This window comes from Notolabrus celidotus, chromosome 12 (assembly GCF_009762535.1).
Source record: "Notolabrus celidotus isolate fNotCel1 chromosome 12, fNotCel1.pri, whole genome shotgun sequence".
In the NCBI taxonomy this organism is placed as follows: Eukaryota; Metazoa; Chordata; class Actinopteri; order Labriformes; family Labridae; genus Notolabrus; species Notolabrus celidotus.
The window spans coordinates 35,789,464-35,861,552 of record NC_048283.1 but is presented as its reverse complement, the minus strand read 5'-3'; the positions used below and the strand labels follow the sequence as shown (position 1 = coordinate 35,861,552).

Below are 72,089 nucleotides of genomic sequence, written 5' to 3'. Positions count from 1 at the left end.
AAATAGGATTTTTGGCTCCCAAAGCCGAAAAACATGAAAAAAAGTGAAAATGTTGTGCCTATGCTTAAACACATCGAAAAAGCAATGACTGTGAATGGTTTTTGGAACAATTTGAAAAAAAACATTTTGTTGACCAAAACGTTGACCCCGGACCTTTCGAAAAGTTCGGTTGTCTCAAATAGGATTTTTGGCTCCCAAAGCCGAAAAACATGAAAAAAAGTGAAAATGTTGTGCCTATGCTTAAACACATCGAAAAAGCAATGACTGTGAATGGTTTTTGGAACAATTTGAAAAAAACATTTTTTTGACCAAAACGTTGACCCCGGAACTTTCGAAAAGTTGGGTTGTCTCAAATAGGATTTTTGGCTCCCAAAGCAGAAAAACATGAAAAAAAGTGAAAATGTTGTGCCTATGCTTAAACACATCGACAAAGCAATGACTGTGAATGGTTTTTGGAACAATTTGAAAAAAACATTTTTTTGACCAAAACGTTGACCCCGGACCTTTCGAAAAGTTGGGTTGTCTCAAATAGGATTTTTGGCTCCCAAAGCCGAAAAACATGAAAAAAAGTGAAAATGTTGTGCCTATGCTTAAACACATCGAAAAAGCAATGACTGTGAATGGTTTTTGGAACAATTTGAAAAAAACATTTTTTTGACCAAAACGTTGACCCCGGACCTTTCGAAAAGTTTGGTTGTCTCAAATAGGATTTTTGGCTCCCAAAGCCGAAAAACATGAAAAAAAGTGAAAATGTTGTGCCTATGCTCAAACACATCGAAAAAGCAATGACTGTGAATGGTTTTTGAAACAATTGGAAAAAAAACATTTTTTTGACCAAAACGTTGACACCGGACCTTTCGAAAAGTTCGGTTGTCTCAAATAGGATTTTTGGCTCCCAAAGCCGAAAAACATGAAAAAAAGTGAAAATGTTGTGCCTATGCTTAAACACATCGACAAAGCAATGACTGTGAATGGTTTTTGGAACAATTTGAAAAAAACATTTTTTTGACCAAAACGTTGACCCCGGACCTTTCGAAAAGTTCGGTTGTCTCAAATAGGATTTTTGGCTCCCAAAGCCGAAAAACATGAAAAAAAGTGAAAATGTTGTGCCTATGCTTAAACACATTGAAAAAGCAATGACTGTGAATGGTTTTTGGAACAATTTGAAAAACATATTTTTTTGACCAAAACGTTGACCCCATACCTTTCGAAAAGTTCGGTTGTCTCAAATAGGATTTTTGGCTCCCAAAGCCGAAAAACATGAAAAAAAGTGAAAATGTTGTGCCTATGCTTAAACACATCGAAAAAGCAATGACTGTGAATGGTTTTTGGAACAATTTGAAAAAAAACATTTTTTGATCAAAACGTTGACCCCGGACCTTTCGAAAAGTTCGGTTGTCTCAAATAGGATTTTTGGCTCCCAAAGCCGAAAAACATGAAAAAAAGTGAAAATGTTGTGCCTATGCTTAAACACATCGAAAAAGCAATGACTGTGAATAGTTTTTGGAACTAATTTGAAAAAAACATTGTTTTGACCAAAACGTTGACCCCGGACCTTGCGAAAAGTTCGGTTGTCTCAAATAGGATTTTTGGCTACCAAAGCCGAAAAACATGAAAAAAGTGAAAATGTTGTGCCTATGCTTAAACACATCGAAAAAGCAATGACTGTGAATGGTTTTTGGAACAATTTGAAAAAAACATTTTTTGACCAAAACGTTGACCCCGGACCTTTCGAAAAGTTCAGTTGTCTCAAATAGGATTTTTGTCTCCCAAAGCCGAAAAACATGAAAAAAAGTGAAAAAAAGTGAAAATGTTGCACCCGAGGTTAAACACATGGAAAAACCAATCACTGTGAAAGGTTTTTGGAATAACTTGAAAAAATAATTTTTTCACAAAAAAGTTGACCCCGGATCTTATGAAAAGTTTTGTTCTCTGAAATAGGAATTTTTGCTCCCAAAGCCGAAAAACATGAAAAAAATTGAAAATGTTGTGCATATGGTTAAACACATGGAAAAAGCAATCACTGTGAAAGGTTTTTGGAACAATTTGCAAAAAAACATTTTTTTGACAAAAAAGTTGACCCCGGACTTTTCGAAAAGTTTTGCTCTCTCAAATAGGAATCTTTGCTCCCAAAGCCGAAAAACATGAAAAAAAGTGAAAATGTTATGCCTATGGTTAAACACATGGAAAAAGCAATCACTGTGAGTGGTTTTTGGAACAATTTAAAAAAAAAAAAAATCACAAAAAAGTGGACCCCGGACCTTTCAAAAAGTTTTGTTGTCTCAAATTGGAAATTTTGGCTCCCAAAGCCGAAAAACATGAAAAAAGGTGAAAATGATTGCACCCGATGCATATGATGAATTAGATTTCTCCACCCAGCCTTGTGTGATGAGGTCCGACCATATCCTTCATCTCACTGTATAATGGGTTTGGCACAGAGAGGTAAGTCTTTGCAACAGTGCCTTTCAGAGATATGCTGAGTTGAAGTTTCTCAATACAGCCAATATCATTGTCTGTTTTTGAGAAGGAAGCTGACTCCTCTTTCAACATTTGGTGAACTATTACCTGTTCAGGTTGACTCAGGTGGCACAGATTCACAGGTTTGTTCCATAAATCATCAGTTGCTTGATTTTTTTCAACTCTGATTCATTGAGGTGGGAGGAGGGGGGCTGCAACCTTCTGATATGGAGGATGGATAAACTGCCTGAATATGCTGGACAGTCTCAATCACAGTCCTACCTGCCAGTACTATGTCGTGGTCTGTGGGGTTCTGCACATTGACAGTAATACATAGCTTCTTATCTTTTGTCACTTTTACTAGTGTGTCATAGAATTGGAGTCCCTCTGACCAGCGGGGGTTCACATCTGGCTCAAAAATAAGTGTTGTGTCTTCAGATGGTGAGGACATATTTACACGACACTCAACTTTGACAGACATGTGTTTAGGTATGTTAACCATCTCTTTTTTTGTCTTCACAACATACTCCTTACTCTTCTCAACACTTATTTGCCCTACAAAGGCCTGTACTTGACTTGGCTTTATGTTGGGGAATGCTGCTCTCACTGTGTGACTGAGGCGTTCTCTCTCAGCAGGGTTGGAGTGCTTCACAGTCTATGATGAGATCAATGACATTTGAGCCAATGATAGGACGAAACAACTTGTTGCCTTTCATGACGAGTGCTGGAACAATCACTACTGTGGTGGGTGCTTCTTCTGGGGCTAGTCTAAAAGTGACTTCCACCCAACCTGCATATGGCATGTTGTCACCATTTGCTGCCACTATGTTTAGTGTCTCTGCACTGTCCAGACTTTCAGAAATGTCTCTCAGTCTCACATTCGGTGAATGTTCTTGTTTCCAATGTTCATCAATTATCGGTACTTGTGAACCGGAGTCCCACAGAACTTGAACCCTCTCACCTTGGATGTAGCAATCAATCACATGCTTCTTCCCCACTAGTGGAGCCACATTAGCTTGTTTTTTTCTTCTTGAGTGAGTGTTCACAGACATGTTTAATAATGATTTACATTTTTCTCTGGGCAACATCCAATTGTTAGCTTGACAGGACTTAGAACAATAGAGCTCTTTTTCATATGATGCTCATTGCTTCAGTCTTTTCTCTTCAATCAATCAATCAATCTTTATTTGTATAGCGCCAAATCCCAACAAACGATATCTCAAGACGCTTTTACAAACATAGGAGGTCTAGACCACACTATGTCAAATTATGAACAGAGACCCAACTTCAAGACAGGGTAAGACTCAGTCTGACCCCACCTTAATCCATCATGAGCATTGCACATCACAGTATTTAGCTAGTTACAGTGGTGAGGAAAAACTTCCTTTAACAGGCAGAAACCTCGAGCAGGACCAGACTCACGTTAGACAGACATCATGCCTCGACAGAGTTGGGTCTGGAAAGACAGATAGAGGGGACTAAGAGAGAGAAGTGATAGTGATGAGACGAGTAGTAGAAGCTGTTGCCGCTGGAGTCCAGCACGTCCGTATCAGCTGGAGTCCAGATCGCCCGCAGCAGTTGGACGTCTACGGCAGCTCAGAGGAATCTACGAGACAATGGAGCTCAGGGACTCCAGAAAGGTCTATGGTTAGTACCTTTAATGGGACAGGCAGAGTTAAAATAAGTGATGAAGGGGTTGGGGGGAAGGGGGTGAGCTAGGATCCCAGTGTGTCAGTGTGCCAGTTCCCCCGGCAGTCTATGCCTATAGCAGCATAACAAAAGCTGGTCCAAGCCTGATCCAGCTCTAACTATAAGCTTTATCAAAAAGGAAAGTTTTAAGCCTACACTTAAAAGTGGAGAGGGTGTCTGCCTCCCGGACCCTGACGGGTAGATGATTCCAAAGGAGAGGGGCTTGATAACTGAAGGTTCTACCTCCCATACTACTTTTAGAGATTTTAGGTACAACTAGCAAGCCTGCATGTTGGGAGCATAGAGTTCTAGAGGGGTAATAGGGCACTATGAGCTCTTTAAGATACGAAGGTGCCTGATTTTTAAGGGCTTTGTAGGTTAAAAGAAGGATTTTAAATTCTATTCTACATTTTATTGGGAGCCAGTGTAGAGAAGCTAACACTGGGGCGATGTGCTCTCTCTTCTTAGTTCTAGTCAATACTCGAGCTGCAGCGTTTTGAACTAGCTGAAGAATCCTTAGAGACTTATTGGGGCAGCCTGATAAGAGGGAGTTACATTAATCTAACATGGAGGTAACAAATGCATGGACTAGTTTTTCTGCGTCGCTCTGAGATAGGATGCGTCAAATTTTAGAAATATTGCGCAAGTGAAAATAGGCTGACCTTGAGATTTGCTGAATTTGGGAGATGAAGGATAAATCTTGATCAAATAGGACTCCTAGATTCCTAGCAGAGGTGCTGGATGCCAGACTAATGCCGTCTAAGGTACTTATATTATTAGAAAAAGTCTCTCCGAGGTGTTTGGGGCCAATAACAATCACTTCAGTTTTTTCTGAGTTTAGCAGTAAGAAATTTCTGGTCATCCAGTTATTTGTGTCTTTAAGACAAGCTTCTAATTAAGTTAACTGATTGGTTTCTTCTGGCTTCACTGATAAATATAGCTGAGTGTCATCAGCATAACAATAAAAATGTATTGAGTGTTTCTCAAGATGTTACCTAGAGGAAGTATATATAAGGTGAAAAGAATTGGTCCTAGCACTGATCCTTGTGGAACTCCCTGACTAAACCTAGTCTGCACTGAGGACTTTTCATTAACGTGAACGAATTGAGATCGATCTGTTAGGTACGATTTAAACCAAGCTAAAGCAGTTCCTGTAATGCCAATTAGTTGCTCTAATCTCTGTAACAGGATTTGATGGTCAATCGTGTCGAATGCAGCGCTAAGATCTAATAAAACAAGTACAGAAAGAAGATCACTGTCTGAGGCCATTAGTAGATCATTGGTTACTTTTAGCAGTGCAGTCTCTGTGCTATGGTGGGCTCTAAACCTCGACTGAAAGTCCTCAAATAAACTGTTGCTCTTAAGAAAGTCCCAGAGCTGAACTGACACCACTTTCTCCAGGATTTTAGAGATAAAGGGGAGGTTAGATATCGGTCTATAGTTAGATAAGGTGCCTGAATCAAGAGTGGGCTTTTTAAGGAGAGGTTTAATTACAGCTACTTTAAATGATTGAGGTACATAGCCTGTCAGTAAAGACATATTAATCATACTGAGTAAAGAACTGCTAACTAGTGGAATTACTTCTTTTAGCAGCTTAGTTGGGATTGGGTCCAAAAGACAGGTCGATGGTTTAGCTGAAGGAACTGTTGAAATCAGTTCAGGAAGGTCAATGGGTGAAAAACAGTCTAGGTATACATCTGGCTTTAACGCCGTTTCAATGATCCCGCTGTTGGTAAAGGGTCCTACACTAGTTAAAGGTAAGAGGTTACTAATTTGATCTCTAATCTTTAAGATTCTATCATTAAAGAAGCTCATAAAGTCATCGCTGCTGAGGGCTAAAGGAATACATGGCTCAGTGGAGCTATGACTGTAAGCCTGGCTACAGTGCTGAAGAGGAACCTAGGGTTGTTTTTATTCTCTTCTATTAGAGAGGAGTAATAGGCAGCTCGAGCATGCTGCAGGGCCTTCCTATATTTATTAAGACTATCTTTCCAAAGTGAGCAGGTTTCAGTTGTTTTATTGGAGCGCCATAATCTTTGCAGTTTTCTAGAGTTTTGTTTTAGTTCACGGGTTTGAGCATTATACCACGGAGCTAGCCTCTGTCGTCTAATAGTCTTCTGTTTAAGAGGAGCGATTAGGTCTAGGGTAACCTGCAGAGAACCTGTAGTATCATCTACAAACTGATCTAGCTGAGAGGGACTGGAGCTAGTATACAAGCTTTGAGCTAAGGTTGGACTAAATACTGAGTTTAAAGCAGCAGGGATAGCCTCTTTGAACTTAGCTACGGCACTATCAGACAAATTCCTGGTTATTACGTTTTTATTACCTTGAGTAGAACCTACTAGGTGGAAATCAAATGTTACTAAGAAGTGATCTGATAAAAGTGGATTTTGTGGGAAGGGTAATAAACAACTCCTCACCGGACTGAGTAGGAAGGGATCCAGAGAAAATTACTGAGTCAGATATCGTTTTAGCTAAAGCACACACCGATCCCACATTAAGCTTAGTTATTTCTGACTTGCATCGCTGGGAGTCAGTAAACGCCAACATGAATTACGATCTTTCTGAATCTATGTTTAGCCTTTGCCAGCAGTTTTAAATTTGCCTCGATGTCACCCGCTCTGGCCCCAGGAAGACATTTGACTAACACCGCTGGCCTTGCCAAGTTCACGTTTCTGACTATGGAGTCTCCAATGACCAGAGTGCTAGCCCTCTGAGGCTTTACTGTCTTAGCAGGTGTGTTGCTAAGTGGGGCAAATCTGTCTGGAACGTGAACCGGTTGGTTGTCCGACGTGGGATTCTTTAGCTTACAGCTATGCTTTCCCCCTTGCACCGTAACCCAGCCACTGCATCCCGGCTGCTCGGGATCTGCTGGGGGGGAAGCTAGGCTAACTGAGCTAGGTATGCTAGGTTGCCCCGCACCGGCTACAGGGGGCTGGTTAACTGCCTCTGCCTCTGTGCGGAGCCGCGACTCTAACTCACTAACCCTCGCCTCCAGGGCTATGAATCTGCTACACTTCCAACATTTACCATTATCAGTAAAAGAGGACGAGGTATAACTGAACATCTGGCACATCGTGCAGCACCATGCAGGAGAGGAGACAGACTGAGTGGCCATAGTGCACCGTGCTACCAGGCTAATGGCTATGCTAAGCTATGAGCTAATGGCTACGCTAAGCTATGAGCTAGGCTACGAGTACACAAATCACCACTAAAGAGCTTACAAGTCAAATTAAAGAGAGAGGGAGTGCTTGGTGAGGACTATCTTACGGTAGTGGAAGAGTAAGAAAATGTGAATAACGAGATTTAGAGTGAGAGCTGAGAACTAACTGCAGCTACGTGCGACAGAGTGGAAGAGGGAAAACGGAAATGATGCAACACTCTCACCTGACATGCGTCTTCACCAAGCGGCAACCTCCGGTCTAAAAATATGAGTCCAATGCGGAAGTGTTAAAAGCTGCAGTTCATCGAGGATCCGCTTGAAGTCACATACACATGAATGGGGAAAAGACGATCTTTGCAGCATTAATACACATGTTTACAGCCTGGTACAAAAGATGAGTGTAGTCTGAATAGCTAATTTCTCCATGTCCTCTCACTGTGAGGGGGGTGAATTTTTTTCTAATTTGGTAATTTAGAAGATATTGAGATTACTAGTCTTCCAATGAGAGGCACAGCTGCCTGCAGGAACACTGCAGCTGTTGGCTAGGAGGCTCAAAGCCCGCCTCTTTACGTCACACTGGCTCGACAGAAGCAATATGGCTGCCGCAGCCGATTGGTCTCAAAACAGCTCTTCAGAAACAGATGGGTGACGTCACGGATCCTACGTCCATATTTTTTACAGTCTATGGTCTTCACCCTTCTGCCCACAGTGAGCACAGAGCTGGGACATTTCTGTGTGGCTGGTCACTCCCTGTCTCTCGCGAGCGACCTTTCCTCATTTAAAGGGTCAACTGCAAAATGTCTCTTCTCTGTATTGACAACCAGCCAGGAAATGCTCACTGCTGCCACACCGGAAATAGTGGTTGCAGTAGTCCTCAGTTCCACGCTGTCGACAGCCAAAACACCTCCTCATATTTCTGCGGTTTGGTAGTGGGAAGCTGCGCTGTGGAGCAAACTTTGCTGATACTGAGCAGTCTCACCTCTTTGTCCAGGACCGGGTGGAAACCAGTATCTCTGGGTGGATCTTGTAGCTGCTGACAGGCAAACTTCTGAGCCGTTGCACCATCTAGTCCTCCTGGTTGAGGCTTGTGTTCTCTGGGCACGTTCAGGGGCTGCTGCATAGACTCTCTGATCTGGGACACTTCAGCTTTAAGATCTTTTAGTTAAGCCATTTCAGACCTAATTTCTTGCAGGTTGAGACAGTACGTTAAGAGGAACTTGTTTTGTTGAGCTGATTGTTTCTCATTCTTTTCTTCCTACTTCCTGCTCTTGAGGAGTGCAGATGCTTTTTTACTTGCTCTTGCTTATGCTTGCATTCTTTTCATTTTAACTCTTTTTTTCTTCACTGAAAGACTACAAGCAGTCACTCCAGGATACTTGGAAACCACTGGGACTATAATTTATTGTCGACAAAGTAAACTACTGCCTTATCTCGACATTTTATCGAAACGCCAAACGTGGCCTACTGATCGGCAAAAGCCTGTTAGCAGCTAAGCAAACTAGAACCAAAATGTCCCCTTTCACTGTGGACGATTTTCAGAAGATCCTTCAGAAAATTGCTGTGCTGGAAACAAAGATGCATCGGATAGAAGTGAATGTGGAAGTGAATGGACTATGTGGCAATGACACTACTCTTCCATGGGGTCAGAGCAGCAGACATGTACCTGCTAACTCACGGCTAGTTAGCCCAAACAATGACACTCCAAAACAGGAGGACTGTGCAGTTGGGACCAGCTGGAACACTCTTGGCGCTAGGCCTAAAGATAAAACGTTTCCCACGGACATGAGAGAACGGAGAACAGGCAGAGCCCAGTGCCCTGAGATGTGTGATGCGACTGGCTGGCCTGCGCTCTCATCCAGGAGTGCCGCCTCAACCCCCCTACCAAGGAGGAAACAGCCATGGACAGCAGTAAAAACTACAAGTAAGATCAAACCTGTAGAAGAAACAAACATACATTAAGAGAACGAGTTTACACCACTTTCACAAGATCCTGACTCTCCATCCCAGGACCTGAGAAACCCTGTGTCCTCGAAGACCAAGGGAAGGTACGAGACCAAATCTATAAGCAAAAGGCCTCAGAGGGAGCTGATGATGCTGTGAAAGAGGTCAGTAGCCTCTGTGGCAAGAGAATCACCAAAGTCCTCTGCTTCACCAACGATTCGGTCTCTGACATCTCAAACAAAATTCTGGACATTGTTGCTGACCACACAATGGTGAAATCGCTCATTCTGCACACTGGGGCCTTGGATGTTGTGAAGCAACAATCTGAGGTATTGAAACAAGATTTTACTGATCTGCTACGCAAAGTCAGATCTCTCAATATTTATTTATTTATCTATTTTATTTAACCTTTATTTAACCAGGTGAGTTAATTGAGAACCAATTCTCATTTGCAATAACAACCTGGGCGAGGAGGCAACATAGGTGGCATGACAATAAATAAAAGACAAACAAGAAACAGAGAGGACATACATAGAAACCTAGAGACAGAACAATACAATACAAAAATATGACAGCAGTGAACAACTTTAACAGCAATTTAAAAGCAAGTGCAGTGATGTTGAGTTATGGGTTGTATTAGGTTTTTGAAAGTGGCGAGTGGAATGAGAGAGGTCAGCTATAGGGATTGTTGCAGGTGATTCCAGTCATTTGCAGCGGAAAACTGGAAGGAGGTGCGACTAAAGGAGGTCCGGGCTTTGGGTGGGATGAGTTTGATAAGGCTACTTGAGCACAGGCTACGGTTTGTGCTGTGAAGTTTGATTAGTGACTGTAGATATAACGGGGTTTTACCAGTGAGGGATTTGTAAATGAATAGAAACTGGTGTGTTTGTCTGCGAGAGTGGAGTGAGGGCCAGTTCAGCTGAGAGTACAGGTGACAGTGGTGAGTGGTGAATGGGGCTCCAGTGACAAAACGGATAGCAGCGTGGTAAATGACATCCAGTTTGTGAAGGAGAGTGTTGGAAGCGGACCTGTAGACTATGTCACCGTAATCAAGTATAGGGAGGACTGTCATCTGAACCAGAAGCTGTTTAGCAGAGTGTGTGAAGGAGGATTTGTTGCGATAAAGAAAACTGATGCGGGATTTGACCTTAGTGAGTAGTGTGTTGATGTGTGCTTCGAAAGAAAGTCTGCAGTTAAGCCAGATCCTTAGGTATTTGTAACTGTCAACAAACTCAATCTCCGACCCATCCAGGGAGGAGATTTTGAGGGGGCTGTTGGGCAATGGCATGTTTTTGTTAAAAACCATACATTTCCCATATTTTCTCCCCTAAATCTACCCCATCGCCCAGCCCCCAGCCCCCAGCCCACCACCACGGCCGAAACCACTATCACAGAAACTTCTCAAAGCCCCTTCACCTCCTCAGAATCATCATCATCAAAACAATTCTAACTGATATTGGCCGGGTCCAGGCTTCAAAGCTGATATCATTAATGTTTTCAACCAGGAAAAGCCGGGGCCCTGTGGAATTCAGGTAGCCTCCTCAATTCCTCTGTTGGCAGGTAATAGAAAAAGGGTAAATCTGCTAAGAAACAGAAGATACTCGACTAAATCTGCCAACTTATTAAATTTAGCTCCAATTCCTCGTCAGCCACAAACAGCTGTAAAAAATAACACAACTGGTTTTAACTCACTAAACTTAGCTTTATTAAATATCAGGTCTCTGGGAGGCAAATCTTTTTTAATAAATGATTTAATTATTAAACACGATCTTAATTTTATGTTTTTAACAGAGACTTGGTTAGACCAAGATAACAGTGCAGCTGTACACATTGAATCATGCCCTCCAAACTTCTCTTTTGTGAGTGAGACTAGAATGCATAAAAAAGGAGGAGGTGTTAGTATAATCTTTAATGAGTTATTCAAATGCAAGCAGGTGTTTTATGGAAATTTCACTTCTTTTGAATATGTGGCTCTTCAGTTAAATACATCCTCTCGGTCTATATTTCTTAATATTTACAGACCACCTAAATACTGTCTGATTTCATTGATAACCTTGCTGAACTACTGTCTCTTATCTGCACTGACTTTGATTCTGTTTTAATTGTTGGTGATTTTAACATCCATGTTGACAAACCTGAGGACAGAGTGACTGAAGAACTGTGTCATGTCCTTGACAACTTTGGACTCACTCAGCACGTGACGCTGCCCACACACAACAGGGGCCACATCCTAGACTTTGTTATCTCCAAGGGTCTAAACATTTCCAAGGTTCTGGTATCTGATGTTGCTCTCTCTGATCACTGCTGTCTTTTCTTTGAAAGTGATTTATCTGTGAACACTAATGTTCAAACTGAGGTTACCTCAAAACGTTACATTACTGAAAGTACCAGTGATATATTTATTCAGGCTTTCTCTTCCACAACCCCCCTCTCTAGGTTCTCTGCAGACGAACTTGTAGAAGATTTCACTTTAAAAATTACAAATATTATTGATTCCATTGCACCAACTAAAATAAAGGTGGTCTCCGATAAGAAAAAATCTCCTTGGAGGAATACCATGCAGGTCAAACATGAAAAAAAAGGAATGTCGAAAAGCTGAGCGCAGGTGGCGTAAAACAAAGCTTCAGGTTCATTATGACATTTATAGAGAAAGACTTCACATGTTTAATCTAGAACTGAAAAAGTCAAGGAAGACCTTCTTCTCAGACATTACCACTAAAAACAAAGATAATGCACGCGCCCTGTTTGCTACAGTCGACAGGCTAACAAACCCCCTGTGCCAGTGGCCTCTGAACATTTATCTACCAGGGCCTGCAATGAATTTGCATCCTTCTTCACTGCCAAAATTCAGAAAATCAGACAAGCAGTTAGCACTACTGTACGAGGTACTGGGAATGTGTTATCTGTGTGACCACCAAAAAACAACTCAATCACTATGACACAATTTAATCCAATAAATTACAAAAACCTACACGATATAATACAACATTTGAAATCCTCATCCTGCTGCATTGATATTCTACCATCACCATTTTTCAAAAAGGTTTCGGACTGCTTGACCTCAGATCTGCTTCAAATTGTCAACATGTCTCTTCTTTCAGGTGTCTTCCCCCAGACCATGAAAACAGCAGTAATAATTAAACCACTCCTGAAGAAGAATAATTTAGATGCATCAGAAATGAACAACTATAGGCCGATATCAAACCTCACTTTTTTCCTGATTCCGGATCACAGCACAGAGACCGCCCTAGTCAAGGTACTTAATGATATTCATTTAAAGACAGACAATGGCAAAATTTCAGTTTTGGTATCACTACACAGTTGACCACAAAATACTACTGGACAGACTTGAAAACTGGGTGGGACTCTCTGGTGCAGTACTAAATTGGCTTAAGTCCTATTTAAATGACCGGGACTATTTTGTGTCTTTGGGTAAATACACATCTGAGCGGATGAAAATCGTATGTGGAGTACCTCAGGGATCCATTCTGGGGCCTCTGCTATTCAACATCTACATGCTCCCCTTAGGTCAGATAATACGAAACAACAAAATAAAATACCATAGCTATGCAGATGACACACATTTACATCACCATATCACCAGGGGATGTTTGTATGGTCCCATACAAACACTGAGTAAATGCATTGAACAAATTAATGACTGGACGAGCCAGAACTTTCTTCAGTTAAACAAAGAAAAAACTGAAATGATTGTTTTTGGAGCCAAGGAAGAAAGGTTAAAGGTTACTGCTCAGCTCCAATCTGCACAGATGAAATGTTCAAACCAAGCCAGAAACCTTGGTGTAATCATAGACTCAGACCTTAATTTCAGCAGCCACATCAAGACAATTACAAAGTTCGCCTACTATCACCTTAAGAATATATCAAGGATTAAAGGACTCATGTCTCAGCAGGATGCAGAAAAACTGGTCCATGCATTTATCTTTAGCAGACTAGACTACTGTAACGGGGTCTTTACAGGACTCCCTAAAAAGTCCATCAGACGGCTGCAGCTCATACAGAATGCTGCTGCTCGAGTCCTAACAAGGACCAAAAAAGTAGACCACATCATTCCAGTTCTTAGATCTCTACACTGGCTTCCTGTCTGTCAGAGAATAGACTGTAAAATCCTGCTGATGGTTTATAAAGCACTGAATGGTTTAGGCCCAAAATACATTGCTGATCTGCTTCTACTTTATTCACCACCTCGACCTCTGAGGTCATCAGGTACTGGTCTGCTTTCAGTCCCAAGAGTCAGAACGAAACATGGTGAAGCAGCGTTTAGTCATTATGCACCACATATCTGGAACACACTCCCTGAAAGCTGTAGGTCTGCTCCAACTCTCACCTCTTTTAAATCCAAGATTAAGACTTTTTTATTTACCATTGCCTTCCTATCTTAGCTTATTTTAACTCACTTTAAATTAAAATTGTAATGAAATTTTTAATATATTTCTAATTTTCCTTTTCTTTTCTGTTTTATTATATTTGTCATTTTAAATGTGTTCTTTTATGCCTGTCTGAATGTCTCCAATGCTTTCAATGTTTTTATGTAAAGCACATTAAGTTGCCCTCATGTATGAAACAAATAAAGCTGCCTTGCCTTGACTTTTCTACATGGGGGTGGCTGGACTGGGCGGAGTGGATGCTGACGGACGTTGTTGCACCAACTGTTTTTTCTTACTCTCTGCCTCATATGCACAGGCAGTGTTCAGTCTCTCAAGTAACAGTTCATCAGAAATGTCATGTTGTTCAAGATATGGTCTGAGGTCATGTTTTATGTTATCATTTTGTAGTCCAGTTAACACAGTGTGAAGAAACATGTTCTGTACTAACTCTGGTTCATACTTGAGGCCTGACTCTGCTTCCTGTGAGGCAAACAAAATCTTCTGCCTAAGGTCAAAAGCACGAATGAGGAAATGCTGTGGGGTTTCTTTGATGCTGTAAGAGCCATATTCATGTTTTGGGTCAAGCTTTGAAACACATTGTTTATTGTGCCACTGGGTGTCATCATTTTGCTGATTGAGGGCACAGGTATAAAGGTACTGCACCGCCTAGGTATCAGATGTGTGTCTTGACCCGGAAGGGCAGTTGGTTTTTGACCGTTGTCGTGTTGTCACGTTGTTACGTTGTTGCCTTGTCACGCTGTTACGTTGTCACGTCGTCACGTTGGATGCTGTGACGCTGCGTCGACAGGCGGCATGGAGGACCGCGTCTAAAATGTTTGTTCGTGCAACGAAATGAGAAACTTGTGGACGCTGTCTAACTGTGCGTACGGTGATGCAATAAATGGAATGTTTTGTGCTGCAAGCCAAAGTTACGCCTAAGACCTGTGATTTCAACAACTACAGTAAACGGTATTGTATGGACAAACATATACCAGTACAACGCGTCAGCCAAGTCATTCCCGGGAGATATCAAAACACACCGGCAGCTTTAGTATGAGACTAAGCTTCTATATTGTCAAAAACCCGTGCTATTTGGAACTTTGTTTGTAAACCCTCCGGCGCGTTTGGCACGTCACTGGAGGAGGCACGAGGAACGTGGAGCTGTTAGCGGTCATCGTCGGATCCGGAGGGCTGCGGTCATCGTCGGATCCGGAGGGCTGCGGTCATCGTCGGACCCGGAGGGCTGCGGTCATCGTCGGACCCGGAGGGCTGCGGTCATCGTCGGACCCGGAGCGGGGAGCTGCTAGGATTTCGGCTGCAGTGATCTTTGGACCTGAGGCAGAAGCTACGGTGCTGTTTCTACGGCTACTCATGCGGAGCATCGTACCCAAATCACCGCAAGGCGCCCAACGCAGCGTTTGGAGAGGTATGTGTAGCGCTACACTGTTTATGGCCATTTAAAAATGTGTACACACATGACTCTGTCGAAATCCAATGCATTGGTTGTCAAAGCGGACTGACATAAGACTCTGCGCCAACTTGACTTTTGCGTGGCGAACTATTGAACTGATTTTGTGACTGTGTGTTTACTATGGATGAGAACGCGGCGTGGGATGTGGCTAACGGGACCGAAAGGGTTCACGTTCGGTCAGCTGCTCAAAGAGCCAGCAGTATATCTGGCGGTGCTGAGAGGTTACCTGAAAAGCGGGTGATTAAACTCACAGCTAAAGCACTCGCTGGTAAATTAGAGCGCTTACAAAATGAAAGAAAATCCAAGCTCAATAGAGCAAGGGTCATTAGGAAAACAATGCAATGTCTAATGTTGAATGATGATAAAACAGAGGTACAGAATGCTCTTGATGAATTGATAAAGGTGTGTAACGAAGCGAAATTCATTAATGATTCTTTGTTGCCCCTATTGCCTTGTGTCGAAAAGGAAAAACATGAAACGTGGTTTAAAGCAAGCATGATATCAAATGATGAGTGTATTGTCAACGCGAAAAAGTGGTTTTTGGGTCATGATGGTTCCACTGCACATGGAAACGTTGGTCATGTGGAGGATGACGTTCGTCCTGAGGACAGCGTGTCAAATGTGGGCAGCAAACGCTCAAGTCAAAGGAGCCATCGCAGTGGCAACTCAAGCACTACGTCCTCTGCACGCATAAAAGCTGAGGCGGATAGAGCGGCCCTACTTGCGCGACAAGCAGCTTTAAAAGAAATACACGCTTTGGAGCAACAGCAGGAGCAGCTGAGGAGGAAAAAAGAGGAACTGGACCTGAAAGTGGACTTAGCTGCATTCAATGCTAAGTTGGCAATATTACAGTCATGTGATGTTCAAAGTTATTCAGGAGCCTCAAACGGCATGGACTCTTATTTTGAAAGGGAAAAGGAGAAGACGGAATCAGTCACTGCCTTAAACCCAATGGCAAAAGAGTACAAGCCGGCATCGAAAGTTTCTCAACAAAAACAATGGACAGGATCAGTGTCATCTGACAAATTAAAATCCATGGATGAGTGGCAAAAACAAAATGTACAATTGTTGCAAACTGTTACAAGCCCCCAGTGGCCACCAAATGAACAGCAACAGGGAAGTAATATACCAGCAACATCACTACATGTGCAATGCCAGCCGATGGATGCTCAATCAAATGATGGACCAGGACAACTGACAATGAGTCAAAACAATCCTACTGGTGACATACTTAACATCATGCACAGACAAAATGACATAACAGCAACTCTGGTGCATCAGCAGCTTTCCCTATCTCTGCCGCCACGAGATATTCCCACGTTTGAAGGGGACCCTCTTAAGTACAGAACATTTGTGAAAGCCTTTGAGCAAGGAGTGGAAGTAAAGGCAAGTAAAGCGGATTGTCTTTATTATTTGGAGCAGTTCACCAGAGGACAGCCACGAGAGTTGGTGCGTAGCTGTTTATATATGGAACCGGAAAGTGGCTATACAGTGGCAAAAGGTCTGTTACAGGAACATTTTGGCAACCACTACAAAATAGCATCTGCTTATATGGAGAGTGCTTTGGCCTGGCAACCAATCAAATCTGAAGAGGTGAGTGCGCTCCAAGCCTATGCCTTATTTCTGCGTGGCTGCTGCAATGCAATGGAGGACCTGCAGTACTTGCAAGAGCTTGACATGCCGGTCAACATGAGAGCTATTGTTAGCAAATTGCCATTTAAAATGAGAGATCAATGGAGAGTCAAAGCTCATGACATAATGGGAAGAACAAATGACAGAGCTCACATAAAGGACTTAGTGGCATTTATTGAACGCCATGTCAGAATTATTTCAGACCCGCTGTTTGGAAACATACAGGACCCTGGATTTGGTGCTTCGGGGACAAAGACTCTCACCAGCTTTAAAACTCAGCCCAGGGAAAGAGTAAAAGAAAGAATTGTCGCTACCACAGTAACTTCTACAAACCTACCTGAAAGAATTGAACCTCAAAGTAAGATGGAGAAAGTTGGATGCCTCTGCTGTGCTCGTGGGCACTCATTGGACGAGTGTAAAGAGCTGAATGGAAAGAAGCACAAAGACAAGATCCACTTTTTGAGGGAAAAGGGAGTTTGTTTTGCATGTTTGTCTGTGGGTCACATGAGCCGTGACTGTGAAAAACGGTTAAAATGCAAAACCTGTGGTCAAACTCACCCAACCTTGCTTCATATAGAAAGGCAAGCAGCTCCAGAGCAGCAAAGAGAAGCGTTCAATGCACAGCCTACTGTTGTGACAACATGTGGACATACAGGGGCCGGTAAGGACCAATATGCCCTATCTATTCTTCCTGTAAAGGTGAAGACTTCAAAGGGAAATCACCTCATTACAACGTACGCCTTCTTGGATCCTGGTAGCTCTGGTACATTCTGTTCAGAAAATCTCATGAAGAAGTTGAATGCTGCAGGTAAAAGAACCAGCTTTCTGCTACGTACAATGGGGCAAGAAAGAGTGAAGACTGCCTACACCTTGACTGGTTTGGAGGTTGCGGGTCTTGAAAGCGATGATTTTTATGTGCTTCCAGATGTTCTCACACAGGAGAAAATGCCTGTGAATTCTGAAGACGTAGTGACACAGGAAGATCTGGATAAATGGCCACACTTGGAAAAGGTACACATCCCAAGCGTCAAGAAAACTGTCGACTTGTTGATTGGCACCAATGCTCCCAAGTTATTGGAACCATGGGAGGTCGTCAACAGCTGCGGGAATGGCCCATATGCTATCAGGACAGTCCTGGGATGGTCTGTAAATGGTCCGCTGAATGGAAATGGTGGCACCATGGAGGCAGAATTTCCCTCTGCAATGGTTAACAGGATCGCTGTGTGTAAACTGGAAGAAATGTTGGCTGCCCAGTATAACCACGACTTCAGTGACAAGAATGTGGAGGAGGAACAAATGTCAAGAGAAGACATGAAGTTTTTGGAAATTGTCAGTCATTCAGCAAAGCAGGTGGATGGGCATTACAGCCTGAAAATGCCTTTTAGGAAAGAGAAGCCCATGCTCCCAAATAATGTATCAGTGGCCAAGCAAAGGATTCTTGGACTCAAGAAAAGATTTGAAAAGGATGAACGGTTTCATCAGGAGTATGCAAGCTTCCTCAATGGTGTAATTGGAAAAGGATATGCAGAAAAAATCCCTCAGCATCAGTTGGACGGTGAAGAAGGAAAAGTTTGGTATATCTCGCATCACGGCGTTTACCATCCCAGGAAGAATAATTTGCGGGTTGTGTTTGACTGCGGGGCAACGTTTAAAGGAAGATCTTTAAACAACGAACTCTTCCAGGGACCTAACCTGACAAGCAGTCTAATCGGAGTGCTGACAAGATTTAGACAAGAGCCTGTAGCTTTAATGGCGGACATACAGCAGATGTTCTATCAGGTCAACGTTGTAGAAACCGACAAAGACTTTCTACGGTTCTTGTGGTGGCCGGAGGGCGACTTGAGTCAAGAAATTGCAGAGTATCGGATGACTGTCCACCTGTTTGGGGCAGTGTCATCCCCTAGCTGTGCTTCCTATGCACTCAGGAAGACAGCAGAGGATGGGCAGGCATTCTTCCCTGCTGACGTGGTTCGAACAGTAAACCAAAACTTCTACGTCGACGACTGTTTGAAGAGCACATCATCAGAAGATGAGGCCATTCAGCTGATTAAAAATCTTACAGCTCTGTGTCAAAAAGGAGGATTCTGTCTGACCAAGTGGGTCAGTAACAGCCGAAGGGTGCTGAGGACAGTCCCAGAAGAACACAGAGCTAAGGACTTAAAGGAATTGGATTTGGATAGGGACAATCTTCCCTTGGAGAGAGCCCTAGGTCTCCAGTGGTGCATAGAGAGTGATGTTTTTCAGTTTAAGATGCTGGTGAAACAAAGTCCTTACACAAGACGTGGCATGCTGTCTATGCTCAGTTCGGTGTATGACCCTTTGGGGTTTATTGCACCAGTCACTTTACCTGGCAAAGTCTTGCTGCAGGAGCTTTGCAGGAGAAACTCTGGATGGGATGAAAGCTTGCCTTGTGACACTCTGCAGCAGTGGAGAAAGTGGTTGGAGGAGCTCAACAGGTTGCCAGAGTTTACCATCAGCAGGTGCATTAAGCCAAAGGAGTTTGAACAACCCACAAAAGCCCAGCTGCATCACTTTTCGGATGCAAGTGAAGGAGGGTACGGCACCGTGAGCTACATACGGTTGGAGAACAACGACAATGTTCATGTTGCATTTCTGCTTGGCAAATCAAGAGGTACACCACTAAAGCCCGTCACCATTCCACGTTTGGAGCTTACTGCCGCAGTTCTTGCTGTTAGTGTGGAGAGAATGTTGAGAGCGGAGCTGCAGCTGCAGTTGGAAGATTCATTTTTCTGGACAGATAGCACTTCAGTGCTGAAGTACATAATGAATGAAGACAGACGCTTTCATACTTTCGTGGCTAACAGGGTGACAACCATCAGAAATGCTACAAAGGTGTCCCAATGGAGGTATGTAAATACCAAGGATAATCCTGCAGACGATGCGTCTAGAGGCAGTAAAGTCAATGACCTGCTGACCGGTAGCAGGTGGATTGAAGGACCCAGCTTTCTTTGGAAGCCAGAAAAGTATTGGCCAGAAAATATCGTGGAGATCAGCATTCCATTGGATGATCTGGAAGTCAAAAATGAGTTCATTGTGAATGCTGTTATTTCAGAAGATTTGTCTAATGCGACGGATCAACTAATTGCATACTTCTCAGAGTGGAGGAGGCTCAAGGTTGCTGTTGCTTGGTTCCTCAAAATCAAAGGAGTTCTCTTGAAGTTATGTCAAAGAAGAAAGGAGCTGCAAGCTTCTGATGCAAAAAATGAACCCACTCATGTACAGTTGGAGATGAGGAGGGTAAAAAGATCATTTGGATGTCAGAGTGTCTCAGCTGAGGATCTATGTGAGGCAGAAATTGCAATTGTACGCTTTGCTCAGCAGCAGCAGTTTAAGGCGGAAATTGATGCGCTCTCATCTGGGAAGTCGACAGTCAGGAAGGAAAGTCCTATTTACAAACTGAATCCGTGCCTGGAGGACGGCCTGCTCAGAGTTGGAGGAAGACTTAGTAGGGCAGCCTTGCCCGAAGAAGTCAAGCATCCGCTTATCCTCACAAAAGACCAGCGCATCTCCACACTTATTCTGAGGCATATCCACCAGCAACTGGGGCATAGTGGTAGAAACCACACTCTATCCAAGCTAAGGAGAAAGTATTGGATTACAAAGGCTCCTTCAGCAGTAAGGAAAGTCATAAACGACTGTCGGATGTGCAGACTTCATGCAGCGAAAGCAGGCGAGCAAAAGATGGCAGACCTTCCATTGGAAAGGATTTTGCCTGATCTCCCTCCTTTTACAAGTGTTGGTGTTGATTATTTCGGACCAATCGAGGTCAAGCGAGGAAGAAGCCTGTGTAAACGCTATGGAGTGATCTTCACCTGTTTAGCAAGCAGAGCTGTTCACCTTGAGGTTGCTAACTCACTGGATACGGATGCGTGTATAAACGCGTTGCGGCGTTTCATGAGTAGAAGAGGCCAGGTTTCTCAGATGCTGTCCGACAATGGCACCAATTTCGTTGGAGCAAATAGAGAACTGAAGGAGGCTCTCACTGCACTTAAACACGACCAGATTCGGAGAGTGCTCAGTCCAGCTGGAGTGGACTGGAAGTTCAATCCTCCAGGAGCATCTCATTTCGGAGGAGTTTGGGAGCGAATGATTCGAACAGTAAGGCGTGTTCTCAAATCTGTGTTACACCAGCAGCAATTGGATGATGACAGCCTTCACACAATTCTCTGTGAAGTTGAGGCCATATTGAATGACCGCCCCATCACCCAGCTGTCTGAGGATCCTAACGATCTTGAACCTCTTACGCCGAATCATATTCTCCTTCTGAAAGGCAAACCTGCATTACCACCCGGGCTGTTTGTGAAACAGGACCTGTATGCAAGAAGAAGGTGGAGACAAGTTCAATACATCTCGGATCTGTTCTGGAAGCGTTGGGTTCAGGAGTACCTCCCTCTGCTTCAAGAAAGGCAGAAGTGGAACAGAGAAAGGAGGAGTCTTGTGTCTGGAGACATTGTCATTGTCATGGATTCAACTGCCCCCCGTGGCTCCTGGCTGCTCGGCCGAGTGATCGAAACATTCCCTGACAAACATGGTGTTGTTCGGTCTGTTCGCCTGAAAACAAAGTCTAATATGTTGGACAGACCTGTCACTAAACTTTGTTTATTGAATGCAGTTGAAGAGGTTTAATACTGATGCACTAATAACATTGTTTGTGTTTATGGCTCTTTGTTTGTTTGTGTGAATTGTTAGCTCCACCTGTCACTAACAATTAGGGGCCGGAGTGTAAGAGCCATATTCATGTTTTGGGTCAAGCTTTGAAACACATTGTTTATTGTGCCACTGGGTGTCATCATTTTGCTGATTGAGGGCACAGGTATAAAGGTACTGCACCGCCTAGGTATCAGATGTGTGTCTTGACCCGGAAGGGCAGTTGGTTTTTGACCGTTGTCGTGTTGTCACGTTGTTACGTTGTTGCCTTGTCACGCTGTTACGTTGTCACGTCGTCACGTTGGATGCTGTGACGCTGCGTCGACAGGCGGCATGGAGGACCGCGTCTAAAATGTTTGTTCGTGCAACGAAATGAGAAACTTGTGGACGCTGTCTAACTGTGCGTACGGTGATGCAATAAATGGAATGTTTTGTGCTGCAAGCCAAAGTTACGCCTAAGACCTGTGATTTCAACAACTACAGTAAACGGTATTGTATGGACAAACATATACCAGTACAACGCGTCAGCCAAGTCATTCCCGGGAGATATCAAAACACACCGGCAGCTTTAGTATGAGACTAAGCTTCTATAGATGCCTTGAACCTCAGAGGTCAGCTGTTTGTAGAGTTCAGTCGCACTCTTCTCCTGGTAATGTAAAGTATCCGCCTTAATGTGGGTAAGGTCATGTTAGCTTTTCCCTCGAGATAACTGCGAATTTGCATGCCAGGAGAAATTGTTCGTATCACTGCATCTACAATCTCAGATTCTGGAAGTCCTTTGTCCACGTCTCTCATCATGTTTCTGTGTTGTCGAATTAAGCTGCAAAGCCTCAACTCCTTTCACTTTATTTTCCTTCTCTGGACTTTGTTTATTCTGCTCCTCTTTTGATGGTGTTTCTTCTGCGTTTACCTCTCCTGTAGTTCCATTTTTTGTAGGTTTCTTGAGTTCACTGATTTTGTCATGGAGGAGGAGTAAATCAGAAATTCCTTTATGCTCCAGTTCTTCTAGCTCTTCCCTCTGGATGTGGCTTGAGATCAGTGTGATAAGGGCTGTTCTCTTCTTGCTGGTAACATGCTCAAACGTTGGACCGGCAATAGTTAGAAAGTCACATAGTTCCACTAAAATGTCTCTAGAGAGTAGACATAACTCTACGATTATTTCAAGTTGCAATTGTTCAAACTCCGATGAATCCATCTTTCAGCAGAGAAGCTTGGATGTTAATGACGTGAAGTGGTGCCTTTAACCTTGGAAGAGCGGTAGCTGCTCTCCTAGTATATGTAGGAATACCTCAGATTGCATGCATTCTGTCCTTAGGATGTCTAGGTCCCACTGTAGCCGTTTCACCTTATGCTCTCACTGACTGGTTAGTTTGAAAGGGCTGTGTGATGCTCTGGGACATCTATCTGGGGTAGAAGCTGGCCTTGGCAAAACACATCCCAGCGGTGCCTCCAAATGTTACACCCCTGCACAGTGTGCTGTAAAGGGGGGAAATGTGAAAGAAAGACACACACGCCGATGCTCTTTTTCATTCCACAATGTAATGAGCTTAACGCGTAATAAACATACATTCAAACAAACATCTCTTTAGCAATGCCCTGCATCATGTAACTGACTTGCAAAAGTACATCATAACAATAAACTCTACTGCCAGCCGGTGCTAAATGTCTACACCACGTTCCAACCGTACGGTTGAAGCTAGCAATTGCTGGTAAAAACATTAGCATCTGCAGTAGCTTCTATACAAACACTAAATAAACTTACTCAACCGACTCTACACAGAACTACCTTATCACAAACATATTTATATTTATTACGATAACACGTGTATAGTTTTATATATGTTTTTGCGCACTTTTCTTACCTGTAAAGGGGAGAAATGTGAAAGAAAGACACACGCTGATGCTGGATTTCACTCCACAATGTAATCAGCAGCCGCAAGCAACATGCTCCCCCCACTGGCTAAACCCGGAAATTTCCAAAAACAAACCAAGTGCAACAAAACCAATCTATTACCTCTATAAACTTGCATTTTAACCTTAGCGAAATTAATTAACATTTTAACAATGAACATATTTCAAAGATGAATTTGGACTGTTTTTAACATATATTCTTATTCTATTTATACTGTGTTTATACTGTTAAACACATCCCTGTTAACATTTTAAGCTCAATGATCAATTTTATATGCATTACAAGTGTTACCGTTAATGGACTGTCCATTGTAGGCTTTGAGCTTACAATTTAGACTAATGTGTGGCTTTACCTTCATGGCCTTGATGTCCAGCACATTCACCAAGTTAACCTGTGCTCCTGTGTCCAGTCTGAAAGTGATGTCAGCTCCGTTTACATGCAGTGTCTCTGTCCATTTGTCCTCCTTGACACTGTTGGTGCTTGTCTCCCCAGTCCCTGCAGGATGGGATTCCTTCTGTTACCATGCCCACAAAAAATGTGTCACAGGGATCAGCCATTTCAACAGTCCGTACATGCTCAAAGCAATGCTTTGCAAAATGATTTTTTCCTTTACATTCATTGCAGACTTTATTATTGGCTGGACATTGTTTTGGTGCATGATTTGTGCCACATCTCTTGCAACTAAGGGTGTCGTAATCCTTGTGACGTTTTGCTTGCGCTGCTTTAGGTAGGTCCTGGACAACACTGTGGCCACTGTTGCACTGTCTCCGTCTGCGTCTCTCACGGTCCCACTGAACGATTTAGCATGCTGCAGGGCAAGCTCACTTGCATGACATATTTTCACGGCTCCTGCTAAGCTGAGCTCAGTCTCTCTTAGCAGGCTCTCCCGCACTTTTTTGTCATTAATTCCAAACACAATCTGATCACGTACCAGTCTTGCAGCACTCCAAAGTTGCATGTTCTAGCTTTCAGTTTCAGGTCCGTCAAAAAAGAATCAAAGCTCTCACCGGGTTGCTGCATGAGCGAACGAAACACAAATCTTTCAATAGTCTTGTTTTTCTTTGGTGAACAGTGTTCATCAAACATCTGCACAGCTGTGTCGAACTTGTCCTTATCTTCTGCATCAGCGAACACAAATGTGTTGTAGACCTCAACAGCCATGCATGGAGGTGAGTAGAGCTGGTTCATAAAGCACACCTGCTGCAGGTAGGTGACCAAGCTAACACTGTGCCCCTCAATCTATAAATAACAACGTTGTCATCGTCACTTGTCCTGCCTGCTGTCCCCTCTTTTCACCCGTTCTCCGTGCGTGTTTTGTTGTTGAAAAGTGCCGATCAAGTGAACTTACGTTTATGTTCCAAGGAAGTCAAATTGATGACAAAACCGATGACGCACAGGGGCTGAGATTGATATAATTGGTCAAATTTGCAGGAAAGTTGCGGTGATTGTATAAAATTGCAAGGCCGTGAAAACACTGCACTGATTGGTTAAATTTGCGTTGATAGTTGCGATCGCGAAATCGCAACTTCCTGGAGGGACTGTAGAAGACTCGCCGTTTTGCATGATGCAGGGTCTGGAAGCGAATGTTCTTCTGCTACAATACTCGCTTCGCCTCTGAGTATTCTTTGCGCTCTTGAAGAATTGCTGGGGGATAAAATATAGTATGTGTCTCCCATTCAATAAGCACCTTCTTATTCCACCATGCCTTACACAAAACCTCCTCTTTGGTTGTGTTGCAGAGAAACTTGATTATTATTCACCGTGGCTGATTTCCATCTTCTCTTCTCTTCTCTTTGTGTCGGGGGGGGGGGGGGGGGGGGGGGAATCCCAGAGTGTCCTGCATTAGCTTCTCCACGTACTCCACCATTGACGGCCCCTCCGCTCCCTCTGGAACATTGTATATCCTTAGATTTTCCCGTCGAGACCTTCCTTCTTGGTCAAGCAGTTTCATCTCTTGCTGATTCATTACAGAAATTGTAAATATTAACATCAACTTTGATTACATGATAAACTTTGTGATAATGAGATTATTACTCTGGGTTATTTTAACAAAAAATGTCAAATAAATCATTTTACAAAAATAGGAATGTTTCCTCTAATTGATACTTAAAGCAATTAATTAATAAACCCACTCTCAGGCTGTTTCTAAAATCACTCCCTATCCACTAAATAGTGCACTATATAGTGGATAGGCCATTTTGTAGTGCTGTCCTAATTCTGAGTGAGCATGGTCATACACTATATAGTCCACTCAATATATCCCACAATGCATTTTGAAAAGTAGTGTATGAGCGATGTTCACTATACGAGCAATATATACCACCATGCATTGCGGTTCAAACAGAAGAAATGGCTGACAGTCCGCTTTTCAGGATTATTAGACACAAATTCAGCAAATCTCAAGGTCAGCCTATTTTCACTTGCGCAATATTTCTAAAATTAGACACTTCCTATCTCAGAGCGACGCAGAAAAACTAGTCCATGCATTTGTTACCTCCAGGTTAGATTACTGTAACTCCCTCTTATCAGGCTGCCCCAATAAGTCTCTAAAGATTCTTCAGCTAGTTCAAAACGCCGCAGCTCGAGTATTGACTAAAACTAGGAAGAGGGAGCACATTTCTCCAGTGTTAGCTTCTCTACACTGGCTCCCAATAAAATGTAGAATAGAATTTAAAATCCTTCTTTTAACCTACAAAGCCCTTAAAAATCAGGCACCCTCGTATCTTAAAGAGCTCATAGTGCCCTATTACCCCTCTAGAACTCTACGCTCCCAACATGCAGGCTTGCTAGTTGTACCTAAAATCTCTAAAAGTAGTATGGGAGGTAGAACCTTCAGTTATCAGGCCCCCCTCCTTTGGAATCATCTACCAGTCAGGGTCCGGGAGGCAGACACCCTCTCCACTTTTAAGAGTAGACTTAAAACTTTCCTTTTTGATAAAGCTTATAGTTAAGCTGGATCAGGCTTGGACCAGCTTTTGTCATGCTGCTATAGGCCTAGACTGCCGGGGGAACTGGCACACTGACACACTGGGATCCTAGCTCACCTTCTTCCCCCCAACCCCCTCATCACTTACTTTAACTCTGCCTGTCCCATTAAAGTTACTAACCATAGACCTTTCTGGAGTCCCTGAGCTCCATTGTCTCGTAAATTCCTCTGAGCTGCCGTAGACATCCTCCTGCTGTGGACGATCTGGACTCCAGCTGATACGGACGTGCTGGACTCCAGCGGCAACAGCTTCTACGACTCGTCTCATCACTATCACCTCTCTCTCTTACTCCCCTCTATCTGTCTTTCCAGACCCAACTCAGTCGAGGCATGATGGCTGTCTAACATGAGTCTGGTTCTGCCTGAGGTTTCTGCCTGTTAAAAGGAAGTTTTTCCTCACCACTGTAACTAGCTAAATACTGCGATGTGCAATGCTCATGATGGATTAAGGTGGGGTCAGACTGAGTCTTACCCTGTCTTGGTGTTGGGTCTCTGTTCATAATTTGACATAGTGTGGTCTAGACCTCCTATGTTTGTAAAAGCGTCTTGAGATAACGTTTGTTGTGATTTGGCGCTATACAAATAAAGATTGATTGATTGATTGATTGACGTTATAACTTGTACATAACAGGTACTATATTTACGCCTCTACGGTAAAAACCCAGCTAGCTAACATTAGCCTTTAGCTATTTGTTAGCCACCATTGGTAGCCACTGTAAGCATTGCTAGCTAGCGTTATCAGTACATTGCATTGGCGTTTCACAATAGTGCCGGAGAAAAATGTATTGTCACTTTATATTATTGTGTTCAGGGACTGACGATGATGTAGTCCAGCTGATCAGGCTGAGGAGGGAGAAGGACCACCTCTTCAGCGGGAGGCGGTTTACTGCTGCTGCAGGATAGGAGTGAGACATTTAAATATTATTAATAGGTTTCTTATTGTGATGTGTAATTATACTGGAGGTATAATGTTCTTGGCTGATACCTTTCTAGTAGGCTATAGTTATTAATGATTTTGATACACTTTGTAGGCTATTGTCTAATATATTTGTATGTTTTTCAGTTTGAAGAAATGTGCTGAAAGGAATGAAGCTGGCTGACCAAGTCAGTCTTGCTAGAGCGGCAAAGAAATGGGAGAATTTAAAGAAAACGCATAAGGTTTGTATTTGTTGTATTTAACTGTAGCCCTAGATAATTAAAGCTTAGATTAAAATGGCACTTCACATTCTCCTTTAGTATCTTCCTATGTAGTATTCGGCATCTGAAATTGACTTTATCATGTATAATTGTGCATAGCTACTAGTTGATATGCATGCGATTGTGTGCAGGAGCTAAAAAAAAAAAACACCCACAGGGAGTGGCACTGAATCAGGGGAGGCAACTCTGCTGTACAACAAATTGCATTCTAAGGACATTAAAATTTTCTAAAGTAAACTAAACTAAACTGCTGGGGCGTGGAAGTGGTTCTCCCTCATGGATGAGGCAATAGGTGGGAGGCCATCCATAAGGCCTCCATGCCTCATTGCCTCAGCCTGGGGAGACAACTCTTCTGTGTCCCAGCCAGAATCCCCTGATTCAGTGCCATCCGACTCAGAGAGAGCCAGAGAGAGTGGCAGAGGAGGCAGGGCCAGCACCAAAGAGGCAGAGGAATGTTGGGGACAAAGTCCTGAGTTTTTTGGAGAGGGCAGAAGAGAGACCTAGGAGAGATGAGGCCAGGGAGGAAAGATTGTTGAGTGTGATTGAAAAGATTGTTGATAAAATGTAAATATGTAATAAAATTAAAAGCTGCACATTAAAATTAATGTTTTATGAATCAGTCTTTACCATCAACACAAAAAACTTGAAAGAACTGATTTTAAAATAACTGATACAACATCTATATGGCAAATCTTTAAGAAAGAAGGAAGAAGAATTTATTAACAACTGATAACTACTACTAACTACATATTTACAACTTACAGTACATATTAACACTTGTATGAGTATTGAACTATTTACATGAATTTAAGTCTTAACAACAATGTTGCTCTATTTTTTCTTAATTGTAGTCATGATCATCCAGAGCTGGCAGATTTTCAACTGGGGCTGAAAGGGCAGCAGCCATGCGTACGCAGCCGCTCCCCACACTGTGAGTCTGGCTGAAGCTGGCCATCACCATCATCCGGCCTCAGTGCCTCTTCAACTGGCTCCATTGCGTCTCCATCCCTGAGGCAGAAATTGTGGAGGATGGCACAACAAGCCACCACCTCCACAGAGAACACAGTTCTCACTTCTAGGGCCTTGAAAAAGATGGAGTGCCATCTAGCCTTCATGATACCAAAGGCCCGCTTGATAACTGAACGAGCCTTTGAATGGTGCCGGTTAAATCTGGCTTCACTGCACCTCTCACAGGCTCCCTGTATGGGGTTATAAGGGTGATTGGAGGGGGAGTAGTCTGACATTATGACATTAAATACTATAATTCCACATTATCTAATATATAATATAAACGCAAAGGACTAATATAATCTTTTAACTTAGTTTGGCTACGTCTAGCTAGTATAGCAATGACGGCACGTCTCAGTCCTCTCTGTCTTTCTCTTGCTAGTCTGATTCTTCTTTGAAGAAAAATGATTTGAATAAGAGTCAAAAGAAAAGCAGAAATATTAATAGGAGGCATCTTTCGGCCCTCAAGTGATGAAGGTTTCACATGAAAAATGTTTGGAACGGAGTGACAGTAAAAGTCAGGCATGAGACAATCCAATAGGTTGTGGCGCGAATATATGGTTGGTATTTATTTATTGAAAATAATGTGTAATACATTTATTTATTTTATTTGATTATTGTGGCAAAATACACTAAGTATATTAGTTATCACTAAAATCAATGCTGTTTTACAGTGTTTGAGAAAAATCATAACTGTAAATCCCCAGCCGTCCATGAGCGACGTCTTAGTTGTGGGACAGTGATTACGTCACTGTCAGCAGCCGGCGAGTAAGCGAGTAGTGTCCGAAATCTTGTTTTAATTTTGCTGAGTCAGTGCACTATATAGTCAACTACATCTACTTCACTGTGTAGTGAGTAGGGAATCAGTGAGTGATTTCGGACACAGCCCCAGTGTTGGCTTAATCAGATACTTGTCTTAGATCCAAACAGAATCTTAAAAGCTGGCACTCTTAGATAGTTTCAGTTACCATTCTATAGTTTTGTCTTCACGAGTAAACATTCAAAATTAGGCAGTATAGAAAATTGGATCCAGACAAGTTTTTCGGGACTTTATTGCCATTAACTTGCTAAGATTTCAGTTAATTCATGAACTTCAAATTGCTTTGGATTATTTTACTATGAATTTTCCAAGGGGATTGTTAAACATGCTCCCTGGTAACTGACCAATGAAAAGTAATTTACCCTGGATCTGTTCTGAACTTGTGTCTTTTCAGGCAGAGGGATGAAGCATAGGCAAATTTTGTACCGAAAGGAAACACGTTGACTGGGAAATGAACAAACAACTAAGAAACACCATCAGAACACAAGTCTGACATACTTACAATGCTACAATGTTACAATGTCATTTAGCAGACGCTTTGATCTAAAGCGACGTACATACGAGAACAAGAACACAAGCAAAGATCTACTTCAACAAATTGTTATAAGGGATGTTTTCGTGATAATTTCATGTTGCTGTTGGGTATTTTTGTAATCATGAAAAACATACCTAAATGTTAAATAAAGATGACAGAAAAAAAGGACTTTCTGTTGCATTTTATTGTTATTGGGCTATAAAATTAGTTCATTGTCTCAAAGATATTTTGATAAATTATTTCTTCCTTTTGCTCTTTCCTTCCATCTTCCTCTTGCCTTTTTTGTCTTCTTCTGATTTTCCAAAAGTATGGAGGTCATGACGGACCAAGCAGCCTCTCCACCAGGCTTGAAGCTGCAGGGACAAGGGTCACATTTGAGGATCAGATTTAGGGATTTGTAATTAATCAAATGGTCATGTCTTGTCACAGGACATAAAACGACAGGAAAAATGAGGGCATAAAACATGATGGTCATGATGTTACCTTTATAGCAGCTCTGGCCTCTGCCTGCTGAAGCTGCAGTTTCATCAACTTATCCCTGTCCTCAACCACCACCTGCTCCATCTCCCTGAACTGAACATATTAAAGTATCTCGTTATTGTAAATGATGACTATTCCTCCTGCTCTACATCTGTAGCTGTTCAATGAATTATGTTACACACTCAGAGATAGTTGCCTACCTTTCTCATTTTCTCCATTAGTCTGTCAGAATTGATTGTTCTGTTGCATTGCACATTGTTGAGCTGCTGCTCCATTTCCCACTGCATCTGCTTTGAGTGCTCTTGCCACTGTGACAACTTTTGCTGCAACCCCTGCGAACAGCAACAAAATTAGCTGCTGCAGCAATCGATTAATATTAACAATGTAGAGTTGTGATGATTATGAAATCAACTGTGTAATGACCATAAACAGCAAGAAGATTTGCTTCTAATGCAAATACTTAACATTAAATCCACTTAAACCCTGAAAAACCCAGAACACTTGGTCTATTAAGCCAAAAGTTACAGTGTGAACTCAACATGTGCCCTGTTTTGATACTTTCAATTTCCTAAATTGCAAGTGCTAAAACGTAAAGGGTTTTGATTAAAACTAGGTTTTTAGTTGCTCTTAATTCTCTTTTTACCTGTGAAGAATACCAGCAAGAAAACTTCAGTGAACTTTAGTATTACATTGTCACCCATAGCCTTGTTGAATAAGGATTCAGCGGAACGGCAAATTTGGTGTATGAAATAGAGATATGTTGGGATACTAAACAGACATGTCATTGCGTAAGAGCACATGTTTTGTTGAACACCTGCTAAACTCTTTGTATGATAAGCTTGCATTATAATAACCAACTCTTCAGCAAAATGTATTAACTTTGGACAGCAGTTTTTATTATAAAGCATACACTGAAACAAAGAACAATGTAATATCCTCTGATGTCCTCAGATATTTAAGATTTTAGAGCTTAGTGCATTTTAGGATAGAGATGGTGTGTATACAAGGGTAACAGATGTGTGGTGGAGAGACTCTGTAGAGGGTGGTGAAGGCCGCACAGAGGATTGTAGGGAACAGCTTACCACCAACCCCTGACATTTACACCAGCAGATGCAGAAATAGGGCCTCTGGCATCATGAAGGAAACCTCCCACCCTGCACACAAACTGTTTGCTCCTCTCCCCTCAGGCAGGAGGCTGCGGAGCATCAAAAGCAGAACCCCCACAATGAGGAACAGCTTCTTTCCTGAGGCTGTAAGACTGCTGAACTATAGAATAACAGTATGGGGGGCTTTCTGTATGTTGGGGGCTTTCTGTATGTGAGAGGTTTCGATGACGCTGTGATTCCCGTTCTCGCAAGACTGGTGTAGATTCAACATGGCGGCGCCCGGTGCCGGTTTTTGAAAACAAACAAATCTCATACACCATTATCGTAATATAACTTAACTAAAGAATAACTCCGTGAATCAGGACACGTAAAACCAATAATCGACAACCCTGGAGCAGCTGGAGGACTTCATAGACAGTTATTACTACCAACAGGCTGCTGAAATGGGTAAGAAAGGGAAACAAGCGGCTTCTGCAAAACGCCAGCGTTCCCCAGATTCCTCACCTAATGTATCTTTCGCCTCCCAATCCGACTCGCCAACCCAAACAGAGGCTCCGTCAAACAACCCTGAGGTTAGTGAAACTTTAATCTCGATTAATAACCATCTCTCCTCGATGGACTCGCCCATCGTTCTCGTTGAGTTAATGCATAAAGAATTCCAGGAGCTCAAGACCAGTTTAGAATTTTGTTACGAGCAAATTACTAAACTAAACTCGGAGAACAAACAACTTAAAACTGCCGTCCAAACTCTCTCTGCTGATATGTCAGGTATCCAAAGAGTGAATAAGGAACTGAAAGAGACAGTGTTAGAGCTGCAGGGACGATCTATGCGGGATAATTTAATATTCTCTGGCATTCCTGAAACTGCCGGTAACAATCCCGCGGAGTCTGAAGAGGCATTAAAAAACTTCATGGCCTCCAAATTAAAGATCACTGGTGACAAGCTAAAACAAATCACCTTCCACCGTCTCGGAGCAGTTAAAAGAGACAACAAACAACCGCGTCCGATCATAGCCAAGTTTGAGCATTATAAACACAAAGAGTTTGTTAAAAAACAAGGTGTACAGCTCAAAGGGACAAACTACGGCATGAACGACCAGCACCCCAAAGAGATCCTGGCTCGGCGTAAAATCCTCTTTCCGATCCACAAAGAGAACATTGCCACGAGGGTCACGAACTGACCCCGTGGTTATTCTAACCTTAACACTCCGGATAGTACCGACAATATATTGATAAATACTCACACCAGTCTCACACGTACCTCCACAACTAATGACCTGACTTTTCCTTTGTTTCTATTATTTATTTATTTATTTATTGTCTTTCTCACAACCTTTGTATCTTGCACCCTCACATCTGTCCGTTCACCCCCCCTAAAACACCCTAAAACAGTATATGGAGGACTACGGCCTCGGAGATAGCTGGAGGATAAACCATCAGTCAGAAAGAAAGTACACCTTTTTCTCACAAGTACACCACACATTCTCGAGAATCGACTACTTCTTAACTAGTAATTCACTTCAATCAGTCTCAATCAGCAGTATCGTTAAATCTAAATATTAATACGCAACAGAAACCCTCCATCAGATGGAGACTCAATACATCATTGTTAAAAGATGACTTCAATCAGTTCTTCAACCAAGACTGGTCATTTTTCTTGGAAACAAATGACTCCCCAAACATCTCACCTACACTGCTATGGGAAACCGCCAAAGCGGTATTACGTGGCAGAATCATTTCATTTTCATCCTACAAAAAAGAAGAAAGAAGTACTAAGAGAAAATAATTTACAATCAAAAATAGTAGAAATAGAAACTCTATATGCTGAAAAACCAACAGAAAGCCTTCTTGGTGAGATCAGGAGACTCAAACTGGAGCTAAATGAAATTATCAATAAAAGAACCACATTCCAAAGAAAGACGCTAGAAGCTAGAAAGACTAAGTATCAATGACTATCAAAATAGCAACAAATCAACTAAATATCTGGCTAATCTAATCAAACAGAACAAAGAAAAAGCAACCATATAATGTATTAAAGACTCTACAGGTAAACCTCTCCACAACAACAATGAAATTAATGCCGTTTTTAAGGAATTCTATAGAAAACTATACACATCTGACCTCCACCCAAGTGAAGACGGAATTAATCAATTGCTTAACCCAATTAAACTTCCACAGCTCGTAGAAGATCAAGCAAATCATTTAGATAGACCCATATCTCCAGAAGAAATTTTTCACGCCATCAATAAAATTCCAAATAATGAAGCTCCTGGTCCTGATGGTTTCCCTATCGAATTCTTCAAGCACTTTTGGGAAACCATATCTCCGCTCTTTATCCGTATGATTACAGAACTCACAACTTCAGCCATAATTCCTTCAACTATGAACACAGCAATGATAACTGTACTTTTAAAACCAGATAAAGACCCAACTAGCCCATCCAGCTACCGCCCTTTATCACTCATTAACACAGACATTAAAATTTTTAGTAAAGTACTCGCATCCAGAATTGAAGGTGTTATCCCATCCCTCATCCACCCCGACCAAACAGGTTTTATTAAAGGACGTCAATCATCTGACAACACCAGGAAGCTATTTAACTTAATGCAATTATCACAACAAAAAGACACAGGAAGTGTAATATTATAATTAGATGCTGAGAAAGCTTTTGACAAAGTCAACTGGACATTCTTATTCCTAACTCTAAAAAAATTTGGATTCAAAGAGACATTTATAGGATGGATTAGAGCACTTTACACCAATGGCCACTGTTTCCACTAATGGGTTCATTTCAAAAAACTTCCCCCTGCACAACGGTACTAGACAAGGATGCCCACTCTCTCCTTCCCTCTTTGCACTATTCATCGAACCACTTGCAGCTTCAATCAGATAAAATAGAAATATAAGAGGCTTCCAAACATCTACAACAGAACATAAAATAATTCTTTACGCAGATGACATACTACTCCTATTAAAAGACCCCCAATCCTCCCTCCCAAAATGCTTTAATATAATCGCATAATTTTCAAAAAAATCCGGATACTCTGTTAACTGGTCTAAGTCCACAATCTTACCAAACAAATTAGAAGAAAAAAAAGTAGCAGCACTAGCTTCCAATCACCAACTCAGAACAGGGAATATCAAATACTTGGGCATTAATATCTCCCCCAAACTGTCTGATTTGTTTAATCTAAACTTCTCACCTCTCCTACTAACAGTCGAACAGGACCTACGCCGTTGGTCTAACCTCCCTTTATCACTATTAGAAAGAATATCATCAGTAAAAATGTCTATCCTTCCGAAAAGCAATTATTTATTCACAATGATTCCAGTCACACCAAATAACTCCTGGTTCAAAGCAATTAACTCGGCAATAACCAAATTCTACTGGAAAAATAAAACACCAAGAATAAAACTTACTACTCTCCAAAAACCCAAAGCCCAAGGCGGACTTGAATCTCCGGACTTTGAGCTTTACCATCTATCAAGCCAATTGAAATATTTGATACAATGGCACAGAAAATGTAATTTCTCCTGGCTTGATACAGAACAAGCACTCTGTGGGGACCTTCAACTAGCCGACCTTCCATTTATCACACAAAATATAAAACAACACCAGTGTTTCAAAAGTATAACAATAGCAACAACCCTCAAAGCTTGGTGGAAAGCTGTTAAAATCACAAAGTCTCAACAAATTGCCCCATCCCTCCGCTCTCCCATCTGGAATAACCCTGATTTCTCTTTTAAAAAGAAACCACTCCACTTCCCCAACTGGGTGAAAAAGGGCATCACGCACCTTCAGCACATTACGGAGGAAAACACTCTCATCAGCCTCACCAAACTAGTCCAGAAATTTAGTATCACCCCAAACTTTTTAGAATACATACAACTACAATCTATAGTGACACCAATCCTAAATAGCATTGTTAATTCGCCGGATGACCCCATTCCAATTGACAGAATCTTAAATATCTTATGCAAAAAAAAGAGCATGTCAAAAATATACGCAATCTTAAACCAGTCCGACACCTCAGTGTCATTACCGATATCAAAATGGGAGTCAGATCTCTCAATAACAACTAACTGTGACTTCTGGAATCGAATCTGTATACACAACTTCAATAAAAGCATTAGCAAAAACTTACAAGTTATCCAGTATAAAACCATCCATAGGACACACTACACTGTGGCAAAACTACACAAAATGGGATTATCAGAAACAGACCACCAACTGTATTCAAGATACAACAGACACATATCTCCATGCATTTTGGACCTGCACACCGGTCCGCCAATTCTGGCAACAAGTCATCAACAGATTGTCAACCATGCTCAACTGCAACATCCAGCTGTGCCCAACAACTTGCATCCTTGGCGACATATCTGAAATAACACAACATAATAAACATTCCACCATTCTCTTAACGGCCCTAATCATAGCAAAGAAGACTATCCTCTTAAATTGGAAATCAAAGAGAAATCTAAACATTAAGATTTGGGAGAATCTACTAATGGACCAAATATCAATAGAGAAATGTTGTGCGACAGTTAATAATACACTGGACTCATTTGAAAGCAGCTGGCTACCAATCATCACTAAATTAACAGCTTTAACTAACTGATCTCCAAAAACAACCACAAAACAAACAAAACAAAATAGTAGACTGCCAAATATTTTCATGACTTGATTTTTCCCATATACTTCTCTCCAACCTATTGACTTACACCCACATTCACAAACACATGGACACCCTCTTACCAGGGTTCATCATATACAGTCATGGCCAAAAGTTTTGAGAATGACACAACTATTAATTTTCACAAAGTCTGCTGTTTCAGTTTTTATAATAGCAGTTTGCATATACTCCAGAATGTTATGAGGAGTGATCAGCTTAACTGCAATTAATTGCAAAGTCCCTCTTTGCCTTGAAAATGAACTTTATCACCAAAAACACATTTCCACTGCATTTCAGCCCTGCCACAAAAGGACCAGCTAACATAATTTCAATGACACACAGGTGTCACACACATTAACACAGGTGTGGGTGTTGATGAGGACAAGGCGATCAATCTGTCATGATTGAGTGACTGGACACTTTAAAAGGAAGATGGTGCATGACACCATTGTTCCTCATCTGTTAGCCATGGTTACCTGCAAGGAAACACGTGCAGCCATCATTTCATTGCACAAAAAGGGCCTAACAGGGAAGTTTATAGCAGCGAGTAAGATTGCACCTCAGTCAACCGTCTATCGAATTATCAAGAACTTCAAGGAGAGAGGTTCAATTGTTGCCAAACAGGCTCCAGGGCGCCCAAGAAAGTCCAGCAAGTGCCAGGGCCGTCTCCTGAAGGTGTTACAGCTGCGGGATCGGGCCACCACCAGTGCAGAGCTTGCTCAGGAATGGCAGCAGGCAGGTGTGAGTGCATCTGCACGCAAAGTGAGGCGAAGACTTTTGGAGGAAGGCCTGGTGTCAAGGAGGGCAGCAAAGAAGCCACTTCTCTCCATTAAAAACATCAGGGACAGACTGATATTCTGCAGAAGGTACAGGGACTGGACTGCTGAGGACTGGGGTAAAGTCATTTTCTCTGATGAATCCCCTTTCCGATTGTTTGGGGCATCTGGAGGAAGGCTTGTTCGGAGAAGACGAGGTGAGCGCTACCATCAGTCCTGTCTCTTGCCAACAGTGAAGCATCCTGAGACCATTCATGTGTGGGGTTGCTTTTCGGTCAAGTGAGTGGGCTCTCTCACAATCTTGCCAAAAAACACAGCCATGAATAAAGAATGGTACCAGAACGTCCTCCAAGAGCAACTTCTCCCAACCATCCAAGGGCAGTTTGGTGATGAAGAATGCCTTTTCCAGCATGATGGAGCACCTTGCCATAAAGCAAAAGTCATAACAAAATGGCTCGGGGAACAAAACATTAAGATTTTGGGCCCTTGGCCAGGAAACTCCCCAGATCTTAATCCCATTGAGAACTTGTGGTCAATCCTCAAGAGGCGGGTGGACAATCAAAAACCCACAAATTCTGACAAACTCCAAGCATTGATTATGCAAGAATGGACTGCCATCAGTCAGGATTTGGTCCAGAAGTTGATTGACAGCATGCCAGGGAGGATTGCAGAGGTCTTGAAAAAGAAGGGTCAACACTGCAAATATTGACTTATTGCATGAATTCTGTGTAATTCTCAATAAAAGCTTTTGATACTTATGAAATGCTTCTAATTGTATTTCATTATACCATAGAAACATCTGACAAAAACACCTAAAAACCCTGAAGCAGCAGACTTTGTGAAAATGTAATATTTGTGTCATTCTCAAAACTTTTGGCCATGACTGTACACACAATCACAAACCACACACATACACGTATATATGCTCACACCCGTACACATATACAGGAGCTTTAAAGGGGCCTTGCGGTAACTCTCGGATGGCCCTTGGGATTCGACCTGGCACGGGTGGTCGGGCCCGCGCCCGGTGTGGTTGGGGCGTTGGGTTTGGTGGGGCCCTTTGCGGTGTGGGTGGCTGGGGCCTGTGGTTGGGCTCGGGGCCTTTTGACGGGGGGCTGGTGGTGCCTGCCGGGTGCCTGCCGGGTGCCTGCCGGGTGCCTGCCGGGTGCCTGCCGGGTGCCTGCCGGGTGCCTGCGCGGCCTCTGGTTCTACTGGTGGGGGAGGTGGGGGGGTTGTGGGGTTCGGTCCTGGGTTCCCCCTCTGGACGCTTCTGCGCTCTGTCCCTGTGGCTGCCTGGGGCGGGGCCTGGGGGGCCTCCTGGGTCCTGGGGGTTCGGTACCGGGGGCGGGTGGGCGGGTTGGGCGGGCGGTGTCCTGGACTGGGGTTGGCTGGCCGGCGTGGTGGTGGTGGGGGGGGGGGCCAGGGGAAGGGTCCATTCATTGGCCTGCCTTTCCCTTCTGGTCTCCCCTGCCTCCCTGTGGGATACTGGGGGGGTTCTCGGGTTGGGTGCCACGCCCTGCCGGGCGGCTGTGGGCCTTGTCCGGGGTGGGGGGGCTGGTGGGTGGGGCTGGGGGGGTCGGGGACTGCTGGAGTGCCACCGCCCTAGGGCCCCCTGAAGTGGGCTTGCCGCAGACGGGCCCTGCCTCTTTTAACGCACTATGTTGAAATGCTCAGCATTTCAACATATTTTTTTTCTACTTTATACTTATTATGTTGAAATGCTGAGTCAGCATTTCAACATATTGTTCTTCTACTTTATTATTGTTCTTCTACATTATTATGTTGAAATTCTTCAACTTTAAACTTATTGTGTTCTTCTACTGTATTATGTTGAAATGCTGAGTCAGCATTTCAACATATTGTTCTTCTACTTTATTGTGTTGAAATTGTTCTTCAACTTTAGACTTACTGTGTTGAAATGCTGAGCATTTCAACATATTGTTCTTCTACTTTATTGTGTTGAAATTGTTCTTCAACTTTAGACTTACTGTGTTGAAATGCTGAGCATTTCAACATATTGTTCTTCTACTTTCTACTTTTTATTATTATGTTGAAATGCTGACTCAGCATTTCAACATATTGTTATTCCTAAAATTTATTCTTTTTATTATTCCACTTTCTGTTACACCTTTCACGCCTCTGTCATCAGACAGAGGGTGAGGCCTGCTGATGAGATCTTTGGAATTTCTGGCAGTTTGTTTGGAGAATTTCAAACAATTCACTCCACATACACAAATAAGACATCAAAACGTCTCCCGTCTTCTCCTGCTTCTGTTAAAGAGCAAAGCAAAAGATTATTTCGTTGAGCCAGCAGGTAAAGAACTGTCAGAGAAACTCTCTGCTCGGCCATCTACTGTAATGTTAAATATTTCTGGAGGGCAGCATTGTTTCACTTTTCTTAACTCGCTGCCCTAACTACATTTCTGACTGTACAGACATGAAAAACACATCACTGTGCTCATCAGAGTCTTGTGATGCTCACGGTTTGATCCTTTTTCTGATAGCTATTATGGTTATCGCACAGTGTGGACATATGTAGACCTTACTTTTCCCAATGAATCCCATTCTAAATCAACGGTCAGACAGCAGTTACACAGCTGGTCCCATCACCATGGCAACAGTTAATGACAGTTGGAGACACAGATGTTTCAGATGACCTCATTAGTGCTGACACACACAAACACGCACACACAGGTGATTCAGATGACCTCATCAGTGAGCTGAAACACACAGGTGATTCAGATGAACTCATCAGTGCTGACTGACACACAGACACACACACACACACAAACACATTTATACACAAACACATAGACACACAAACACACACACACAGGTTAGACAAGTTTATTAGGTGCTACCACTTCTACTTCTTCCACTCTTTCTACTTTTTCCACTCTCTACTTTTGCCACTTCTACTTTTTCAATTTCTTCTACTTTTCCACTCCTTCCACTTTTTCAATTTCTTCTACTTTTCCACTCCTACTTTTTCCACTTCTTCTACTACTTCCATTTCTTCTACTTATACCACCCCTACTTTTTCCACTCCTACTTTTTCCATTCTTCCACTTCTTCTACTTCAACTACTTCTACCACTCTTCCAGATGTTCAGCTGTGTTTCACAGATTTCAGCCTTCAGCTTCAGCATTTCAACGCATTTGCTTTCAGGAAATGCAACCTTTCTAGTTATATTTGTATATATTTTCACATTTATTACTATGTCTTCCCTTAATTGTATATTTTTTTTTTGGTTTAATACAGGACCTGAGAAACAAAATTTCGTTCCATATCATGCGACAGCTTGTATTGGTTTGACAATAAAAAACCTTGAATCCTTGAATCATGAAACACTATAATAACTACTTACTAGCAAAGCATTAAGCATTAGTTCATATGTCATCATTAAATAATAACTACTTGTTCATTGTAATTGTATAAAGACTTTTCTTATTGTTGATTAGCACTGGACAGTGCGGCCAGTGGAAGATGTAAATAAAATAGACGCTTCTAAATTGGATGAACTTTTGGACACTTTTTTTTTTACTTCGAGCTGAGCATGTGTCAGAAACAGTTTCTGGATTCTCACTTGCTTTTCTTAGACAACATTGGTTTTGCTCAAGTAGGTCTCTACAATGTGTAGACAGAAAAGAACATACTGAAATGAAACTCATGACTGTGGCTCGCAAAACCCAGTGGCTATCATCTATGTTTTCCTTTGTATTTCTGTTGGAATTTCATTTAGCTTCCAAGAGAGTGTTTCGGCTGGACAAGGATCACCGTCGGCACACTGTAGCGCTCTCAAACATAACATGGCTGTAGCGAGGACAGCGCATATGAGTTTTTCAAAATACCAGGAAAAACTTATATCAAAATGAAGGATTGAAAACTCTTTTCTTTGCGGTGACAAGAGACCAGGTCATCCCGAAACAGACCCATCCTACCCCCCTTTTAACATTCCGAACCATAAATGATGACACAGGAACAGCTGTCTTCCTGTCCAGATCCCCTTCTCCCTGTGTTTAACTTTTTCCAGATGTGTGCAATTAAATGCTTTCTTCATCAGAAATGACTTATGGGCATCACCAGGAGAAAGGACGATAAAAATGTAACACAATGAATATTTAACAAATGTTGGTTTGCTGTGTTATGTGTTTTAAACTGCTCGTAACAGAGATGCACCCAGGCATAGATGCACACACAGAGACCCTCACACGCACAGACATATTCCTATCTGTCCATCTAAATCAAGTCGTAAATACCTCTCTCTTCAGCTCACACGCTAAGGGACAAGTTTTAGACATTTCCGAAATGTATATTAACACATGATTTTATCATTCTGAAGCTAAGATAAAAACTTTCCTTTTGAGACTTTGATAAGAATATTGAAAGTCCATCCATCCATCCATTTTCTTCCGCTTATCCGGGGTCGGGTCGCGGGGGTAGCAGTCCAAGCAAATTGACCCAGACATCCCTCTCCCCGGCGACACTTTCCAGCTCCTCCTGGGGAATCCCGAGGCGTTCCCAGACCAGGCCGGAGATATAATCTCTCCCCCGCTTTCTGGGTCTACCCCGGGGCCTTCTCCCAGTTGGACGTGCCCCGAACACCTCTAAAGGGAGGCGTCCGGGAGGCATCCTTATCAGATGCCCGAACCACCTCAGCTGACTCCTTTCGACACTCCAGATGTCCGAGCTCCTGACCCTATCTCTAAGGCCGAGCCCAGACACCCTTCGCAGGATACTCATTTCAGTCGCTTGTATCCGCGATCTTATCCTTTCAGTCATGACCCACAGCTCATGACCATAGGTGAGGGTTGAAAGTCATGAAGTTCTAAGACATATTATGATAAAGTTATTAAAAACAGGTTTAATTGCGTTTTCTTCCATGTTGTCAGCACTGCCATCTCTCTTTCTTGTGTGAAACTCTGTGTCCTGTTAGAATGCAGATTTCAAAACTTGAGAAGTTAAAATAACTAAGATAACGATTATCATTAATGAGAATTAATCTTTGATGTTTAAGGTACGGTATATTTTCATGTCATAGATGACTTTGATTTGTTTGATTACAAAGAATTGTGCTACTTTCTTCATCCATGACTTGCTTTAATCGAAGAATATGCATTGGTGATAGCCATAGTGATATGTTTATATTAACGCAATATTTCGAGAGAACTTATAGCAGTAATTATAATACAAATCCTTTATTCGGAGGCTGTGTTAAAGTTGAAATCCAAAAGGAGGAGGGAACATCCTGTGAAGCCTATAAAACTCCAGACACAAACCCCCTTGCGCTCTTACTCTTTCTCTCTTGTAACCCTCGCTTCTCTTGTAACTCTTGTTCGCACTCTCTTCTTGCGCTCTTCCCGGACGCTCTTGCGTCCCCCTCTTTTGGGCAGCTTCTCTGCCAGGCCCTCTCCTTTTAGACCTCTCCTAATACTTTAGGCCTCTCCTTAATTTTTCTTTTGTCCCTTGTGACAATTCAAATTTTCTAGAAACCTTTTTTCCGCTGTGAAACCAAACTCAGCGTTGATAATTTTTACCGCAACCAAAGTAACTTCTTTAAGCTTACCTTTTATTCGACTGAAGTCTATTTTTCGTTTTAAGAACGTTTTTCTTATTTTCAATCTTTTACGCTAAAGCCACGCACAGCAAAGCAAAGCTCGTCTTTTTGATAAAGACATTATTCTTAGTCTATGAGACTTCTTTTTGTATTTTTGACCAGGAGTCATCACTCCCACATCTTCGGAGCAGCAGTCTGTGGACTAGACTACGTGACCACGCAGTAGAACCAAGACGAGTACTCTGGGCCAGCCGACTGAAATCTCCTACACGACGCCGTCTCTCGGTTCTTCGTGTGAAAATTCGGCGGACACGAAGACAACACGCCTAAATTGGAGAACTCATCTGGACCCATCGGAGACTCGCTGACAGTTCTGAAAGACAGTTAGACTGTTCCAGAATTTCTGTGGTCAAAGTTGATTTAGGCTTCATTCTGAAAGTCCCATAGTTTTACTATATTTCCAAATCAGCGATTTAAATTAGTGTCTAAAACTCTGTTTTAAAACAACTAAACTAAATCGCTATCACCAAGTCATATAGTAGTGTACTACTAGCTATCCGTGCTTAAAGGTATATTTGTCTGTTTATCCATTTGTCTGTTATTCATCTATGTTCCTTATCTGCCATAATCATAATCTATTCATCATTCTATTTACATTAAATTATATTAATATATTATAAAGGATTCTGTCTGTATATTCATTTCAAAGCAGGGTGGGACAATGTGTTTGTAAAGAATTCATAGCTTCAGATTTCAATTGTACCAGACTGATTTTTATTTGGTCAATCATTAGTGTTCAATTTTCATAATCGATCACTGTGATTGATCCCCAGATTTCGATTCTGGGTGGTGCCCCATTGATTTATACGAGGAAAATTTGTATGAAATATTAATTTCATTTAAAAAAATGTTTTAATTTAAATTATTTTTTGGAAATATTAATTTCATATTTTAATATCTGAATTATCCATAAAAACTGCTACATGGCCATGTTTCATTTGTGTGCACACATTTATTTTAACTATTAAATCTAATATTTGGTTTGAACAAGGGTTTAAACAAGCTCTGTGTTTTATGTTGATTAATACTTATTTTGTTGTGGTATTTGATGTATTATGAAGGGTGAAATAAATGTACCTCACAATGGCTACATTTACATGAGACTTTTAATTCCGAATTAAAATTAAATCCTCTTTAAAAAGATTAAAAATGACCATGTAAACACCTAATTCCGAATGAAAATGTCCATTCCGAATTAAACTTAAATCCGAAGTAAGTTGCTGGTTTATTCTGATTTTAAATCTGAATTGAATAATTCCTCTATCATGTATACGTTCATTCCACTATAAATGAATTCCGGTCATTCTGCGCATGCTCGTTCCCTTGTCCTGATGCGATTACGCACAAATTCCGCGCTGGCGGGCTCATATTTCAGGCTGAGGTAGAGCAGCTGTTGCACTAACCGGCTTTGATTCGCCAAAGTACGGTCTTAAGATAAGATAAGATACTCCTTCATTCGCCCCACAATGAGGAAATTCATGGAGTTACAGCATCAAACAAAAAGAGTAATTTCAACAAGAATATATATAGAAAAACAAATGTTCATCAAAGACGACAGATTGGCCATAATTCTCCTGTCAGCCACCACCTCCACAGGGTCCAGGACTGAGCTGGCCTTCTTCCCCATTGTGTTCAGTCTTGCTCTCCTGTATCCTGTCTGCCCACAGCAGGTGTAATCCTTCCAATGTGGCGTTTGTGTCCGGTGGTAGCTCTGTTAGCATGATGCTACTCTGGTGCTGGGTTAGCTTGTTCCACTTATCGTACATAGATCTTACATTCCCCATAACGGTGGGTGGAAGGACAGGTTGATGTCGTCTGTTTTAGCTTGCACCTCAGTACCAGTACGTCTTGCCTCCTTCTCCTCAGCTCGCAGGGAGCATCGGGCCTAGCATCATTTAGCATCAACATGCTACGGGCTGCTAACAGCTGATCTCGTATGTAAGCAATGTTACCATGGATACACGCAGGATCTCCGGACATAGACAGGAACAAAAATAGCAAAAACACCACTGCAAACGTAGCCAGTTTGGTGTCGATGGCCAACTAATGAGTCATTAAAAGTCATGACAGGTTCCAAATACTAAGATAAGTAATAAGATAAGTAAACAAATGTGAAAAAAAGTCGAAAAAAGAACAACGAAGAGAGCTGCTGCAACAAGCAACAACCTCCCTTCTCCGGTCGTCTATCTCTATTCTCCTCAGCTGATGAAATTGAAGCAGTATGTATGTGTCGAGCTGCTTCTTCAAAACTATAATCAAAATCAAAGCGAAAATTGCACTTATTGTGTGGTCTTCCATGTTGTAACCGAAAATGAAAGAAGCAGGAACTGGAGTCTGTTAAACGGGAGTCCGGTAAACGTAAATACCTCACGCCCGCCCCTGTCTTATCAGAACCCTTCCCCATCCCCAGACCTTAAGCAGAATTGAATAAAGACAATTAAACGCGTTTTCCATTTAAACCTCAATTCGGAATTATTATTTCCATGTAAACACGAAGGAGAAAACTTTAAATCCGAATTATTTAATTATGAATAATTCATTCCGAATTAAAAAATATCATGTAACCGTGGCCAATGTAGCATGGGGGATACAAGGGGTCACAAGTTGTCCCATTAAACTAACCCCAAAAGTGCATACAAACCAAGCGGAAACCTCCGGTCTCAAACGATGAAGCCCATGTGTTATAAACTGCAATACACTGGAAGTGTTATAAACTGCATTGAGAATCCGCTTGAGGCTGGCTGCAGAAACACCGGAAACCACATAGACATGAATGGGAAAAAGACGATCTTTGCAGCATTAATAAACATGTTTACAGCCTGGTTCAAAAAACGGCTTGGCCCTACGAAGCTAATCTCTCTAATGGCACACACTGTACGGGGGTGAATTTTTTTCTAACGTGATGGTTCAGAAGTTATTAAGATTACGAGTTTTACCCAAATAAGGACATGACTGACGTGACTCCCGGTCGGGAACAAATAGCTCTTGGCTAAGAGGCTCACACTACGTCACACTCTGCCTGGTTGAGTTCTGCATTTCCAATATGGCTGCTGCCGTCGATTTGCCACACACACACACACACACACGCACACGCTTAGAGAGGGACAGCAGAAGGGAGAGGCAGATCTCCTGCAACTTGATAATTACTCATCAACATAGCTTATAACTGCTCCCTGTATTCATTTTTTGTTTTGTATTGTAAGTCAGACAATTTCGAAAAAATATTTTCGAGAAGCTCAGGGACTATTTTAGGATCATCCCCTTGAGAGACGTGATGTTGAAGATGCATCCAAGTGTTGAAACCTACGCTGAACCACTCATTTACCAAACATTTTGTGTCTATTCACAACAATAACATAAAATAAATTGTTTCAAACCATAATATTTCAGAAAATATTTTCAAAATATGAAAAATACTGTTTTTGCAAATAATTTGTACAAGTACTATTATCATCATCATATCATTATCTATTATTTTTAAAGATTAGAGGAGATTTGGGAGAATCCACACTGGATACAAAAGTGATTAACACATTATGCATCAGTCAATGGTGATACAGTAATCAACGGTGTTATGATGATTCTCTAATTGTCCCTCAATAAAAGTACTACCTTTTCATATGTAATATATCTGTGCTTCCTGGGCCTGTTGCAACAAAGCCTGAGCCCTGAGACTAAACATGCTAAGGGGTCAGGGCAGTTTCAAAGGCTGATGCCTTGTCACCCAGAGAGATGCTACATTGTTCCCCGCAGCTGTTACTCGCTCTTTTATCAACAGTGCCATGTTAGATGAAACAAGCTGCCGTTCAGATCTACCAGAAAAGTCATTGATCACTATCTTCATCTTCCTCCTGCGCACTAAAACCACTGAAGTCGTCTTCTTCAGTCTTCTTCTTAATTATCGGTACATTAATGCTTTTTTCACAAACAGTGCAAGTAGCACGGCAGTAACACAGCAGTAAAACAACAGTAACACGGCTGGTTACAAAAATAAAAAAGCCTACCAGAAAAGTCACTGATTGCTATCTTCATCTTCCCCCTGCGCACTAAAACCACTGAAGTAGTCTTCTTCAGTGTCGGAATTGAACAGCCTTAGAATGACTTCGCCACAACCTCTCTCAGTCTCTTTCGTTGTCGATCTGAATGTCACTTTTGTCTCGAGGCAAATTCGCCCTTGAGCTTGTGCTGTCCTCTTCATCACGCAGCAGTCCAGCCTTTCGAAACCTGTTCCACGCTGTCAGGATCCACTGGCAGACTTGAGCAAAAGTTGCTCCCCGCATGCGGCCAGTTTTGATTGCTCAGAGTGCCACTTTAAATGCACGATTCACACTGATGATTCACACTGGTGTTGAGCGGCTGCAAATACTTTGTTGTGCCCCCAGCAATCACAGATGGAATTTAGTTTTTCCTCTTGATGGCTACTTTCACAGCATCTTTTATATGGGCCCTCATGCTGTCCAAAACAAGCAATGCTTTTTTTTCTGTGAAAAAATCCTCCCAGTCGCTTGCTGTAGTACTCCGTCGGCCATTCCTTCATTATGCTTTCCATCATCCACCCTTTTGTGTTGACTTTCACGACAATTTATTTCAGGGGTTCTTCTTTGGCATACTAATCCGCTTAAAAATCACCATTGTCGGAAGCTTTTGTCCGGATGCTGTGCAGCTCAGAACACAAGTGAAATGCGTTCTCTCATGGCCAGTTGTCAGCGTGACGGACGATTCAGCTTTATTGTTAACAGTCATAGTGAGAGGCAGGTCAAACGTCAAAGGTACTTCATCCATATTTATGATGTAGTCTGGTCCGATGGACTTCTCGGCTATCTTTGTTTGAGTGAATTTGCAGAAGTTTGTAACTTTTTCCTCGTAGTTGGGAGGGAGTTGCTGACAGAGTCGTCCATGCCCTGACAGGCCTTTTCGTCTCATAAATCTGAGACACCATGATGGTCCACATATAAAATTTTCAATCTTGTTTTCCGTGGCGATTGTTTTGGCTTTCAGTCGGATATGCACAGTGGAAACACCTTGGGCGTCTGCTCTCTGTGTCTTCACCCAGTCTTCAAGAACGTTAGCCGTTAGCCCGTAAAAATCTATAAATTAGCCGCATCATTGTTTAGGCCGCAGGGTTCAAAGCGTGTGAAAAAAGTAGCTTCTCATAGTCCGGAAATTACGGTAAATGATAATTGGATGGCAGAGGCTGCTATGTAAAGCGCCCATCAGAATTAGCTTATCTCATTTACACACCAATGGCTCAAGGACACTTTAGCATGTGGACAGTGTGACCTGGGATTGAACCCCCAACCTTCTGATCAGGAGACATCTGACTCTAACACTGAGCCACAGCACTAAAATGCTTATATTAAGCATGCAGTATACTGCTTGCATGCAGTATCATTTTTAGTATTTTATTATGCATGAAACCACCTAGCATTTTTGTTCCAAATTAAAAATACAAAGCCATTTAGTAAGCCACACTTCAGGGACCTCTGAATCTCTGTACCTGTGGCAGCATGAGCAACGTCCTCTGTAACCATAGCAACGTGAGCAATGTCCATCAGGTTCACCAGGTCAGCTAGCGGCAAGCTGGCTAACGCAGCAACTTGGGTCTCTTTTCTGCTTTTCGTGAGTGAAACACCATGTCAGAAAAACCCAAAAGTACTTGTGACTCATCAAAAACTAAAAAGAAAGTGAGGCAGTATCTCGAAAAAATTACCTGGATTACGGTTTTATTGAAGGACTGGACACTAGTTGGCCAGAATGTGTTATTTGTGGCGATAAGCTAGCTAATGAAAGCATGAAGCCATTTCAAATGAAACGCAACCAGGAGACAAAACATCAGGAGACTGTTGATGAAAGTCTGTAGTTTTTTAAGAGGAAGAAACAGTTGGCACTATCAAAAAGTTCCATGGAAATCAGAAAGACGTTTGAAAGAGCCGCAGTGATTTACACAGAGGCATCATTTAAGTGTTCGCTGTTAATTGCTAAGGCAAAAAAGCCACACAACATCAGAGAGCAGCTTATTAAGCCCACCTGCCTAAAAATCATGGAGAGGCTGTGTGGACCGCAGGTGATGGAGAAAGTGAAAACAGTTCCACTCTCTGATAACACTGCTGCTTGCTGCACACAGAGGTGCTGTGGCTGTTGCGGGGACAAGTGCTTGTGCGTTTTATGGAACTGCAGGAAAGAATAGGCAATTCTTGGAGTACGAACAGGTGACCGATGCTTTTTGGATTTAAACGACATACCTAGGGGACACATTCACTCCCTATAATTAAACAAAGAAGTGGATGCAAGGGCCTGAATCAAACGTCATGCAGTGCAAAGACGCTGTGAACGCTCTGGACTGCTGCTGAAGCAGTCTTGTGGCACTGTGCATGCATCTTTACGGACTGAGTTTGTCCGGCACATGAACCTACTGCGGGAGGAGATTAAGACCCATTTTGCTGACGTTGACAAGTGCCTGTCAAAGGAATCGTGGGTTATGGATCCCTACATTTCCTCTCTTGAGGACGTGGAATACCTCTTCTGCAAAGATAGCTTTGTGACCTTCAAGCCAATTCTGTGTCAAAGAAATATTTCCAGGAGAATGGTTACACAAAGTTCTGGATTGCAAAAGGGCAGACTGTTGCTCCCAGACTGGCGAAACATGCACTTACAAGGGTTATTCTCCCGTTCAGCACCACATACAGTGCTGAAAAAGTATTTGCCCCCTTCCTGATTTCTTATATTTTTGCACATTTTTCACACTTACATTTTCAGATCATCAAACAAATTTTAATATTAGACAAAGATAACCAGAGTAAACACTAAATGCAGTTTTTAAATGATTTCATTTTTTTAAGGGAAAAAAGTTATCCAAACCCACCTGACCCTGTGTGAAATAGTATTTGCCCCCTAAACCTAATAACTGGTTGTGCCAACCTTGGAGGCAATAACTGCAATCAAGCGTATGAGATAACTAGCGATGGGTCTTTAACATCGCTCTGGAGGAGTTTTGGCCCACTCATCTTTACAGAATTGTTTTCATTAAGCTTAAGCTTGAGGTCTCGAACTGATGGCCAGACATTATCCTTCAGGATTTTCTGTTAGAGATCAGAATTCATGGTTCCATCAGTCACAGGAAGTCGTCCAGGTCCAGAGGCAGCAAAGCAGCCCCAGAACATCACTCTAACACCATCATGTTTGACTGTTGGTATGATGTTCTTTTTATCAACAAACGCTGTGTTGGTTTTAGATTGAGCTCAGCTCAGCTTTCCAAAAAAAATCTGGTTTATCACGGGTTAATTTGTGATTTAACAAGGGGGGGTAGATACTTTTTCACACAGGGTCAGGTGGGTTTGGATCACTTTCTTCCCTTAATAAATAAAATTAAAACTGTATTTAATGTTTACTCTGGTTATATTTGTCTTATATTAAAATTTGTTTGATGATCTGAAACATTTAAGTGTGAAAAATGTACAATAATGTGAGAAATCAGGAAGGGGGCAAATACTTTTTCACAGCACTGTACCTGTCTGAGAATACCTTCAGCGCCCTCATGACAATAAAAACAAAAGCGAGACAGATTCAATGTCCACCAAGACTTTAGGCTGGCTGTCACAAGCATCACACTTACATTGCATCCCTGGTCAGAGGTATGCAAGCCCAAGGTGGCCTTTAGTTTATGAATGCCCAGAATGGCAGCAAAAAAACGGTTTGTTTGACAGTGCTGCATTAGGCCTAACACTCTCAGAGAGAATTTTAGACATTTCCAAAATGTATATTAACACATGATTTCATCATCTGAAGCTAAGATAAAAACTTTCATTTTGAGACTTTGATAAGAATATCGAAATCCCCAGAGTTCTAATACACAATGACAAGGTTCTGAAAAACATGTTTTAATTGTGTTTTCTTCATGTGGTCAACACCGGCATCTAGTGGAGAATATGCGGTACATGTTGTATTGTGTTAAAAGTTCTGTTAGTAATTTTAAACTTCTCACTTGTTATGAAATCTGCATCCCAAGATAATGATAATCATTCATGAGAATTCATCTTTGATGTTTAAGGTACAATATATTTCTCTGTCATAGATTACTTTGATTACGAAGAATTGGGCTTACTTTCACTTATCTTTTAATCCATGACTTGCTTTAATCAAAAATGATGCATTGGTGATAGCTGTGGTGATACGTTTAGATGATCCGGCCTATCTTTCTCTTCTCCTTTTTGTTCAAATTAGTGTCTAAAACTCTGTTTTAAACAACTAAACTAAATCACTATCACCAAGTCATATTCTGGTCTACTACCAGCAATCCTTGCCCAAAGGTATATTTGTCTGTTATTCATCTATGTTCATTATCTGCCATAATCATACTCTATTTATCATTCTATTTACATTAAACTACATATGTTGTAAAGGATTTTGTCTGTATATTCATTTCCAAGCAGGGTGGGTCAATGTGTTTGTAAAGAATTCATAACTGATTAAAATTATTAAACGTTATCAAAGCTAATTATATAGATAATAAAGCGAGATTTTGTCCCAGTTCCTAACCCTGGGTGGTGCCCCATTGATTTATACGAGGAGAATAATGTGAAAAATTTCATTATACTTTAAAAAATATATATTTTCATATTTTTGATATCTTATAAATACCCTGTACAATCTGCTACATGTGCAGTTCTACAAGTTGTTTGCTAACCTTTTTTAGTACTTCTGTCATCCAGGATTTATTTCAAACAAACTCAAAAGACCTTTCAAATGTGTGCCTTGTATGCCCTGTATTCTAAAATTAATAATCTACTTTTTTAAAGATAAGTTTGTTGTTAATGTTACTGTTGCTCTACCAACCTTATTTTCATTTTGCAGGAACATCTTCAACTCCTCATGAACTCTTCTCTCCCACTGTAGCTGTTTCTGGAGCAACTGAAGAACACAACACATTGTTAATCAATCAATCAATCAATCAACCAACCAACCAACCAACCAACCAATCTTTATTTGTATCGCGCCAAATATTATGAACAGAGAACCCAACAACAAGACAGTGTAAGACTCAGGACCTTCAGATTCAAAAGTTCAGTTTTGTCTATTTACCACTAAGTGAAAAGTTGTGCTATTATTCCCAGTTTCTGGCCAAAGCTGTTGTCATGGCAGACATTGTTTTTCCTTAAAATATATTTTCGAGAAATTCATAGTTTTCAGTCACGTGACCCCTGCAGCAGCCTGGAGGGCAGAAAAGAGCATAATAACATGAGGCTTCCATTCATTCAGACATATAAAACAGTCTCCCCCTCCCAAAAGTTCACTGCCAAGCCTCAACACTAAATATAAACCTTCTCCTTAACTTACCTAGAACACTTTATTACCACACTGTCAGGATAAAAGAGTCCAGCTGTGAAAATAGACATTATTAAGCTAGCGTTAGCTGGTCAGCTAGCGGTGTGGACAAGTTACTGCTGGAGTTGTTAACATCGGTTTGCACACACCGACCATGTCAGGAGAACTACATCCACTAGACATTCAGTAATTAAAATATTCTGTGTTTACTTCAACTTACCGTTAATGAAATGTTCAAAGCTCAAAGACCTCTCAGAGTTTTATTTCTCAGATGGTAACCTAAAGGGATATTTCAGTGTTTTTGAAGTGGGGTTGTATGAGTTTTATGTCACTAGTAACTGAATTAGCTCAGCTCGGCTCCTGTAATGAGAAACTACATAAGAAAAAGGACGCAAGCTAGGCTACAGTTTCTGCAGACCAGGTCAGTCCTACCAGGTAATTCAGCTCATTATAAAAGAATCTGACCCGAGCACTCATCTCGGTTTAGGTTTATGCTCTACTTGTGATTTTTCCAGCACTTCACTTTGACATCAGAAAGCCGGTTTGTTTTTGCATTATTTGCGGACTCAACACAGACGTGTTCCTCCGCCTGCAGCTCACTGATCAGCCGTTCAGGTCTGCAGCTTCACAGAGACAAAACCACAACTAAACTTGATAATGAGTGATTCTGACCGCGCCGATGTCATGCCGTTTACTGCGGACGCACATGGACACCTTCATGAGCCGGAGTTTAAGGAGGAAAAGATGATTCAATGCACCGGAGGAAAAAAAAGGAGAAACTTCAGAGCTAAACTGGAGAGCAGGAGAGATCCAGAGTTACCTGGTGGTGCAGGTGTGTAGACTGTGAGCTAATGGTCACAGTTTACACACAATGAGCCGAGAACACTTCATGCTGTCACAGGCAAGACTTCTTTGGGAATTAAGATATACCAGCAGATAAACTAGTGTGGCTAGTATAATTAGTGACATAAAACTCATACAACCCCACTTCAAAAACAATGAAATATCCCTGTAAGAAGCAGAAACAGGGCTTGTCTCCTCATCATATAACTGAAAAACAACTGTCCGGCACTTTTTAGTGTTTAAACACGTAGTTAGCAGCAGAGTCTGGCCATTTCCCCGTAGCAGTAATAAGCTTCTTTTGCCCTCCAGGGGGGCGTTCCACAAGTGTGTGGCGTCAGGTGAAAACTATGAATTAGCCAGAACAACTGGTGTTGACTGACACTGGGCTGACTAAGCCGCTTTACAAGAGGTGAGCACTTTACCAACCTTGCATTGTTATTTATTCAAGTAGCACTAGCAATGCATTGTTGTTGCAATAGAACATAAACCATTGTGCTATTGATTAAAAGTTGTAGTGCAGCATTTTCTCTACTATTACAGAAGCTTATTATAATTGTGTGCCTGGTTAGGTTGTGTGCATGGTCTTTGCTTGTTACACAAACAGACTCGCACAGTAGTGCAACTACAACTCACCTCCAAGTGCTCCTCTTGCAGCTTCTCAGTCTGGCCAGTCTCTTTGTGTGACTGTTGGAGCTGCAACTCAATGGTTTTTGCAATCATGGTCTTCTTGTTGGTAATTTCTGAAGACTTTTTGTTGAGCTGATGGTACAGGGCTTTGGTGAGCTGGTTCATATCCTGGTGGTGGTGGTGGTGGTGGAGGGGGGTTCAGCTGATTGTTACTCACACTTAACAGACATCCATGCAGACTATTTGATTATTTTCTGGTCCTAGTTTCTCACCTCCAGTTTCTCATGTTTCTGATCGATCTCCCCCTGCTTTCTCTGTAAATTGTCTTTTCTTTGTTTCAGCATTTCTTTTTCTTCCCTATATGGATATACTCATATTACTGTTAGAACCCAGGTCTTCCATCTCAATTTTTGCTTCGGTTATTCATTACTTTCTTTATAACATTATGCTTCCATTATTAACACTGGGTAAACAAAATTGCTTTTTAGTCATATACTTATACTATGTATACTCAAGATTACTATGAATAGCATAGTTTTGAATGAATCGCTGACAAACCTTCTCATGCTCTCAGCCTTCTTGATTTGCTCCTCTTCCTCTATCACCTCCTGCAGAGAAGTGAAATTGTGCTTCTGCCCCAGCTCTGAATACAGCTTGGAAATGTGCTGTGAGATTAACTGACTGCAGCCAGAGACAGGAGAGACAAACCTTGTTGGTACAGATGTCAGTCACAACATAATGATTTTTTTGTTTGTGTGTCTGCACCACTTACCAGTCTGTATTTAACTTAGTCAGCCTGGCTTTTTCCTAACAAGCATGCATGCACACCCACAAAGAACAAAAAGAAAAAAAGAGAATAAATCCAATATGAGAACAAGAGACAAATCACAGGCCAGTTCTGCAGATGCCCACTATTCATCACGTTTTCACTTTCATATTATAGAGGAACGTCTCTACAAGGGAATTCACCTGTGTTGGTGCAGAGCCTCCCTTCCTGTCGATCTGTAGAATCAGAGCATGTCCAAGAAGGTCTAACTGTTCTGAACATTCCCTCAGAACAGCAGCCATTCTAAGACTCTGAGTTATGGATAAAGCCATCTGGTGGAAAAAAAGAGGTTAATTGTTAATTGGTCTGAAAACATTTATGGTTACTGTTGAAAACACTCAAAACTGCTTCAAAAGGAAACATATTTTTTTAACAATGTGTAAGCCCCATAAAAAACGACATGTCATATTTCATCATGATTTTCAATCATGTATTTTCAATCCTCCACAGTTTGCACATTAATGCCTACAATTCCAGTACATTATAAATTAATCAAGTACTTCTCATTTGAAGGCCCATGACTGCAAATCCAAGTGAAATTAGAAGCTCTGCATAGGTTCTTTCAAGAAGTGAGTTACAAAGCCACTTATTCATCAGTGTGGTTACCCATTTGTTATCACCATCTGGTGATGATATGCCTTTGGGAACATGCCAACTACAAGACAATTCTGGTGTAGCAAGTTGTTAGCCTCCTATAACTTCCGGCCAAAACAATTCTCTCCAGGCATTGCTTTTGTTTGAATGCCAATACTGTTGTTTCCTGATTTTTTAAATACCCCCAGTAGTACATATTAATCTGGCTGGTGAGTCTCAGTTCAACAATACAGTCATGGCCAAAAGTTTTGAGAATGACATAACTATTAATTTTCACAAAGTCTGCTGTTTCAGTTTTTATGACAATTTGCATATACTCCAGAATGTTATGAGGAGTGATCAGCTCAACTGAAATTAATTGCAAAGTCCCTCTTTGCCTTGAAAATGAACTTTATCACCAAAAACACATTTCCACTGCATTTCAGCCCTGCCACAAAAGGACCAGCTAACATCATTTCAATGACACACAGGTGTCACACACATTAACACAGGTGTGGGTGTTGAGGACAAGGCTGGCGATCAATCTGTCATGATTGAGTGACTGGACACTTTAAAATGAAGATGGTGCATGACACCATTGTTCCTCATCTGTTAGCCATGGTTACCTGCAAGGAAACACGTGCAGCCATCATTGCATTGCACAAAAAGGGCCTAACAGGGAAGTTTATAGCAGCGAGTAAGATTGCACCTCAGTCAACCGTCTATCCAATTATCAAGAACTTCAAGGAGAGAGGTTCAATTGTTGCCAAACAGGCTCCAGGGCGCCCAAGAAAGTCCAGCAAGCGCCAGGACCGTCTCCTGAAGGTGTTACAGCTGCGGGATCGGGCCACCACCAGTGCAGAGCTTGCTCAGGAATGGCAGCAGGCAGGTGTGAGTGCATCTGCACGCACAGTGAGGCGAAGACTTTTGGAGGAAGGCCTGGTGTCAAGAGGGCAGCAAAGAAGCCACTTCTCTCCAGTAAAAACATCAGGGACAGACTGATATTCTGCAGAAGGTACAGGGACTGGACTGCTGAGTACTGGGGTAAAGTCATTTTCTCTGATGAATCCCCTTTCCGATTGTTTGGGGCATCTGGAGGAAGGCTTGTTCGGAGAAGACGAGGTGAGCGCTACCATCAGTCCTGTCTCTTGCCAACAGTGAAGCATCCTGAGACCATTCATGTGTGGGGTTGCTTTTCGGTCAAGGGAGTGGGCTCTCTCACAATCTTGCCTAAAAACACAGCCATGAATAAAGAATGGTACCAGAACGTCCTCCTAGAGCAACTTCTCCCAACCATCCAAGGGCAGTTTGGTGATGAAGAATGCCTTTTCCAGCATGATGGAGCACCTTGCCATAAAGCAAAAGTCATAACAAAATGGCTCGGGGAACAAAACATTAAGATTTTGGGCCCTTGGCCAGGAAACTCCCCAGATCTTGTTCTCCCATTGAGAACTTGTGGTCAATCCTCAAGAGGCGGGTGGACAATCAAAAACCCACAAATTCTGACAAACTCCAAGCATTGATTATGCAAGAATGGACTGCCATCAGTCAGGATTTGGTCCAAAAGTTGATTGACAGCATGCCAGGGAGAATTGCAGAGGTCTTGAAAAAGAAGGGTCAACACTGCAAATATTGACTTATTGCATGAATTCTGTGTAATTCTCAATAAAAGCATTTGATACTTATGAAATGCTTCTAATTGTATTTCATTATACCATAGAAACATCTGACAAAAACACCTAAAAACCCTGAAGCAGCAGACTTTGTGAAAATGTAATACTTGTATCATTCTCAAAACTTTTGGCCATGACTGTAGATAACATTAATCAGAGGCTTCGCTTTGGCCTTTGCCTCAAGCAAAGCAAGCAGTTTGTTGCACAGGTTGAAATTTTGATCTAGAATGGAATGTTAGCTGCAATTGCACACTGATATAAATTTACAGAGATAACTAAATCGTTTTTAGATTACCACTGATGAGAATGAGGATGTCATTGCAGCCCAGTATTTGCTCTATTTGTATGTGTGTGTACTTTTCAAAAAAGAAGCTGTGATTCATTTGATTTAGCAGCTTGTAACAGTAGTCTTCTTTATAACCCATCGTGAATGTGTCCATACGTCACAGGCCTGATTTGCACAATCTACCCGGGACTTCAGCCCGCGGTCGAAACGCAGACAACAATGGGGGCACAGGAACCTTTTAGTTGCGGGAAAAGTAGTTCTGGGGGCTAAAAGATCCCAGCAATGGAATATTAAATAAGTGTCACAAGAGTTAAGTGAATGACCCGGATGACGGCACAAACCACCACTAACACACAGAGACACAGACACACCTACACACAAACAAACTTCTTTTTCCTCCTGTTTGTGAGAAGTGCCATTACTGTGATGTATTTTGATCGAGCACTCAGTGCTCGATTGGGTTTGTCTGTTGTGATCAGATGTTGGCTTGTGATTGTTTGTTGTTTCTATAACTAGTAAGAAAGAAAGGACAACGGCTACCGGCAGTCTCGTCTCTGTGTCTTTATATTATAAATAAGTGTTTGTATTAAATAATAGGGCCAAACGATTTATTGTTTCCTGATAGAAATTGCGATTTCAGACAACACGATCATGTGATTGCCAAAGCTGCGTTTTTTTGCAGCGCTCCTGACTGACCCATGATCTGTTGTGTCAACTATTTTACACATACATGCCATCTCCCTTCCATCCTGCCAAGCTCACCAATCAGAAGCGGCATGCTACTCGTGGACAGGTCACGCTAACCAATCCGCTAACCTGCTCCTCATGCTTCGTAACATTAACATGTTTGGAATGGCTTGAGTGTACCAAGAAGCGGAGAGAAACAGCTCATCGGTCATTTGGGAGTATTTCGGGTTTGAGGCTGCAGACATGCACCAGAATCAGGTACTGTGCAAAAACCTGTTGCGCTAAAGTTGCAACATCCAGCAAATACACTAGTGTTGTAGTACTCGAGACCGGTCTTGGTCTCTACACCGCTTATTTAAGGCTTCGGTCTCGTCTCGGAATCGAAAGCATTTTTACCCGGTCTTGACTCGGTCTCTGATTGGGCGGACTCCATATTTAATCTCAAGACTGTTCGAGACCACCACTGATGCTCTCTGTGTCCCTGTCATTACTGTGATGAGAGGAAGGCCCGGCCACCCTCTTTCTCAATTCATTAATTTTTTCCTTTTGTGGTGCTACAGTGAGTGACACTCCCCCTGCACTCGGGCATTAATGAATAGAGACAGAAGACAGGAGGAGAGACTGTGTGCCCTCTCACAGCACGTCAAAGAAAGGTAACAAAGTCAAAACCAAACCTTGTTTGTTGCTGTCAACTGTATTTAAAGCAAACTTAAATAAAATAAACAGAAGTGTGTGTGTGTGTGTGTGTGTGTGTGTGTGTGTGTGTGTGTGTGTGTGTGTGTGTCTGTGTCTGTGTGTGTGTGTGTGTGTGTGTGTGTGTGTGTGTGTGTGTGTGTTAATTTATTTCACTGAAGCTTGATTTGAAGAAAATCGTGAATCCAATTGAAATCGCAATATCTGCCAGAAAAATTGAATTAGATCTTTTCCTAAAATCGTTAAGCCCTGCATTCAGGAGTGAGATCTCTACAAGAAGGTCCACATATAACACAAACTACACGTGTCAGATAACAGAGTTACGGAGTGACGAGATACAGTACGGTGAGAAGCTAGCCTGGATGGTAACGGCTAATTGCAACTGAAGAAATGGAACAGTTCAAATCGCCTTCACTGCTGATAATCAATGGTAACAATGCTGGAAATTGGCACAGATGGGAACAGCGTTTTTGCCTGTTGTGGCCTCAGGAGGAAATTAAAAGGTAGGAGGTTAAATAAGCAATTATTCTTCACATCATAGGCAAAGATGCATTAGAAGTGTACAACACACTCACTGTTACTCCAACTGGTGAAAATGTGACAATGGAAGATATACTCAGGGCTTTTAAAGACTATTGCAGCCCACTAACATCTATAGACAGATTCATCACAGAGCTACGGCAGAAAAGCAAAGACTGAGTTTGGCATAGGTGAAAATGACATGCTGAGATAAATTTGTGTCTTTTTTTTAATCTTTTTTATTTTATTCCCTGTAAGGTGACCTTGGGTGACTTGAAAGGCGCCTCCAAATAAAATGTATTATTATTATTTATTATTATATTGTTCAGCATAACTGATTCTCACCTTAAACAGACTTGGGATGTAAGGATACACTCAACCCACCATTCGATTTGAATCCCGATTTTTGGTTCACGATATGATTCAATTCCGATTCTCATGAAAACTGGATTGAACTCAAAATTTAAATAACTATTATTTTATTTTAATTCTCAGTTATGGACAGTTGACAGTTTTAAGGTGTGTTGTAACCACAGACTGTATAAAATATGGACGTAGTATCCGTGACGTCACCCATCTGTTTCTGAAGCGCTGTTTTGAGGCCAATCGTCGGCCGCAGCCATATTGCTGCTGTTAAACGATTGTGACAAAGCTGCGGGCTTTTAGCCTCCTAGCCAATAGCTACAGTGTTCCCGCCTGTCAATCAAGTCAGCTGTGTCTCTCATTGGAAGACTCATAATCTCAATATCTTCAAAATTGCCAAGTTCGAAAAAATTTCAACCCCCGTACAGTGTGTGCCGATCGAGAAATTAGCTATCCAGACTACATTCGTCTTTTGAACGAGGCTGTATACATGTTTATTTCTGCTGTAAATATAGTATTTTTTCGAATTGGTGTGTATGTGGTTTCCGGTTCTTCCGGAGCCAGCGAAAAGCGGATCCACGATGAAATTCAGTTTTTAGCACTTCCGCATTGGACTCATATTTTTAGACCGGAGGTTGCCGCTTGGTTGTAGCTCAAATAAACCACTGCACACTAAAATCATCGTACAAAAATACCTTGTTGGAAAATTTCAGAACAATTATAGAGAAATGGAAAGTGAACAATTCCAAAATGAAATTATTAAATATTAAAACAAATAAGGTAAATCTATCGGCTGCGCAGTGCGCATCTAAACCTGAAAAAATGAAACTTAACAGTTCTGCAGCATACTCAGTGAGGATTCAAGCACAGAAGTAATGGAATACTATCCAATGAGCAGAAATTCCACCACAGAAAGGCTCTGTGACCTGTTGTTTGTATGTGGTTCTCACTATGCTGGATCCAGCTGATCCTGCCTGCTCTGCGCTGCGCTACGCTCTCAACTCGTGTCCTGTGGACCATGGCGCTAGCCCTCGGATGGAGCAAACACGCTCTGCAGCCGCAACGTGGTGCACACACATCCTGTGGACTCCCGCAGTCAGACTACAACATGTGGATTTACTGCAATAGGAAAACTGAACAGAATCATATTTTGGACTCACAGTGTCCAGTTTTCTCCTTCTTATTGAGGAAAAATAAGCATAACGCGGTCAGGTGTCAGTCGGGAGCGCAACCGGGTCAGAATAAGTCCAGCGGCGGGGAAAAAAAGCGCTCGTGGAGACCTGTCACTCAGCTGCAGCCCCCAGCTAAACGTCTCCGCTGTGAGCAACACCTTCAGTCAGCTGATTCTGAAACATGCTTTAACTTAAACACCTCCACTCAGAGTGATGAGAGAGCAGCAAGAGACTTAATGATGCTGAACAAGTGGAGAATAATGTAGATGGCGCCTTCTACTGTTTAAAAATAATATCCAGATACAAATGTTGTTGAATCGATTTTAATCCACCCTTATTTGTATTGATTTTTTACCGTCTTGCGATATATCGTTACATCTAACAGCTTAACACTACACAGAGCTATAGAAATATGCAGAGCAACAGAGCAATCTAAGACACAAATACAAGCAATGCAGACCACACAAGCTATACATGAGGTTCCTGTGGATTCTATTTAGAAAGAAAAAAGGCCAAAGGAGAACAGGTGCATGGAACAAAAACAGCAAGAAACATGTAGTAACTAGCAATTGTCAAAAAATTGGTAGAAAGCATGAACCACCCCAGTGCCCAGCTTATGGAGTAGTATGCCACAAATGTGGAAAGAACAATCATTTCTCCAAGGCGTGTTGAACAACCAGCACCAATGCAAGCAATTATAAAACTAAGATTGCCAACTGTACAGAAAGGGAAGTTGATACCTTATACAACGGGCAACTGAAGAGTGACACAGGGACTGCTGCGGGCCTGACTAAGGACAGTAAATGGCATACAGTTGCCTGCATCAGAGTCATGGATATAAAACTCAGGCTTGACACAGGCTTTGACGCAAAGGTGCTACCCATGTCCGCCTTCCAGCAGCTGCCAGGTTCCCTGCAGCTGCAACCTACTGAAACAGTGTTCATTGCTTTTGGAGGAGCTTGCTTACCCTCAGAAGGCATTGTATCCCTGGAATGCAAGACAAACCAGCTTACAGCTACACTTGGCTTCCATGTGACTAGTCAGACTGAAACACCAATCCTGGGTGAGACAGCATGTGTGGATGTAAACCTGATAAAGAAGTTAAAAACGGCTAAGCCTGTAGTTAGGACTGTGAAGAAGTGGACGGAGGAGTCAAAAGAGGAGTTACAAGCCTGCTTTGATTGCACTGATTGGAGTGTTTTTGAAGCTGCATCAGAAAACCTCAACGAACTCACTGACACTGACTTCATACATCAGCTTCTGTGAGGACATGTGTGTGCAGACCAGGACCTTCTGCACATACAACAACAACAAGCCCTGGTTCGCACCTCAACTTAGAAAGCTGTGTCAGGCCAAAGAAGAGGCCTACAGGAGTGGGGACCGGGACCTGTTCAAGCAAACAAAAGACTGGCGGACGACCTGAACAGCTTCTACTGCAGGTTTTCACACCCCACAACTTAACACTCTGATCTACCTGGTCCCCCCACAACCCCCTCCCCACCCCCCTCTGACCTGCGCTAACGATCTGTGAAGATGAGGTAATTCAGCTCTTCCAGAGACAAAAGACCAAGAAGGCTCCAGGACCAGACAATGTGTCCTGCCTGAGAGTCTGTGCTGAGCAGCTGGCCCCCATCTTCACAAAGATCTTCAACACATCACTGGAGCTATGTGAAGTGCCCTCATGCTTCTCTACACCAATGACTGCACCTCAGGGGACCCTTCGGTGAAACTCCTGAAGTTTATAGCTGATGTTATAGTTATAATTATTATATTTTTATTTTCATTATATTTTTATTCTATTTGTATTCCTTATTCCTTATGCCTTGTACAAAGAGAGCACAGTTTACTAAAGTCAAATTCCTTGTGTGTTCGAAAGCATACCTGGCCAATAAAGCTGATTCTGAGTCTGAGAGCACAGACACTCACAACGAAGTTGCTGAGGCAAACAAAACCGCCGAACGCCAAAGCGGAACTAAACAAAACCAGGGGTTCAGCTCGCCTGTCTGGTGGTGAAGCTTTCAGCAGAGTGTCTGCCCCCTGGTGGCTGGCTGCAGTATAGGACAAAAAAATCTGTCTCCCCCATTCATTTGAATTGGGGAGCAGTCAAACTTTAAAAAATAAAATCATCGTCATACAAATGTTTCTCACATCCGTATGCTGTGGTGATATGTAGTTAGTATTTGACTGTTTTGTGTCCAAGGCCTCTTTTTCCAGAAAAGTTTATTTTTTGTTAGTTATTAGAGTTTCAAAAACGGGGTTTTACTTCCGGCTACTTTATTAGCCTAAACGTTTGACTGATGTGTGACTTCATTTCAATGCATAAAACGCAAAACCATGATGATCGATTGAATTTAACTGTGCTACTACAGTGTTCTGTGGCATTTGAGCTGGCTGTATCATTGAGCATATATCAACATCGAGAAAAACAACAAGTGCACATACAATCCTGAGGTTCATTTTAAAAGTTGCAGTATGGACATTGTTTTGATGATGTTTTAATGATGTTTTAATGATGAATGGTTTTTTTTATTCCCTGTAAAAGGTGACCTTTGGTGACTTGAAAGGTGCCTCCAAATAAAATGTATTATTATTATTATCATTATTATTATTATTATTATTATTATTATTATTATTATTATTATTACTACTATATTGTTGGGCAGCCTGTGTCGTGTATTATCCCGAAATATTCAGCTATAGAGACAATAACAACTCATATTTTTGTAAATGATGAATCCACACAGCCCAAAATATGAACTGGCCGCAGTTTGTGACTCTACAAAAGATCAGACACTAACTTTATGGGTGGATGCATATTTCTGCATATTTTTGTCTGCCGAGTTATTATTCTGAGATTTTTGAGTCCCAAACCGTTGTCAGCTCATATTTTGGACTTTTCTCCTACAATATTTACAGATATATGACTTGTTATAGCCTAGTCTATGAAGCTGAATAACAGGTGGATTCATATTTCGGCAGACAGAAAAATTGCTGCATCCACCCATAGTTATTTTTCTGATTCTTTGGAGTCACAAACGGTTGTCAGCTCATATTTTGGACTGTCCTGCATGCAAAATTTACAAATAAGCAGTGGTGTAAAGGAACGTACTTAAGTAGGTTTTGAGAGTATCTATACTTTACTTGAGTTTCTATATTTTTTTGCAACTTTCACTTTTACTTCACTACATTAAAAAGAAAAGAATGATACTTTTACTCCACGACATTTATATTGTCACCGTCATGACACGTTACAAAATAAAATGTGAATATAATTGTCTCATGTTGTATGGATTATCGGGACTATGCGTGTTCATCTCAGTGAGACCATACAGCCTGCGATTATTCGTCAGTCTCAAGTTGCATGATGGAAACAGCCTCGTCCACTGGTGATAGTGGAGATACCGTCACACCTCCACCTGCTAGTTGTGCGTCAGGAGAAGACAGACACATGTGGCCATATCTAAAAAACCTGTGAGCTTTAGTCGGGATGAAAGATTCATCCTACAGGATGAAGTGCCTCCTGTTTTTGCCAAAAAACACAGAAATAATGGCTTTCCAAAACTCACCGTCAAACCTAATAAAACACATTGCGGTAAAAGAATGAACTAATCAGTAATAAGTATGGATACCATATTGTCAATACTGAAATCGTTCCCTTCTGTCTGCAAGCTGTCTGTGAAGATGAACACCTCTACCTGCCTCTGCAGCCTGTGAGTGACCATTTAGCATTGCAGGCAGTGGCGGAGCCAGTGGTGGCCAGGGGTGGGCATGTCCACCTCTGAAAACTGATTGGCCACCCCGTGCCAGCCAGAAATTCTTAAACATGATTGGCTATTTGCCATTGTGACGGAGTGGCACCGTCGCCAACAGCGCAACGCGCACACACCGACAAACACATGCACCAAACTTTTCCCGTCCCTAACAGCACTTCATTCATTCCGGTTCACACGCCACCATCCTTTTCCCCTCTCCGTTCAGAGTTTCTTAGGGGGCACACTTTGAAGCTCTATCAGTGAGTACAAGTTTCCAAGTTGTGCTCATTTAGAGTCTACTGCAGGAAGAATAATTCAGGTGAAGGAATCACAGGATCACAGCCATCTACAAAAATATATGCAAAGACGAACAAAGACACAGTCTCACGTCGAACTCACGCAAATAAAATTCCCATTCCCACAAGTCTCAATCCATAAACATAACTACGCCACGGACTCTAATGGTTAATTGGAGTCCTGTGACTGAAACATTACACACGTGAGTGTCGGGTAACATTTTGTTCTGTGTTTGTCTAAAACAACAGGTTACTCTGTGTCTGTGTGAGGAAATAGCCCTATATATTTAGTAAGTAGTAGTAGTAGTGGTGCTTTCTTAAGTGCTGCCTAACAGCACATTTCAGACCTACACGTTTTCACAACGGCAAAAAGTGACGAACATCAGGTGAAGTGTGACCTGGCGTGGAGTTCAATAATGTTTTTCAATAGTGATTATAAAATACATCGCAGAGCAACACTGCCTTTGTCTTTTCAGAGCTGTAGTTTTGTAGATGTCTGTGATCCTGTGATTCCTTTACCTGAGTATTCTTTCTACAGTAGACTCTAAATGAGACACGACTTGAAAACACCACACTGTTCCCACAGCTCCACGTAAACCGTCTAAAAGGTGTATTTTAACACAGTTCTGTGGGTTAGATCGTCACTGTTAGAAAGTATTTACCTGTCACAGAGTAAGGTGTAGTAGTGTGCTGCAGTGAAGAGGTTGATAAGGCCGTAGATTGGAGAAAACTTTCACTAAACATGGTTCAGTATTGACTGAAGGAAACCAGTTGTTTAAGGTGAGCACAGACCAACATGTTCCCTGGCTGTGACCTGGATGATGACGTGTGTGATCGATACCTGTCAGAATCACTAAACTGAAGTGAGCTCTGTGGCTCACAAACTTAGGTTGATATAATCATATTTTGCTCTCGTGGGAACGAATCCAACTCTGCTTCAGTTTGAAAATACTTTATTTTTACATATTTAATGACTTTCATTGGTAGCTGCGATGCACAGCTCACTTATCCAACCATTGTTGCTGCAGTAAATGTGAGATGAGACCCGAGAATCGCTGTTAATATGTTTGTGAATGTGTGGTGAATCTTGTGTCTGAAGCAGAGCACAGCGCCTGCCTGTAAGTAAATACAACACAGCTTGATCACGGAAACCAGTTAGCGTAGAAACCAGTAGGGCGATAACTCCGGCTCGGGCTCAACCAGGTCGTGTCCGGACTGTGCAAACCAAGCGCATCTGGTGTGCACCCTATATACATGTATGGTGGCCAAAAGTGGCCACATACCCGTGGTTAATTCATCTTTCTGTTTTTTCTAAATTATTGTGTTTGAATTAGGTATGGGAAATGTTTGTGTTATTTTTTGGATTGTGTGTAAGGTTAATCAACTTGAAATTACTTTAATGGCTACGTTTACATGAGACTTTTAATTCAGAATTAAAATTAAATCCTCTTTAAAAAGATTAAAAATGACCATGTAAACACCTTATTCCAAATGAAAAGGATCATTCCGAATTAAACTTAAATCCGAAGTAAGTTGCTGGTTTATTCTGATTTTAAATGCAAATTGAATAATTCCTCTATCATGTATACGTTCATTCTGCTTTAAATTAATTCCGGTCGTTCTGCGCATGCTCGTTCCTTTGTCCTGTCATGATGACGCACATATTTTGCACTGGCGGGCACATATTTCAGACTGAGGTAGAGCAGCTGTTGCACTAACCGACTTTGATTCGCCAAAGTACGGTCTTCCGCCTCCCTTCTCAGGTCCTCTATCTCTCTTCTCCTCCTCAGCTGATGAAAGTGAAGCAGTACGTTTGTGTCTAGCTGCTTCTTCAAAACTATAATCAAAATCAAAGTGAAAATTGCACTTATTGTGTGGTCTTCTATGTTGTAACCGAAAATGAAAGAAGCAGGAACTGGAGTCGGTTTTCTTCCGATAAACGTAAATACGTCACGCCCGCCCCTGTCCAATCAGAATCCTTCCCAACCCCCAGACCTTAAGCGGAATTAAATAAAGACGATTAAACGTGTTATCAATGTAAACCTCAATTCAGAATTACTATTTCCATGTAAACACGAAGGAGAATACTTTAATTCTGAATTATTTAATTCTGAATACTTAATTCCGAATTAAAAAAACAACATGTAACAGTGGCCAATGTTGGGTTATAATTGTTTGATTTCGAACGCCCAGTGGGAGGGGCTACACCCTTTAAAAGAGGGCCAGATTTGGCTCTCTTGGCAGTTGAGCCAAGTTACTGAGCAGGTAACGTTGCTGTGTGTTTTTGTTTGAAGAACAACCGCTGTTTTGTTTTGTTTTTGTCAAGTGAGTAATCGTAATACTCAGACAGAACTTACGAGAACAATTGTAAATGATCTTTGTTTTTCACTTTGTAAATATCTTTCTTGCATTGCACTGGGGAGGCCGGCAATAAAACTATCAAAATTAAGTTTTCCAACTACGCCTGGGTTTTTTTCCCCACATTATTCTGAGTCTGGAAGGAGAACCCTGTGACAGCCATGCCCAAGGCATTACTGATATTCAAATCAGCTATTGCATTACAGCAAGCTGCAGGGACAGTAGTTTCTGTGGATTTGAATGTTATTTTTGTTGATGCTTTGACTTTGGACAATCATTTAAGCGTTCAGTTCAGCAGATTTAAATGTTGACACTCTGTCGAGTTACATTTTTAATGTTAAAGTAAGAAATCTACAAAAATGTAACTTTTGTTAAATTATTGTATGAAAATAAGTTTAAGTAGATGTGATTATTGGAAGTAACCCTCCTAGGTTTGTTTTCCACACCTGCCCAACCCTTCAACAGTCAGTGCGCCAGTTTGGCCACCCAGGTCAAAACTGTGTGGCTCCGCCCCTGATTGCAGGGCTTGTCTTCAGCCCACAAAGAGCACAACTGAACTCTCACAATTTTGAAAACCAACTTCTGCTGAAGATGAACTGCAAATTTGTGGACTTTACTTAAGGAGGGGAGGGAGCAGGGGGAGAAAAGGATGGAGCACAAGGAGTATGAGGGAGGGGGCAAGAGGAGAGGGAGGGAGAGAGGGAGCAAGAGGTGAAGGAGGGAGGAAGGGAGAGAGCAAGAGGAGAAGGGATTTGAGGGATGGAGGAAGAATGAAACTTAATAAAGCTTGTGAGAAAAAAAATTATTTCTAGATGTTTTGTTTCTTTATGCTTTGACTTTTGATGTGTAAGTTCATTTAATTTGAGCTACTTTAAGACTTTTACTCAAGTGTTTTTTCAATGGGTGACTTTCACTTTTACCTGAGTAGATTTCCAGTAAGATCTTTACTTTTACTCAAGTATGGCTTTCAAGTACTTTATACACCACTGCAAATAAGTGACTTTTAATAGTCTGTGAAGCTTAATAACAGGTGGATGCATATTTCAGCAGACATAGCTGATTTAAAATAGGTTATCATTACACGTCTGCCGAATGTCTACACAACTGTTTAATGAAACCATGTGATTTTAGTTGCTTGTTAACCTGTCGGTGTTGATATATGCTAAATGATACAGTAGGCTCAATTACCACAGAACACTCAAGTAACATATTTAATTCAATCGATCATCATGGTTTCGCGTTTTCTGCATTGAAATGAAGTCACACATCAGTCAAACGTTTAGGCTAATAAAATGCTTATTCTATAAGTTCTAATCAAAAGATGACACAAAAAGAGACTTTACTTTCGGGTCATTGCTTATCACTATTTAGCCCCACAAATAAGAATTCTATCGGTTTTAAACTGTACATTGCCATGGACTGCTGGCTCTACTATGAGCGGTGCGCATTCCCGCCAGGTGCATGCTATTCTCGGCACAACAACGGCAGTGTAGCTGGATGAAAAGATGTCTTACATAATTAGACTTCATATCAGCATGTCAACCAGAATTTCACATTGAAAGCCCAGCGTTTGTGCTCACCAGAAGGTATTAAGCTACAATTTTTTTTCTTCCAACAAAGATGATACTGTCATCAAAAGTCAATGGACAACTTAAACTATAGCATATAGTATAGTTGATAGTAGACCACGCAGGGAACTCACTCAGTCAATATCAAGTCATTCTGATGTGGATTTTCAAAATAAAAGCCAGCTAAAATTGCTATGTAATATCATTTCTCCCTGATTTCAGATTAGGATTATTCAAAAACCACCTGATATCTCAAGACCATTTCACTTCAAGTTGATAGTAGACCACCCCAGGATGTTACCCAGAGAATATCAAGTCATTCTGATGTGGACTTTCAAAATAAAGTAAATCTAAAATTCCTAATCTTGGATCATTTCTAATTTATTTCAGATGAGGATTATTCAAAAACTACCTGATATCACAAAGCCAATTCACTTCAGGTTGATAGTGGACAACCCCAGGATGTCACTCAGTAATTATCAAGTCATTCTGATGTGGATTTCCAAAATAAAAGATATGTAAAATTGCTATGAAATATAATTTCTCCCTGATTTTAAATTAGGATTATTCAAAAACTACTTGATATCACAAAGCCATTTCACTTCAGGTTGATAGTAGACCACATCAGGATGTCACTCTGTAAATATCAAGTCATTCTGATGTGGATTTTCAAAATAAAAGAAATCTAAGATTGCTAATCTTGGATCATTTCTACTTTATTTCAGATGAGGATTATTCATAAAGCACCTGATATCACAAGACCATTTCACTTCAGGTTGATAGTAGACCACCCCAGGATATCACTCAGTAAATATCAAGTCATTCTGATGTGGATTTCAAAATTAAAGCCTGCTAAAATTGCTATGAAACATAATTTCTCCATGATTCCAGATTAGAATTATTTGAAAACTACCTGATATCACAAGACCATTTAGATAGTAGACCACCCCGGGATGTCACACAGTAATTCACAAGTCATTTTGATGTGGATTTTTAAAATTAACATAAACATAATTTCACCCTGATTTCAGACTTGATATTTACTGAGTGACATCCTAAGGTGTTCTACTATCAGCCTGAAGTGGTTTTTGAATAATGCTAATGTGAAATTGGGTAGAAATTATATTACATAGCAAATTTAGCGGGCTTTAATTTTGAAAATCCACATCAGAATGACTTGATATTTACTGAGTGACTTCCTAGGGTGGTCCACTATCAACCTGAAGTGAAATGGTAGCGTGATATCAGGTGGTTTTTGAATAATGCTAATGTGAAATTAGGGAGAAATTATGTTACATAGCAAATTAAGCGGGCTTTAATTTTGAAAATCCACATCAGTATGACTTGATATTTACTGAGTGACATCCTGAGGTCTTCTACTATCAACCTGAAGTGAAATGGTTGCGTGATATCAGGTAACTTTTGAATAATCCTGATCTGAAATCAGGGAAAAAAATATATTACATAGCAAATTTAGCGCTATAATTTTGAAAATTCACATTAGAATGACTTGATATTTACTGAGTGACATCCTGAGGTGTTCTACTATCAACCTGAAGTGAAATGGTTGCGTGATATCAGGTGGTTTTTGAATAATGCTAATGTGAAATTGGGGAGAAATTATATTACATAGCAAATTTAGCGGGCTTTAATTTTGAAAATCCACATCAGTATGACTTGATATTTACTGAGTGACATCCTGAGGTCTTCTACTATCAACCTGAAGTGAAATGGTTGCTGATATCAGATAGCTTTTGAATAATCCTAATCTGAAATCAGGGAAAAATTATGTTACATAGCAATCTTAGCGCACTTTAATTTTGAAAATCCACATCAGAATGACTGTGGTTTTCTAACAATCCTCATCTGAAATCAATGGATATTTAGCTAAAATAAGCCATTATTGAGGGCTTTAATTTTGAATATCCACACCAGAGTTGCGTTTGTGACATTCTTGTATTAATGTATTCATTAAAGCATTAATTATATCGGTTAAAGTCACCAGAACGTTGCTTTCTTTAACATCAGTTCTTTCACCCGCTAAACAAGACGGCGGCTGGCTTGACTGCGATTTTTGAAGTGGAGGCTGGCTTGACACCAGTATATACTGCTGGCTCTTTGAGCAGTTGACACATCCGACGCCGCGTTCTCATCCATTGTAAATACACAGTCACAAAATCAGTTCAATAGTTCGCCAAGCAAAAGTTAAGTCAGCGCAAAGTCTTATGTCAGTCCGCTTTAACAACCAATGCATTGGACTTCGACAGAGTCATGTGTGCACACATTTTTAAATGCCATAAACAGTGTAGCGCTCCACGTACCTCTCCAAACGCTGCGTTGGGCGCCTTGCGGTGATTTGGGTACGATGCTCCCCAGGCTTAGCCGTAGCACGGGTCCAAAGATGAATGCAACCGAAGTCCTGCCGGCTGAAATCCTCGCAGCTCTCCGATCCTTCCGAAGCTCCAAAACGTCCTCCACCAACGATAGCCGCTGACAGCTCCACTTTCCTCGTGCCTCCTCTGTGACGTGCCAAACGCACCAGAGGGTTTACAAACAAAGTTCCAAATAGCACGGTTTTTGACAATATAGAAGCTTAGTCTCGCACTAAAGCTGCTGGTGTGTTTTGATATCTCCCGGTAATGACTTGGCTGACGCGTTGTACTGTCATATGTTTGTCGATACAATACCTTTTGCTGTAGTTGTTGAAATAACAATTCTTAGGCGTAACTCTGCTTTGCAGCACAATACAAACCATTTATTTGGATCACCGTAAGAAGTGTTAGGCAGCGTCCACAAGTTTCTCATTCACTGAACTAACAAACATTTTAGACGCGGTTCTCCATGCCGCCTGCCGACGCAGCGTCATAGCGTCACCGCCAACGTGACAACGTTACAATCGGGTCAAGACACACATCTGATACCTAGGCAGTGACGTACTTTTATACCTGTGCCCTTAATCAGCAAAACGATGACACCCAGTGGCACAATAAACAATGTGTTTCACAGCTTGACCCAAAACATGAATATGGCTCTTACAGTCGCATTATGCTGTGAAACTAGAATGGCAGAGGAAACATGAATAGAAACGGTAACTTACTGTGGTTCTCTCCCTCTCTTCTCTCACTCTGTGTTCCAAATACATAAAAAAACACTTCGGTTTTGAGCAGAGCACGGCAGCCTATAGCCGTTGTGTTTAGTGTTTAACAACTGACATGTCACCATAGTAACAAATACGGTGTTTTTTTTTCTTCCTTTTTTTTGCCAAAACTTTATTGTCAAGGTGATGATGACATTTTGGTGCATTCTTACTTTTAGTACTAACATATCGTTGCTCTAATCCGTTGTGGTAGCCTCGGGTCGATAAAAGTGGATTTAATTGCATTAGAAATGTACTTACAACTCATTAAAAAAGTGTTTATTAAATTTGCACTGCCTGTGTAGGTTACTTAGTAAAAATGGGCTATAAGGGACCATCAGTATCACTCATTCATTCACATTCACACAGTGGGAGTAATTAAGGACTCAACTGTTATTATCTTATTACTATTTTTAGTGCTTTTATTCATCTTAGACTTTTATCTTTACTTTTTTATTGTCTTAACTATTCATGTGTTATCTTTTATTTACTTATTTCTTAACTATTTCCCTTTGTTTATTTATATACATTTTATTGCAATTGGTGTGCATTAGTGCCTTGCATATCCATTTCTGCTTCATGTTTAGTCATGATATATTAGATTTTTTTATTTTTTTATTATAATTATTTTTTCAATTGCACTTTGATTCCATTTGATTTGTATGAAAGGTTATCTATAAATAAAGTTTGATTGATTGATTGATTGATTGAAAAGCTCTTATTTTCAGTGTATTATTTAAAAGTGCATTCAATTATTTCCAACTCAAAAATATTATAAAGTACCCATCATCATTGTACACAAACAAGTAGGTCTATACAAAGTTTTCAAAAATGTGTCCTATTCCATTTCAGAGCAATATTTTAATACCTAAAC

At 41.5% G+C, this 72,089-nt stretch overlaps 1 protein-coding gene and 1 long non-coding RNA gene across 3 annotated transcripts; one reads left to right on the top strand and one right to left on the bottom strand.

Moving 5' to 3' along the window:
* Positions 1-27,107: 27,107 nt before the first annotated feature.
* On the top strand, positions 27,108-28,941 carry LOC117823387. The gene is made up of 3 exons (XR_004633391.1): positions 27,108-27,212; positions 27,371-27,465; positions 28,356-28,941. It is a non-coding gene; the product is annotated as an uncharacterized LOC117823387 (long non-coding RNA).
* A 1,092-nt stretch (positions 28,942-30,033) lies between these two features.
* Positions 30,034-71,305, bottom strand: iqcg (IQ motif containing G). 2 transcript variants are annotated; one of them, XM_034698774.1, is made up of 11 exons: positions 71,177-71,305; positions 70,401-70,598; positions 54,283-54,411; positions 54,086-54,120; positions 53,872-53,994; positions 53,586-53,670; positions 53,320-53,481; positions 51,355-51,429; positions 30,548-30,679; positions 30,351-30,440; positions 30,034-30,220 (listed from the first exon to the last, which is right to left on the bottom strand). In XM_034698774.1, the coding sequence occupies exons 3-11, from the start codon at positions 54,409-54,411 to the stop codon at positions 30,104-30,106; spliced, it is 948 nt and encodes a 315-aa protein (XP_034554665.1). In that variant the 5' UTR covers positions 70,401-70,598; positions 71,177-71,305; the 3' UTR covers positions 30,034-30,103. The 2 variants fall into 2 exon arrangements, with proteins under 2 accessions (XP_034554665.1, XP_034554666.1); XM_034698775.1 differs by lacking the exon at positions 71,177-71,305 and adding an exon at positions 70,832-70,958.
* Positions 71,306-72,089: the final 784 nt, after the last annotated feature.

What these genes read in the sequence shown, in the direction of transcription:
- iqcg (XM_034698774.1), bottom strand. Translation starts at nt 54,411, where the DNA reads ATGGCTTTATCCATAACTCAGAGTCTTAGAATGGCTGCTGTTCTGAGG. An exon ending in AAGGCTGAGAGCATGAGAAG is followed by an intron (nt 53,671 to 53,871) that starts GTTTGTCAGCGA and finishes ATATCCATATAG; the next exon opens with GGAAGAAAAAGAAATGCTGA. An exon ending in TCCTGCAAAATGAAAATAAG is followed by an intron (nt 30,680 to 51,354) that starts GTTGGTAGAGCA and finishes TGCTGTTCGCAG; the next exon opens with GGGTTGCAGCAAAAGTTGTC.